The 71,195-nt window shown below is 45.7% G+C and overlaps 3 protein-coding genes across 5 annotated transcripts in view; 2 read left to right on the top strand and 1 right to left on the bottom strand.

The window, feature by feature from the left end:
- ZFP28 (ZFP28 zinc finger protein) overlaps nucleotides 1-7,596 on the top strand; it is a 27,849-nt gene extending 20,253 nt beyond the window's left edge. For all 3 annotated transcript variants that reach the window (XM_046681586.1, XM_046681588.1, XM_046681587.1), the window contains one exon: nucleotides 3,079-7,596. In XM_046681586.1, coding sequence (XP_046537542.1) covers nucleotides 3,079-4,784 — 1,706 coding nt within the window. In that variant the 3' untranslated portion in view covers nucleotides 4,785-7,596. The remainder of the gene's footprint in view (nucleotides 1-3,078) is intronic.
- Nucleotides 7,597-12,880: 5,284 nt separating this feature from the next.
- ZNF470 (zinc finger protein 470) lies at nucleotides 12,881-56,462 on the top strand. The gene is made up of 8 exons (XM_046681637.1): nucleotides 12,881-13,480; nucleotides 14,199-14,328; nucleotides 15,341-15,432; nucleotides 22,209-22,335; nucleotides 22,500-22,595; nucleotides 24,413-26,237; nucleotides 30,327-30,329; nucleotides 54,661-56,462. The coding sequence occupies exons 3-8, from the start codon at nucleotides 15,373-15,375 to the stop codon at nucleotides 55,745-55,747; spliced, it is 3,198 nt and encodes a 1,065-aa protein (XP_046537593.1). The 5' UTR covers nucleotides 12,881-13,480; nucleotides 14,199-14,328; nucleotides 15,341-15,372; the 3' UTR covers nucleotides 55,748-56,462.
- Nucleotides 56,463-63,852: 7,390 nt separating this feature from the next.
- On the bottom strand, nucleotides 63,853-70,539 carry LOC124250262 (zinc finger protein 883-like). The gene is made up of 4 exons (XM_046682087.1): nucleotides 70,493-70,539; nucleotides 67,220-67,298; nucleotides 66,690-66,816; nucleotides 63,853-66,302 (listed from the first exon to the last, which is right to left on the bottom strand). The coding sequence occupies exons 1-4, from the start codon at nucleotides 70,537-70,539 to the stop codon at nucleotides 64,669-64,671; spliced, it is 1,887 nt and encodes a 628-aa protein (XP_046538043.1). The 3' UTR covers nucleotides 63,853-64,668.
- Between the last annotated feature and the right edge of the window lie 656 nt (nucleotides 70,540-71,195).

Here is a 71,195-nt window from a genome sequence, read left to right as displayed (position 1 = left end):
TTCACAGAGTAGAAATTGCTGTGTGTCTTCAGTTGTGTGTGCAGATGTTTTTCACATGCGTTACATGTTGTATATGCCATTGCTCTATTAGATTATTTTACATTTCTTGATATTAGAAATATAGGGGCTGGCCCTGTGGCCGAGTGGTTAAGTTTGCACACTCAGCTGCGGTGGCCCAGGGTTTCACTGTTTTGGATCCTGGGTGCGGCCATGCACCACTCGTCAGGCCACGCTGAGGTGGTGTCCCACGTGCCACAGCTAGAAGGACCCACAACTAAAATATACAACTATGTACTGCGGGGATTTAGGGAGAAAAAGCAGAAAGAAAAAAGAAAAGATTGGCAACAGTTGTTAGCTCAGGTGCCAATCTTTAAAAAAAAAAAGAAACGTACTTATAATAGGTATCTTTACGTAAGTGAAAATGATACATTTTGGGGATTGCCATATCCCTGGATATGAACATCTGCTTGGCTTTGAAAGTTTTGTTTGCATTTAGTGACTCTAGCAATGACTGGCTGACCAGATGTCTGGGTTTAATTGCATCCTCATAGCACCAGGTATTTTTAATGAAAATGTGTTCATATTATTTGGTGAAAGATTATAGCCTGAAGTTATTTTTTTATTATGAAACAGGTTGAATACTTTCCCTAAATTTACTTATTCTCTTTATCCTTTTGTAAAATGTTCCTCATTTATACCCATTTCTCTGTTTGTATTATAAATGTTTTCTTAACATTCCCAGTGACTTTTTTATATAAAATACTAATTCTTTGATGTATTGTCTCAAACTATTTTTTTACATATGGTAATAAGAGTTTTTGTTTTAATTAGACCTTTTAAAATTGTGATATGTAAAATTTTTAAAATTTTCATATAGTCTAATAAATTATTTCTTTTATGATTTCTCCTTCTATTTGTGTCCTTAGAGACTTGATCTGTGTAGTTCTCCTTCATTTTTTTAGTGGGTGTCTAGTATTACAATATATGGAAATACCATAGTTTACTTAACTAATTTACTATTGAGGACATTTGAACATTTAGGTCATTTCAGTTATAATAAACAGGGTCTAGTTTGTATGTGTCTTTTTGCATGACCAAATTATACATATTTTTAAAGTTTCATGGATATAGTGCTATAACAATTGGTGAATAATTTATGAGAATACCTGTTTCTAGACATCTTCACCAATAATGACTATTTTGTATTTCTTTTTTTATTTTTGCCAAGCTGTTGGGTGAAAATTGAGTTTTGTTTAATTTTTATTTCCCAGACTACTTGTGATATTGAGAATAAATGCATTTAAATCCATTTAGAGTTCATATTCTGTTAATGGTGTGTTCGTACTCATCACCCACATTTCTACTGGGTCATATTGCTTTGCCTTTATATAGTATGAATATAAATCCTGTTTCATAAATGTGATAAATTTTTCCCCAGTTTCATGTGGCCTATAAGTTTGCATATGATGTTTCTGACTATACAGTAGTTTAAATTGGGTGGTATCTTCACTTATAGAAGCGTTTACTTTGTTGACCTTTTGTATCACTCGTAATTTTTTGTTAAAATTAATAGATGTGTGATTCCCATTTGTACCACGTAACAAATTTGTTGGGTCTTGTTTCTATTATGTATTTAATTCTTTCTTGCTGTCTTCCCATCCATGAACACAGGATGTCTTTCCATTTATTTAGGTCTTCTTAATTTCATTCAGCAATGTTCTGTAGTTTTCAGCATACAATCTTGCACCTCCTTGGGTAACTTTATTCCTAAACAATTTATTCATTTAGTGCTATTTTTCGTAATTTCCTTTTCGGATTGTTCATTCCTGGTGTATAGAAATACAACTGATTTTTGTGTGTTGATCTTGTATCCTGCAATTTTGATGAATTGATTTGTTAGCTCTAATAGTTTTCTTGTGGATTATTTAGAGTTTTCTATTTATGGGATCATGTCATCTGCAAATATAGTTTCACATCTTCCTTTCTAATTCCGATGCCTTTTATTTCTATTTCTAATTGCTCTGACTAGAACTTCCAGTACATTGTTGAATAGAAATAGTGAAAGCAGGCTTCCTTGTCTTGTTACTGATTTAAGAAGGAAAGGTTTCAGTGTTCAGATGTCATAAAAAAAGACTATTTTCCCTTTTTTAAGATCATCTTTTTCCAAACGTTTGACTCTGCATCATCTCCCCAATACCAGTTTCATCTGCTTACATTTATTGAGATATAGCTATACATGCACACGTTTTTGGTACATGCTAAGTAATTTAGCAAAGGAACTCAGGCATATTCACTCCTGCCTGTAAGCCTATAGTCTGAGATAAGACATATACTTGTTCAGTAGTGTATATGATATAATTAAATACGCTGTCAGCACTCACTATTTTTATAAAAACAGTCTCTTCAAAATGAGAAATTAAACCGCAAGGCCCTATCCATTAATAAATGGCCAAAGAAGTGAGGATTTTCTCAGGCTTGTGGAAGCAAGCAGGTAAACGTAAAAATGCTTTTATGTGACTACTGAGCTTCAGCCATCAATTGGCAATGTGGGTTTTGTTGAAAATAGTCAAATAAGATATGGTTAACAGAAACACTATTTTCTGGTTGTAGGGGAATGACCGGACTTTCAGATAATCCTAATGAATGTTATAGAATACATTGTCTTTTTTGTGCTTTGGCATGCTTCCTGGAACAACTTCTGTGATGTGCTGACTGCTCTGGCATTGACGCAGCATAGAGAGTGAGAGATGGTAAAGGCAATGAATGTCATAGCCTATACTTTTAGGTGGTGTGATTGCAGAACATTTTTCCAACTCCTTAGTCTTCTGATATGTAACTACGTTCACATATATATATTTTTTTCTACTCACCTTTCCTAGGTTCCTGTATAAATTCAGGCTGGGGTCTTCTTACATACATTATAGACTGCATGTTTACATGTTTAGAAGTACATAAGTTATGTGGTTTAATTCAACAATTAGTGAATTCATTAACAATTTTCCTTTTAGCAGATTCCTCTTTTTCTATCATGTAATAAGGGAAATGTTTGTTTCTTGTTATTTTCTTGATATCTTTCAGGTCAGCAATCTATACGGGAGATCCAGGAATTATTTCCAAAGCAGCATTCATTTTCTGAAGTGGAAACAGACAGAACTTTAAACACTAACCTGGAGTGTTCCACTTTCAAAGAAAATTGGGATTCTGGGGGTGTGTTTGAAAGGAAGCTGGTAGCTCAGGAGGCACAATTCAAGGGAGAGACACTCACTCATAACAAAACCCTCTCTTTGGAAAGAGAACGTACGTGTAACAAATCTGGAAGATGGTTCCATTTAGATGTTTCAGAAGAGAGAGGTCATAATCGTGATTCAGTTAAGAAAACTTTCCCCAAAAATTCAGTGGTAATAAAGCATACAGGAATCTATGCAGGAAAGAAACTTTTTAAATGTAGTGAATGTAAGAAAACTTTTACCCAGAGCTCATCCCTTACTGTTCACCAGAGAATTCATACTGGAGAAAAACCCTATAAATGTAATGAATGTGGAAAGGCCTTCAGTGATGGTTCATCCTTTGCTCGACATCAGAGATGTCACACTGGCAAGAAGCCCTATGAATGTATTGAATGTGGAAAAGCTTTCATACAGAACACATCCCTTATTCGTCACTGGAGATATTATCACACTGGGGAGAAACCCTTTGATTGCATTGACTGTGGGAAAGCCTTCAGTGATCACATAGGACTTAATCAACATAGGAGAATTCATACTGGAGAGAAACCCTACAAATGTGACGTGTGTGACAAATCCTTTCGGTATGGCTCATCCCTTACTGTCCATCAAAGGATTCATACTGGAGAAAAACCATATGAATGTGATGTTTGTAGAAAAGCCTTCAGCCATCATGCATCACTCACTCAACATCAAAGAGTGCATTCTGGAGAAAAGCCTTTTAAATGTAAAGAATGTGGGAAAGCTTTTAGGCAGAATATACACCTCGCTAGTCATTTGAGGATTCATACCGGAGAGAAACCCTTTGAATGTGGGGAATGTGGTAAATCCTTCAGCATCAGTTCACAGCTGGCCACCCACCAGAGAATTCATACTGGAGAGAAGCCCTATGAATGTAAGGTTTGTAGTAAAGCATTCACCCAGAAAGCTCACCTTGCACAGCATCAGAAAACTCATACAGGAGAGAAACCATATGAGTGTAAGGAATGTGGTAAAGCCTTCAGCCAGACCACACATCTTATTCAACATCAGAGAGTTCATACTGGAGAGAAACCCTATAAATGTATTGAATGTGGGAAGGCCTTTGGTGACAACTCATCCTGCACTCAACATCAGAGGCTTCACACTGGCCAAAGACCTTATGAATGTATTGAATGTGGGAAGGCCTTCAAGACAAAGTCATCCCTTATTTGTCATCGCAGAAGTCACACTGGGGAGAAACCTTATGAATGTAGTGCATGTGGCAAAGCCTTTAGCCATCGTCAGTCTCTTAGTGTACATCAGAGAATTCATTCTGGAAAGAAACCATATGAATGCAAGGAATGTAGGAAAACCTTCATCCAAATTGGACACCTTAATCAACATAAAAGAGTCCATACTGGAGAGAGATCCTACAACTATAAGAAAAGCAGGAAAGTCTTCAGGCAGAGTACACACTTTGCTCATCAGAGAATTCATACTGGAGAGTCATCAACACGCACCCCTTTACCTTCCACATCAAATCCTGTGGATCTGTTTCCCAAATTTCTCTGGAATCCGTCCTCACTCCCATCACCATAGTCTCAAAACATCATTATTTCAGTTAGACTATTCCAATATTTTAAAAACTTGTCTCTCTGCTCTTTTTGTTTCATGTTGTTTTTGTCCTTTACAAGTTTGTTGTTCACATTGCAGTCAGATTGATTTTTTTAAGTGTAAGTGTAATTCATTCACTCCTCATGTAAACATTTGTTGAGATCTTTTAAATTGGTTAATGCATAAGATGTTCTTAGCACAGTGCCTGATCCATACTAAGTGTTGAGTAATTTTATCTCTTTTAAAAATATTATTTGGAGACATTGAAGAGTTACTATAGTTAGCTCTGAATAAAAATGATGCATAGAATGAGGCTAGGAGAAACCAGAATTTAGATCAGAAACAGGAGTTTCAAGGTAGTCAATGAGGCTTTGCCAATGTTGGTGTAAAACTTCATTCCGTAAGGTTGAGTTAGTATTGTGCCTTCCCATCTTAATCTGCAAAACTGTAAGGTGATGTGACCCTGTTGGTGAGAAAATTCAACTTTACTATACATCCGCCAGCAGTCTTAGCAAGTGTGTGGAGAGCATGGATGACTGGGCCACTTGGAGCAAAAGAACTGGAACAATCAGAACAATGCAAGATTTACATGCATAAGTTAAAACTACTGATATGTTACTCAAGAACTAGAAAACTTAGCAAGATTTGACCTATTTAAAGTCACTTGGGCTTATGAATGAATTCTATTAAACTTTCAAGGAACGGTTAACCTTGAAGTAAACTGATCTAGAGTAGGTGTCAGCAAACTGTGACTCATGGCCAAAGTCTCACTGCCTGTTTTTGTGTGACCCATGATAAATTTTTAAAAAAAGTTTAATGGTTGAACAAGTGAAAATAGTATTTTATGACAATGTAAAAATTATATGAAGTTTAAATTTCAGTGTCTCTAAAGTTTTATTGGCTCACAGCCACACTCATTAGTTTACATATTGCCTGTGGCTGCCTTCACCCTACAATGGCAAAGTTGAGTAGCTCTAACAGACAGTATGACCTGCAAAACCTCACAGAGTTACTCTCTATCCTTTTACAGAAAAAGTTTGCCAACCCCTGCTCTAGTGCAGAGAAGAATATGCAAAAGGTTTTAATTATGTCTATGAGGGTAATACAACTCTCACATCAAAAACAAGAAATACTATGAAACAATTTATGAATAGAGGTGAAAAATTATTAAACTATATTGAACAATAGGAAAAATGTCAATAAAAGAAATATGGCATTTTTCTAGATGAAATAATACTATTAAAATGTTTGTAAATTGTCATTCACAACAGAGTCCCAGTAGGATATGTTTACTTTGACAGTTTTAGTTAAAATAACACGAGGAAGGATAATTTGGCAAGCATAGCAGGGAAATCTTTGAAGTAGATTTCTTCACATTTGAGATTTTGGCGTATCATAAAACTGGTTTTTCATTATTGGGGAGATGATGTTTTGACAGTTGGTTATCCAATCTCCAAAAAAAAGTTTGAAGCACACTTTCACCTTAGAGAGAAATATAACACAATTGTATTTGACATCTCTAATAAATAATGTGTTGGAGGCAAACATAGAGAAGAGGAAAGCTTCACTAAGGGACGTGGAGTTGTAGAAGACCTAAGGAGGAGAGTTAGCTGGGCTGTACAAGGATTTGAAACGTGGTCATGGTGAAAGGCGCCAAAAAGATGTAAAAGGCAATTGCCAGAAAATATGCACAACTTGTATGAAAGAATATATCATTTAGGAAGAGAGTGCCATTACACATACAAAGCAGTGGGAGGAAAACTGGTAGTGCTTACCAACAGGCATGTCACAGTTGAAGAACTCAAATGAATAAAGAAAATTTGTGAAGTTCTTACCCTCATTCATCAGAAAATTACAAATTAAAATTTCTTGGCTCTCAGATGGATTAAAATCTAAAACTTGGATAATATTCAACACTGCTGTCAGTGTTGGAAGATAGGTACTTGTTCATCAATAGTGTAAATTTGTCTCCTACCTTTTTGGATGGCAATATGGCATGACCTGTCAACGTCATAAATGTGCATTTCCTTTGAAACAGTAATTCTAGATCTAGGAATTTTATCCCATTGGAATAAATAGGTAGATGTAAATAATGTTTACTGCAGAATTGTTTTAATTATGACAAATAGGATTTCAGTGTCCTGCCAAGCAGATTGATTAAATTGTGATTCTTCAATACTGTATTGTCCAGCTAGTAGAAAAAGTTTAAGCTCTATGTATGCTTCTATGGAGAGTTGTCCGTGCACAATATATTAAATGAATTATGTGATTTGCAGAACCTTATGTATAAAATGATCTTGTAGTCTTAGAGTCAAAATTAATCTTGAATATACATATATGTGTGCGTATATATATGTGTGTGTGTGTGTACATATGTTTATATATATATTCAGTATATATGTTGAAATCTGTTTTTGTCTTTAACACGCATACTTTCCCTAGCTCTTTGTTGACACTTTTTGTTTCTTCATTTTATATTGTTCAGGTGAACTGCCAGTTACACATGCCTCCAATTAAGCCAATCAGATTTTTCCTTCTTTGTACTTTGATTGGATACACAGGGACAGTAGCAGGGCCAATATTCAGTTTTATGTATGGCCATAAAGGATATTTTCTTTCAGTCAGTATGCATTTTGATTGGTTGGGGCCCATACTGTACTAGCTGTTAAATATATGAAATGTCACTCGTGGACTGGAAGTCATTGGAATTCACTCATCCTTTTGGCAGCAACCTCAAGATTTCTGCATCTCTATACCTATCACTCTAGTCCATTAAAATGACTCCTGCTTTCTCACATCCTAGTTTTGTTCATTTCTTTAAATCTGTGAGGCACCTGGTATTCTTCCAATATTTAACTTCTCATTTTAAGTGAGAGTCCTCATCTTTCAACCAAAGAAAGCTAGCCCATATAGAAACTGATACTAGAGAATGATTATCAGGCTGTAGAGAAGCAGAGTATTAAAGATTGATTATTGAATTAGATCAAAAGACACAGAAACTTGTAACCCTGTTTTGCACCAGGAAAGGATATTCACGATACAGCGGGATCATAAGCTCACTGTGCCCAAGGGGCTGGACAGCTCTTGCCAAAAACTAAAGGTGATGAAGAAGGCTAGTTCCAAAAGTACATGTGATGCTTGTTTATAATGAAATCGGAAAAGTAAAAGGCCACTTGAAATTCTAACATTAAGCAAGAAATTGAAATGAGGGCCTTTTTATGATTGTGTTAGGAATCATCTTACTGCTTCTAACCATGGGGCTGCAATTGCTGAAGGTCAGATGTAACAGTAGATCCAGTTAGTTGCTGAACTATGGTGCTTACTGAATTCCAAACCTTGCCACTTCTCTTAAATGAAATTTAAGCCTTGGGAAAGATTTGAACCCATGTTATTGGAATGGGGCTATCATGAAGGATTCAGGGGTCTTAGAAAACTTCAGCTCTCGCTCACATCTTAAGAAACCTCCCTACTAATTCTTGCCACACCTGCCTCGGGACAGAAAACTCTCAGCTGAGTCTGCTCGTCTACTTCCACCATCGTTGCTTGGTCGGTAATTGAAATCTGAATTTAATACGACCTGTAGCTTGAAATACAAAAGATAGGGAGGAGATTAAACTCACCCAGAAATATTTAATGTCCTTCACTAATTATAATATCAAAAATCTAGGGAACATTTTTGGAAATGTATTTTGAGGGTTAAATTATTTTGCATAACATATAAGGACTTGAAAGGATTCAAGAGTTTGTAATGCTGGATTAGATCATTTATGTCCATGCTCCCCAACCATCTTTTGCAAAGTCCTCTGTCAGGACCCCGTAGCCTTTGTATGTTCTTTTGACATAAAAGAAGTGCCAGCATGTTAAATTTTTCCTTATGTCTCCTCTAAGTACTGAGACTTCTCGTAAGGGTGATTGCACTTGGAAAAAGTATCTTATTTCTGTGGTGAACTATGGCATGTGTAGTAGCTGAATTACAGGGCATGAGTTAACCATGTGAGGAAAGTGAAAAGGTCACAATAAGCCTCACACGCCAAGAAGGTTCTGATAGCTGATATTTCCACTGTATTTAATAATTGATAACCAGAATTGAAACTACACTAAGGTTTTTGTTTTAATTAAAAACACTCCATGGCATGGCATCCAAGTCCCATATTGACTTGAGCCAGTTGAAAAGGTACTGAGTACTCTTAAGAGATTGTAACTAAAATCACTATGAACATTTCCATTGGAATTTGTAAAAGACTTGCATTTATGTAGAGTAAGGGCTTTTGGGGAAATTCTCACCTAATGTAGCTTATAGCAGGTCCAGTGCCCACAAACCCATACTATGGTTATTTCCCCAGGTCCTGGGTATGTATGTGTTAATGATATCTGTGATATGACTACATGGCCACCAAAAGTTTGTGCTTCCTTTCCATTGTCTGGAATTGATTCTGGAATGTCACTGCCCAGGCACATCCTGCGTTACTCATCCACTATTGCTTCTAGTTGTGGCTATAAGATTAATTTTTTTCGATGTGGTTTGAATAGGAGTGATGTATGTCACTCAGGGCTTGATTATTAAGAAAAAGATGTCTAGCTGGAAGAAGACTCACAATATTTAGGATGCAATAAGAATTATTAGATATATGAATATTTATCTATGAAAAAAACAAGAAAACAAGCCACATTCAAGAGGAAAAAGCAACTGAGACCAGTCCTAAGATAATTCAGATATTGCTGTTAGTAAACAAGAATGTTAAAGCAGATATTATAATTTTACTGAAGGATATATAAAAGAATGTGTGGGATTAATGAATGAGCAGATGGGAATTTTAGCAAATGAACACAATTTGGAAATGGGATTTCTAAAACTGAGAAATACAGTATTTGAAAGTAAAAGTGGATAGGTTTAACAGCAAATTGGAGGTGGCAGAAGAGTCAATTAAGTTGAATATAGATACATTAATCTGAAAGAGGATTGAAAGAAAATGGATAATACTTCAGTGGCTTGTGTGATAATATCAAAAGATCTAACATAATTGGAGTTACAAAAGGAGAGGAAAAGGGAAGGAATAGAAAACCTGTTTAAATAATGTACAGAAATTTCCCAAATTTGGTGAAAGATACCTATTTCCACGTTCAAGAATGTCATAAAACCCCAAGCAGGATAAATACAAAGTAGACCACACCTGGGGGCATCATTATGAATTTGCTGAAATGCAAAGATAAAAAGAAAACCATAGGGGCCAGCCAGGTGGTGCAGAGGTTAAGTGCGCACATTCCCCTTTGGTGCCCCCAGGTTTGCTGGTTCGGATCCTGGGTGCAGATATGGCACTGCTTGGCAAGTCATGCTGTGGCAGGCGTCCCATGTATAAAGTAGAGGAGGATGGGCACAGGTGTTAGCTCAGGGCCAGTCTTCCTCAGCAAAAGAGGAGGATTGGCAGCAGATGTTAGCTCAGGGCTAATCTTCCTCGAAAAAAAACTTTAAAATGGCCAAACAAAAATGATACAAACAGGAACAATGATATGAACGATGGCTGACTTTTCATAATCAGGGCCAGAGGACAGTGGAATACTCTTTTAGGTGCTGGGGGAAAAGGAAAGAAAACCTTTCAAGCTAGAATTCTATATCCAGAGAAAATATCCTTCAAAAATGGAGGTAAAATAGACATTTTTAGAAAAACAAAAGCTATGAATTTGTTACTAGTAAATCTACATGACAAAAAATGCTAAAAGAAAGTTTCTCAGGCTTGAGGTAAATATTGGGTGATAACTTGGATTTTCAAGAAGGCATGAGGAGCACCAGAAGTGGTAAACATGTGGGTGAATTTTAAACACCTAATAATTATTCTCTCTGTTTTTACAAACTTCATTTAAAACATGATTTTTAAAGTCCAAATTATAACATTGTATCATGGAGTTTATAGTGCATATAGATGTAACATATATATCTTTCATAAGTGATGGAGACATAAGTAGAACTATATGTTGGCAAATTTCTTACATTTAATGTGAAGGGATGCAATATTCAAGTACACTGAAAAGTTAAGGATGTATATTATAATTCCTTGAGCATATATTTATTCTACAATATACTAAATGTACCATAAATGTAAAATACACTAAATGTAAAGAATTATAGCTAAAAAGTCAATAATTAAAATAGAGTTCTTAAAAATACTCAGTTAACTTAAAAGAAAAGGAAAGGAGGACAAAAGGACTAAAAACAAGTGGTTAAAAAAAGATAAAATAGCAAAATGATAAACCTAAATCCAACCATATCAATAATTACATTAAATGTAAATAGACTAAATACCCCAGTTAAAATTCAGAGATTGTTAGAATGGATAAAAAAGAAAAGGAGTTAAGAAATACTTAAAACTAGATGATAAAACACTCATGGCTCAAATGGTGGGAAAATTAAGTTTTAAATACATTTATCATGAAATTAGAAAGGTCAAGAACAAAGTATGTATTTAAGTAAAGAAGCATGTTAAAGAGCGATTGGACATAGGCAAAAACACAAAGGAGAAAATCAGTGAAACGCAGAAGATTAACAGAAGCAGAAGCACTATCTTTGAAAAGATTCAGAATATATCAAAGCCTCTGATGAGAGAGCAAAAGAGAGAGGAGTTTTTTTTTAACCAACTGAACAAAAAGAAGAACAATGCAGAATAGAAAAGAGCAATAACTTTAGACACAATAGAGAATTAACCAACTATGTAGTTATTAAATTTGAAATCCAAATAAAGGGGATAAATTCTTTAAAAAATTTAAAATTGCACGAGAAAATATAAAGAATATTAAATCGCAACGTTTCTCCCCAATCTTTGCTGTGAGAACTTGATGGAGTTCCTGGAGGTAAATCCATGAAAGTCTAGGGGCCCCTCTAAGACTAGGCCCCTCAGATTTTTTAATTCACAAGCTGGTCCACACTAAGTCTCCAACAATTCTTCAAGATTACCAATTAAGAGTTCCTACCATTTCATGGCTCCAGCAACTTTTGCTTCAGGTAAGCTGATACTGGCTGTGATTTTCTGTATTCTCTTGTCTCTCCAAATTTCAGGGTAGTGGTTTCCTTTGTGACCTCAATTCTCTGATGGATCTAAAAGAAGTTGATTTTCATTTTGTTGAATGTTTTTCTTATTGTGAGGATGGGAGTGAAGATTTCCAAGCTGTTAATACGTCAGTTCTAAAACAAAGTAGCAGTGTCATTTTTATCCAACTTGAATAACCAACCACAAAATGTTAGGAACACTAAGATTCCATTTGCAATTCCTTAGAGATGGCATCTTCACAGCTAGAATTAACTTCGTTATGGAGTCCATGAAGTCTGAGGGAAATTGGATCCCGGAAAACGTGGCTGTGTGGGTTTGAGTGATTGGGTGTGTCTGAGAGAGGAGCTTAATTTTGGGGTGATACGTGGTGGACCAGTCTCTGTACCTGTGTCACGATGACACTGCTCATGTTAAATTGTGATTTTTTTACTGAGCACTTACCATGTGCCAAACACACTTTTAGTCACTGGGAATACGACCCTAAACAGGACCAACAAGCTGTGTGTCTTCCTGGGACCCTCATTCTAGCAAGGAGGGACAAAATGGGCTGGGGGAGTAGAGTATATCAGAGACAGAGGACCGGGAGGCATGAAATAAGACAGGTTACACACACACACACTCAAAAATCACAAATCACAAGTGCACAAGACACCAGGCAAGATCCAAGCCTCCACTCCTCAGATCCCGAAGGCTCCGCCCCTACACCTGCCTCTCCTAAGCCCTGCCCACTTTCCTTGGCCTCCCCCGGTCCAATGCGCCTGCGCGCTCCCCGCCTCCTGCGACCCGAATCTGCGGAGCGCGGAGAGCTAGGTCTCGGCTGTCTGCACCTCCTCCGAGCCCGGCGAAGGCTCCCAGAAGCCCCCGGGGCTCGGCCCGCCTCTTGGGGGTGGCTTGTGCTTCTGGGAGCCAGAGTAGGAGCTGGGAGGCTTCTAGTCGGCTCTGTTCCGGACCAGGAGCCACTTGTATGGGACAGAGGGTTGTGATCACCAGGCCGGGAAAGGAACCGTGCTTGGCAGCCTCACCGCCCGATTTCAGAACGCGGCCGCTGCCCCTGTCAGGACTACATTTCCCAGGGGCCATTGCGCCGGGAGGACACGCCCACTTCCGGCGAGGGCTCAAACTCCGTGCGTGAGCGAGTGTGACCGGTTCTGAGGAGGAAGCCGGCTCGGGTGGCGGCAGTGGCTGGGCCCGGGCCCCCGGAGACCCCAAGGGGTTGGCGTTCCGGTCCGCGCATGCGGGGCGGGCGTGAACGTGTGCGCGCGACTTGGCAACTGACAAGCGTGGTGTGTGCATGCGTTTGAGAGGATGTGTGACTGACGGGGAGGAGGCGGGTACGCGTGTGAATGGGGCGGTGTGTGCAAGTGTGAGATGTGACTGGCGGGGCGCAGGAGGGATGTGTGTGACCGCGGCGTGTGTGTGTGCGCGTCCCGGCAGCGCGTGAGAGACGGCGTGCGCCGGAGTGAAGGAAGGATGTTACGCGGCTGAGAGTGGAAACCCTCCTGGCCGAGACCTTGCTCCCCTCCGACCCCGCCCCGGAGCGCCCCCGTGGGCCGAAGCCCCGGAGTCCGGGCGGGTGCCGCCTGTCCCACCTGAGGGGCGGGCCCCGGGACGCGTCCACATGTCCACGGACGGAGCACAGGGGTAAGAGTGACGGACGGCTCGCCTGCGGCCGCAAGGGTGGAAACTGAGGTTTGGGGGTGCTGTCTTCGGGGCCCGTCCTGGAGGAGGATGTCCCCGGCCTCAAAGGCTGATGGACCTGGGAGTCCAGAGGTTTGGAGGGTCCCCTTGGTCAGACTATGGAGCTGCATTTAGGGAGGGCCCTTGACTTGCCCAGAGTCGGCCAGCCAGCCTCTCCGCTTCCAGGTCTTTGTGGGATCTCCGGGGACGCGGGGGAGAGAGCCTTCCCGCCAGAGCGCGGCCCCTGGGCGCCCTGCTGCTCTCCGAGGAGGCCCTCAGTGTCTAACTTTTCCCTGTCCGAGCCCTGTCCGTAATTCAAGAGTGGGATGGGGCCTGGGAGGAAGGCGAGGTTCACAGCTTCACCCGAAGTGCCGAGCAACACCAGCCTTTCCATGGCTTGGTCGCCTTCTGGTAAATGAGCGAAAATACTCCCATTCCTCCCTCACACTTGTCTCTCCCCCTCCCAATCCCAACTCTGATAACAAAGGAGGGAGGGGGGAAGAAGCGCTGCTCGAAGCCGTATCGTTCTTTGCTTGTTCTGCTGCACGCAGTAATAGCAATAACAGCTAATGTCTACTGAGTGCTTACTGTGTGCCAGACACAGTTCCAGGACCTTTTGAGGATGTTAACACCAACCCTCACGACACCGTGAAGTGGGAACTAGCTTACCTTCTTTTTACAGATGAGGACACTGAAGCGTAGAGAGGACAAGTGTCGCAAGTAAGTGGAGGAGCCAGGATTCGGATCCAGGACAGCTGACTCCAGAGTCCTGCGTCCTGGCTCTCGTGTAATCCCCTCGACAACTGCTCGAGGTAGGTGTTCATACCCACTTGTGACTGTCGAAGAAACTGACTCGGACAGGGTTAAATAACTTCAAGAGTTCCGATCCTAAAGCCTCTACTGAACAGGTGTTTTTTCCTTAAACTTTCCGACCCTCGATTCCTCTTAAGTAAAATGGAGATGATAATATTAATACCTTATAGGACTGTTATAAGGATTGAACCAGCTCATATCTGTAAAGCACATGACATAGAAAGTGCTCAATAACTGTTCATTCTTGTCATCACTATAATAATGCTTTGAGAAAGCAGTGGAGTTTAGAGGAAAGAAGCCAGAATTATGTCTGATACTTTCATCCTCTTCCTGATTGAAGAAACTTGTCTCAGGGGGACCAAGGGAATTCTTCAAAACTATAGATTGTCACAAAGCAAAATGAGAACCTGGGTCTCCTGATGGTTTTTGGTCCAGTTATCTGCAAGCCATGTGAACTCTTGGTAGTAACAGAGGTAGTGCCTCTCTCTGGGAAAGATGGCTTTTTCCAGGTCTCATAGAACCTTTGCAAATCCTGAGTAGTTAGTCGCATGGGGTGCCCGTTTCCTGTTATATTCTGCTGTCCGCTTGGGCAGATAACTTGGGTGGTGCAGCAGGGCAGACCTAAGTTGGTGGCTGGTTTCCGTAACTGACAAGCTCTGTAACTCGTGCAGAAGCCTTCACTTCCCAGAGCTTGCACATCTGAAATGATGACAGTATTCCCCTGTTTTCACTGAAGATTGTGACACTTGTCAGTGTTCAGATGTGCAGCACCCGTAGTACATCTCTGTTGTTAATTACTGGGCGGCTTTGAGAGAGAGAGGTTGTGCTTAGCCTGAAAACCCAGAGCAGAGCGGAACCCCACTGTCAACTGTAGGTCTCCCAGGAATGCTGAGGGGAGGGTGTGGTGGGAATGTGGGAGTGAGAACAGAGGGAACTGAAGGGCAGAAAGAGTTTGTAGGTTGTGACTATTAGAGCTACTCAGCCTCTCACTACTCCTTTCTCCTCCCCCAGCTCTGCCCTCTCAGAGTAAAGCTCTTCTCCAAATGAGGAGCCAGGAAGAGGAGGAGGTGACAGGAATTGAACTTCTTAAAGCTATGTCCCTGGTGAGTTAGTATTCCCTCTGTCCTCCCTAAAATACAGTCTTGCTTTCCAGGGTTTGGTGATGTTTGTTTCCTTCTGAAAGCTGTCTGCCTTAGAGTTCCACCCTTGGGCCTGGTTCCCATTTTTTTCCTTTCTGATAAGTGATGGGGCCACAGGGATAGACTCAAACGGCCCAGTGCCCTCTCAGAACTTCCTCTTCTTCCTACTCAGTGTTTATTCTTCATTCAAGAATTGACCCAGTCTGAGCTCTTCCCTGTGCTCAATCTTTTCATAAGTATCTGAAAAAGCGTAAGTGAAGTCCTTAGAGGAAATTTTAGGGCCATGATCTGCCTAGTCCCTAAGTCCCCATCCTGGCTCTCAGCCTATCATCCATTGGAGAAATGAAAAGGCAGCGAACGTTTATTTATACAATGTGATAACTGCTGCAAGTGGAGAGTAGACTTCTGGTCTCTAGTAGAGGAAGGACCATTAATAGCTCAAATGGGGCCTTTGGCTGAATTAGAAAAAGGTGCCCCTCCCTGTGGACTGGTGAAGCTCTGTGACAGACCACACAATCTGGCAAGAGGAAGTCTACTTTATTTTAGCTCCTTCTTGCCTCCTTGGTGAGAGATCCTCATGCAGAATATAGCCTGCACAGTCATACTGTTGGAGGGAGGAAGGGCTGGAAGGACTTCACAGAGGAAGTAATTACTGAGTTGCAACTTGAAGGAGGAGATTGGCGGGCACAGGTGAGATGGGTGGCATTTTGGGCAGAGTACGCAAAGCTTTCCCCTCCCCAGTTGACTGTGGAGCCATGAGTGTCTTAAAATGCCAGGGAATATTCTACACTCTTTTTTCTTTCTAGAGTGAATACCAGAATCTATTTAATCAGCCCCTTGTTGTTCCATAGGTAAATTGTTGTCACTGTTTTGCTATTTAATAGAATTGCAGTGATCATCCTTGTAGTTGAATTTTTGCCCTCAATTGATTATTTTCTTTGACTAAATTCCTAATTTTTCATTCCTTGTGGATTAGTTTCTCAAACTTACTCTACTCGAGAATGTTTTTAATTCTAATACTTTTATGACCAACAATAGACGCTTAAGAGCCATAATTCATGTTCTGATTAAAGTGAATGCTAAACTAGTGTCACCAGCAAATTAATTATTGTAAGAAATGATCAAGTTTTATTTATAAACTTAAAAAACTAATCAAATAAAAAATAACTTGAGGGGCTGGCCCCGCGGCCGAGTGGTTAAGTTCATGCGCTCCGCTGCAGGAGGCCCAGTGTTTTGTTGGTTCGAATCCTGGGCGCGGACATGGCACTGCTCATCAAACCATGCTGAGGCAGCGTCCCACATGCCACAACTAGAAGGACCCACAACAAAGAATATACAGCTATGTACTGGGGGGCTTTGGGGAGAAAAAGGAAAAAACTAAAATCTTAAAAAAAAATAACTTGAATACTTAAATTGTTTTTATTTTGTGTCAAAGACAGTGAGCAACTTATGGCAAAGCAAAACACCTTTTTTATCAGCTATAATGTCACAAAACATGCACTACCAATGGAACTTGCTTCTAAGTACATTCAAACATTTTAAACAAGAGCACAATTATTATTTGTCAGAGGAAAATATTTTAAGAGTGGCAGAGTATAGCGGAAAGGTTAGCAATATGGACTCTGCAACCAGACTGCCTGGGTACTGCCGGGGTCCCGCCCCGGCGGAGTCCAGGTTCCTGAGGGATGGACGGCGTCGGCGCGATGAGGGGAAAATAAAGGGGACGTGAGACTTGGGTTGGTGTTAGCAAGTCCGACTTTACTGTGCTCAAGTGTCATTTATATATTTTTCAGGATTGGTACAGAAACAGTTCTACAAATATTCTCAGAGAGATAAGGAAGTAAAAAATGAGCACAAGAATATTTATTAGCATTCCATTCTGTATAGCATAAGGTTAATGGTAGTCTTCTCCGCAATTAACTAATGTTTGTTGTCTCTAAGCTAAAGGAGATAGGTACCTAGGCATCTGTTGTAATTCATGGTAAAGTTAAATCAAAGAGAGAAGGTCCAGGCCTCCGGACAGGACAGCAGTCCGTCTGGTTACATCCTGGTGGAGCCATCCCTGCCTCCCTCAATCATTTACGCCATTAGTGTAGATGGTTAATGGGAACAAAAGGCGACTCTAGGGTGTCTTATCCCCAGGGCTATCTGCATTCTCAGCGGGCAGTTAAACACCTTTACGTTTTCGCGCCCTTTAGGGGGTGAAAGCATTCCTTTGTCTTTTAGATTGTGGAGCTAACAGTCCCTTAAACACACTGCCGGAGAAAGTATCATTTTGTTAGTAAAGTAAAGGGCTGAAAAGCTAAGCTAAAGTATATATCTTCAAGAATGAAAAACAGAAACAAGTATAGACAACCTTGCTAGAAAGCATGCATATAATTCAGAAAATATCAGGGGTTTCGGCTGGCCATTCTTCACTGAGGGGCATTCTTGCACCCCTCGGCCCTTCTACTCATCAATTATTTATTATTTATTGCTTTTAGGAGAAAACCTCTATAACATTTTAACAGAAAGCAGAAGGTCAAGAATAATATATAGATACTTCTTGATCATCCAATTAACCAACAAACTTAGAAGGACGATGCATATATATTTAGACAAAGAACTGGATGGAGAAGGAAACATTAACCAGACAGAGGCCATAAACCTAATTCGACATCTTATCTGGGCAGGATTCCTTTCTGATTGTCTCAAATAGGACTGTGTGCTCCTCCAATAATTAACTGAAAAATATCTTGAAAGTTACCTGCAGGTGGTCACATTCTCTTACTGTATCTAATTTTCCCAGGAGGTAGTGCCTCCCAAGCAGCCACCCAAAGGAGTGAAAACTGGAGGTTAAGAAAGGAAAAGGAATGAAGGGCAATTAGAAGCAGCACAGGTTTCAGAACTATGTGAGGGGCTGGCCAGTTATTCTTCAGCAAGGGGCGACCCTGCACCCCTCGGCGTTAATCGGCTGGACCCTGTCAAACAGCCGATCAAATGATGTAGCCACGGCTCCCAGCAGGGTACAGATTCTAGCTCCACTATATACTAGATATATCACCTTACTTTCAGTTTCCTCAACAGTAAAATGGGAATAATAGTAGTACCAAATTCATAGGACTGTTGTGAGGATTAATGAGTTAATGTATTTTAGGTATTTAGAAAAGTACTTGACACATAGTGAGCACCATATAAGCATTAGCTGTATATGCTATTATTTGCCTATGTGTGTATGTGGTTCTTTGCGTGCACACACACACACACACACACACATATACACACACATACATATATAAATTAAAGAACTACAATATGATGTATGATGCACAAGAAGCACTGAACATCAGGAGGCTTTTTATTTCCAATGAAATAATAATTTACCCTGAATTTGAGAGGGTCCTGTTTCTGGGTAATATGGACTGAGGACAGTCCATCCTTTCCCACTGAAAGCTGCTGTAAAACCAGAACAGCATGTGCGGAGCAGCAATTTAAGGTCTCTAAACAGTAGCAGGCAGATTAGGGAAGAAGCTCAAAATTTCGAGTACCACTAAACCTGCGGTGTGTTTACCTTATTCCCTTTGCGCCCCCCACCCCAGTATCTCCTAGCATGGATTCAACAAGCCCAAAACCTAGAAGTAGGTATTGTTATGGACAGAAAAAGCTGCAAGAGAACCTTCTAGTTCAGGCTTAAGAAGTGGAAAAGGGATTTAATGCTCAGGGAGGGGGAATTCCCCTTTAAAAAAATGTTATTTGTTTTCTTGTGCCCTGATGATGGCAGTGGGGTTCTGCAGGAGTCTTAAAACTCTGAGGGAGGTGAAATTTTCTCTATGATTGGAGAGTCTGTGTTCCCCAGACCTGGAGTAAACCCTTATTGCTTTTTTTCTGCTTCTTTCCTCTCTGTGCGTCGTCCCAGGGTTGGGTACAGTTATGGAAAGTGCACAGTGGAATGTAATAAATAAGCCTAAATTATCTGGCCAGAGAACCAAAAAGAGGAGCCCCTGGGAAACAGAAAGTACTAGAGAGCTCACAGAGAGAGAGGAGCTTTGGAAATCAACCACATAAAGTTGTTTATGAACTTCTGGACTTACTCTGAGCTGCTTATGTATGTAGCTGACTCTAAAGAGCATATCATTCTCTTTGAGATGTGAACTAAGGGGTAGGCCACTATCCAGGTCTCAGGCTGGCCACTGGGTGGTGTACAAATAGAACAGTTTAACTGCAAAGGCTTTGAAAATGGAACTGACGTTGAAACACAACCCATAGAAGGCTGATTAGAACTTGCAGCCTGAACAAAATATCAACATTCTCCATAGGGTTTAGACAAGATAGAGAGTTTCATAACATAATATCCAAAATGTCCAGATGCAATCTAAAATTACTCAGCTAACAAAAAAATAGGAATATCTCAATTCACAAGGGAAAAGACAACAGATACTAACATTGGTGTGACACAGAGGTTGAAATTGTCTGATAAAGACTTTAAAGCAGCTATTATAAAAATGCTCCAACAAGTAAGTGACCACCCTTGAAACAAGTGGAAAGATAGAAAGTCTCAAGCAAAGAAATAGAAAATATAAACAAGAAGTGAAGAAAAATAAACTCACTAGATGGGCTTAACAGCAGAATGGAGGTGACAGAGGAAAGAGTGAACTTGAAGATAAACAGAAGTTATCTAATCTGAACCCGACAGAGAAAAAAGAGTGAACAGAGCCTCAAGGCCCTGTGGGGCAATACCAAAATATTTAACATTTGTATCATTGAACTCCCAAAAAAGAGAGGAGAAAGTAGAATATAGAAAACCATTTGAAGAAATAACGGCGGAAAAATTCCCAACGTTAGCGGAAGACAAACCTATGGATCCATGAAGCTGAGCAAACGCCAAGGTGATAAAGAAATCCCTGCCTGGAAACTTTATAATCAGACTGCTGAAAACTAAAGACAAGGAAAAAAGATCTCAAAAGAAGCCAGAGAAAAATGATGTATAACACATAGGGCAACAGTGGTTTGAATAACTGGATTTCTCATCAGAAACCATGTAAGCCAGTCTAGTAGAACTTTTTTAAAGTGCTCAAAGAAAAGAACTGTCAACCCAGAATTCTATGTCCAGTAAAAATAGCCTTCAAGGATGAAGGTGATCTCGTAACAAGAGACAAAAATTCTGTAACTATGTATGGTGATGGATGTTAACTAAAATTATTGTGGCAGTCATTTCACAATATATACAAATACTGAATCATTATGTTGTACACCTGAAACTAATATAATGTATGTCAATTTATACCTCAATTAAAAAAAATGTGGCTAAACCAATGTTAGACCAAAAAAAAAGAAAAAGAATGAAAGAGAAATACAGTTTGTCATATGAAGAAAAACTAAGAAAATTTATTGCCAAATCTCTAAAAGAATTACTACAGGAAGTTCTTCAGATAGAAATTATACCAGAAGAGAACTTGGAACATCAGGAATGAAGGAAGTGCAACAGAAATGGTAAATATATGTATGTAAATACAATCGACTGTTCTCTTGAGTTCTTTTAAATATCTTCAACAGGTGAAAATGACACTAATAGCTTAGGTTTACTAAACAGAACAGTTTGAACATAGGTGATCTGGCTTCAGAGACCCTGTTCTTAACTAGTAATAGATAAAATAAATTATAGGGAAAACTTTTATTGAAGTATTAAACCAAATGTTTCACTTGTTCTTGACCTTCTCTTCCTCCTTTCCCATCCCTCCTTCATCATTATCATGGGTAACAATTCTTGAGCAATTAACTTGTGCCAGGTACTGTATGCCTGTTACTTCATTTAATTCTCACAATTCTGCGATGAGGTAGGTACCAAAATTATTCCCAATTTTAAGATGGGGAAACTGAGGCATATGGGAGTTAATTAACTTGGCCATGATCACCCAGGTAGTCAGTGCAAGAGTCTGAATTCTTTGGACTAATCTGAGCTCTCTCTCTCTGGTTTGATTCAAGACTGGTATTTATTTAAAACTACTTAGATCTTGATATAAGTGAACTCACAAAATGAGAAATGGAAAATATGCCAGCAACCACAGAATGGATGACTGGCATCACCTTGCTGGTTGATTAGGAAATGCAGCTCATGTAATAAAACAGGTTGCTGACATGTGCTTACCTCACATGCTCCCTTGTGATACTTCTCCATAGATTTTTAAAAACCAACTTTCCACGTGTGTTCTCTCCTAATCCAAATATATTTTTATTTGAAAAGCATATCACTAGGCATTTCTTTTCTTTCATTTTTTTAGGCATACTTCTTAACATCTCAAGAACACTAAGATTTCTCAGAATACAATGTGGAAATTGAAATCATGTTCATCAGGTCAGCATCCTTCCTTGAAAGTTTCTCTTGCAGTCCTCGAGCTCCTTGATTTCTCTATGTAGAGTAGTGCTCCAGCTCCTAACCTAGATAACAGTTTGGTACTTGGAGATACCTTGCTTTGAATACAGTCAACATTTTTTCATATGAGAATGTCTTCTCACCACCATAAAGCTGGAAATGCTCCAAGAGCAGAGAGTATCTCTCATATCTTCTTTTTCTTAATATGTGCAATATAACTGGGCAGAAAAGTTGTCCAGTAACTACCTGACCTGGATCGTTTAGACTCCCAGTGCAATTACTTATACACAATATTTTTATCCAAAAGTGTGCAGCATAACCCTTTACCTTAGAGCCAGCTAAGTGGGGGCATGAATACTTACTGAGAAAGATTATATTTGTGTCATTTTAGGATTCAGTGACTTTCACAGATGTGGCCATAGACTTCTCCCAAGATGAGTGGGAATGGCTGAATCTTGCTCAAAGGACTTTGTACAAGAAGGTGATGTTGGAGAACTACAGGAACCTGGTTTCCTTGGGTAAGAGTATCTTCCCCCTTCCATCTCCCCATAACTCATTAGTGCTTCATGCCCTTATCAGCATTTTCCTGTAATGCCCCTCTTCTCTCAGTACCATTTGGACTGGGTCATAGCTCTGGAATATCCACAGATTAACCAACTTTATTATTTTTTCTTCTATGCAGGTCTTTGTATTTCTAAACCAGATGTGATCTCCTTATTGGAACAAGGTAAAGAGCCCTGGATGATGAAAGGAGAGATGACAAGAGGCCTATGCCCAGGTAAGTGAAGGATAAGTAGAGCTAGGAAACTATTCTCAAGATGTTTCTTCTCTTTGGTACTTGTTGGAAAACACCTCTCAAAACCCCTCCCAAATTAAAACTTTTTGTTCCTCGCACCATTTTTTTAATGGATCTTCTCTTCCCCACTGGTGTGACATACCACCTTTACCTTTATGAATTTCCTGCAAATACCACAGTCTGTTTCTGAACTCTGTCATGTTCCATTGGTGTTTACCTAGTTCTGCTCAGCTACCCATATTGTTATAATAATCCCTGACTTTCAACATTTCTGAATTCTTTAGGCAAATTTGTGTTTAGTTTTTTGAACTGGTTTAAATATTTTCCATTCTTTAAAAAGTGAGTTTATTGGGTTAACAAGTGTTATAGCTATATTCTTCTCTCTGCTTTTAATTATTTTTCTCTTTGGTTTTTTTTTTTGTTGTTATTTATTTTTGTTTTGTTGTTTATGTCTGTTTTTTCTTTATTTCCCCTTCACACCATCCTACCTCTTGAATTGGGAAGGTTTTTAGTCTGACAACTTGTTCCCTTATGTGTTTATAATAATTTTTAATCTGTATTTTAAAATTCATCCACTTGAAATTGAAGACATCATCTTTTGCTATCCATATGAAAGGTGAAGAAATGAGCTCATTAATGTTACCTCCTTCCTCTTTGTCCATAATCTCCCCACTTTTGTTGTACTCGTTGGGATTTTTGGCCCAGTGTACTTTCTTCAAGTTTATTTATTTGTTCCCTGCCTTACTTGAGAGCCATTTTTCTGGTTTAAAAAGCTAGATAAGAGATTATATATATATATTGCAGGGAAATGAGCCACAAGTGAGATGGTTGCAGTTTATTCTGTAGCCTATAGTGTGGCCTAATTTCTTGTTTTCACTTCTCATAGTTTCAAGAAGAGGATTATTGGTAGGTCACTTGTAGCCCTAATTATGTACATTAATAAATAAGAAATAGTGAAAAATAAATGAATTAAGCATTCAATTCAAGATACTAGAAAAAGAACAAAATGAATCTAAGGAAAGTTAAAGTAAGTTACGTTTAGTAATTTATACTTTTAGAGATAAAAGTAGGAATAAATAAATTAGAAAACAATAGATCTAATGAAAATAAATCAAATAGGTACTTCTTTAGAAAACCAATAAAATATTTAAACTGTCAGAACAGATGAGAGAAAACAAATTAGAAATAATGATAAATAACCATAAATCTATTTTTCTCAACTCTCTGTAAATAATTTGAAAGCATAGATGAAATGGATGATATTTTAGGACAATATAAATGACCACAAGTGACCCCAGAAGAGAGAGAAAATTTAAACAGACCAGTTAGCATAGAAGAAATATAGAATGTCTTAGAACTGCCTCCCCAAGAAAAGAAGCAACAACCCCAAATAGTTTCACAAATCAATTCTATAAAACCTTTAAGGAAAAGCATCACCAACATTGTTTAAAGTGTTTCATGACAGAGAATAAAAAGGAGAACTTTAAAAAAAAGTGTTTATGAAGACAGCATAACATTTGATACCAAAATAGCACAAAAAAAGAAATTAACAGACAAATCTGAATTATGAAGTGGTCCAAAGTCTTAAATAACAGGTCATATTGAAATAATATACCATAGCCAAGGAGAGTTTATTCCAGAAATGCAAGGATGGTTGCATTGCCTAGCTTTATCTAAGAGTTTTCAGAAACATGCCCTTCTTGTGAGCTTCAATAAGTTTTTGAGTCACATGGTTTTAGTTTGGAAGTTTCTATTCTTCTAGCATTAAAGGAGACATTTGCTCTCTTAATATCTTTCAGACTTGGAATATGTGTGGATGACCAGGGAATTATCTGCAAACCAGGACATTTTTAAAGAAAAATTATCCCAGGCAATGATAATGGAAAGGCTTACAAACTATGACCTTGAATCTTCCACATTAGAGGAAAACTGGGGAAACTGTGAAGACCTGTTTGAGAGGGAGCCCGTAAGTCAGAAGACACATTTTAGGCAAGAGAGAATCACCAATATAGATACCCTTACTGAGAAAAGAGACCATTCTAACAAATCTGGGAGAATTTTTCATCTGAATACATTATCTTATATAAAACAGGTATTTCCCATGGAAGAGAGAATATATAGTTTTGACACAGGTAAGAAAATCTTAAAAACACATTCATTTCTTAAGAAACACAAGCAAGTCTATGGAGAAAAGAAACTTTTGAAATGTAATGACTGTGAGAAAACTTTCAGCAAAATCTCAACCCTTACTCTTCATCAAAGAATTCATACAGGAGAGAAGCCCTATGAATGTATTGACTGTGGGAAAGCCTTTAGCCAGAGTGCCCACCTTGCCCAACATCAGAGAATACACACAGGAGAAAAACCCTTTGAATGTACTGAATGTGGGAAAGCCTTCAGCCAGAATGCTCATCTTATTCAACATCAGAGAGTTCATACTGGAGAAAAACCGTATCAATGTAAGCAGTGCAATAAAGCCTTCAGCCAGCTTGCACATCTTGCTCAACATCAGAGGGTTCACACTGGAGAGAAACCCTATGAATGTATTGAATGTGGAAAGGCTTTTAGTGATTGTTCATCCCTTGCTCATCATCGAAGGATTCACACTGGCAAAAGACCTTATGAATGTATTGACTGTGGGAAAGCTTTTAGGCAGAATGCATCTCTTATACGTCATCGGAGATATTACCACACTGGAGAGAAACCCTTTGATTGCATTGACTGTGGGAAGGCTTTCACTGATCACATAGGACTTATTCAGCATAAGAGAATTCATACTGGAGAGAGACCTTACAAATGTAATGTGTGTGGGAAGGCTTTTAGCCATGGGTCATCCCTGACTGTGCATCAGAGAATTCATACAGGAGAGAAACCTTATGAATGTACTGTCTGTGAGAAAGCCTTCAGCCATCGTGGCTCACTTACTCTTCATCAAAGAGTTCATACTGGAGAGAAACCCTACGAATGTAAGGAATGTGGAAAAGCTTTTCGGCAGAGCACACACCTTGCTCATCATCAGAGAGTTCATACTGGAGAGAAACCTTATGAATGTAAGGAATGTAGCAAAACCTTCAGCCAGAATGCACACCTTGCACAACATCAGAAAATACACACTGGAGAGAAACCTTATGAATGTAAGGACTGTGGTAAGGCCTTCAGTCAAATTGCACACCTTGTTCAACACCAGAGAGTTCATACTGGCGAGAAGCCTTATGAATGTATTGAATGTGGGAAGGCCTTTAGTGATGGCTCCTATCTTGTTCAACATCAGAGACTTCACACTGGCAAAAGGCCATATGAATGTCTTGAATGTGGAAGGGCATTCAGACAGAGGGCATCCCTGATTTGTCACCAAAGGTGTCATACAGGTGAGAAACCTTATGAATGTAACGTTTGTAGGAAAGCCTTTAGCCATCGTAAATCCCTCACGCTACATCAAAGAATTCATACAGGAGAGAAACCTTATGAGTGTAAGGAATGTAGCAAAGCCTTCAGCCAGATTGCCCATCTTACGCTACATAAGAGAATTCATACTGGAGAAAGGCCCTATGAATGTAAAGAATGTGGAAAAGCCTTCAGGCAGAGTGTACATCTTGCTCATCATCGGCGAATTCATATTGGAGAGTCATCCTCAATTATTCCTTCCTCCTCACCCCCATACCACCAAATCCTCTAAATTCATTATTTTAAATACTTCTAGATACACCTACTTTTTTTCCAGTCCGTATCCTGTCTTGATAGTCCAAGACACAACCATCTCATTTGGATTTCTGCAATAGCGTTGTAACCACTTTCCCTCTTGTTCCTCTCAAGCGCATTTTTAACACAGTAGCCAGCTTAATCTTTTAAAAATAAAAATATATATTCATGTTACTTTTCCATTTAAAATGCTTGTTTTGAAGAATATGTTAGGTAATCCATTTAAAGAATTTAGCACACAATCCTTTTCAGATAATTAGTGCCATTAAGGTAATGGTTTGCTTACAATCATATTCAGCTATGAGTAAAAAGAAGTAGTAGGTCTCGATTAACAAACCTGCAGATTTTAGAGCAGGCAGAGGACTCTTTATTCTCCCAGTAGGTAGGAAAGATGAACACATTCAGAACTGAAAGTTTCTATGATGTACAAGGTAATATGGTGGCTTACCACTGTCTGTATGAATAGGACACATAGCATTGTTGAGGACTTCTCACTCCACCTGGCACCTAAAAGTGAGAATAGGCCAATTAGAACAAAAGCATTTGATAGAATGTAGGACTAGCCCAGGGGATAGTATTAAAAATTAGAATAAACCAGCTAGAAAACTTTAATAGATTAATAGCCATGAACTAAACTGAAAAAGGTAGTTGAACACTTTCACCTGTAGAAAAGCCCCAGAGATAATTCCTGTGAGATTTAAATTGTTCTAGAGCATAAAATACTGTAAAGCTTCCTATCTTGTTCTGTGAGACTGATACCAAAACAAAAACATACACTGCAATTGGCTTATGAATGTAGATGTTAAAGCTTAAACTTACTTTTTAAATATTTAAAAATAGAGTAAATGGAAAGCTAGACATGTCTCTATATAGAAAGACTCAGTCTGACAAAGATATTTCTCCCCAAATTAAATATGTAAATTTATTGATATTACAGTAAAGATCTTGATGTATTTTTAAGTTGAAAAGCTGATTTCTGACCACCTGTAGAATTGTCATATAGCAAGGAATGTAGTACTGCATTGGGAATGTAGCACTCATTCAGTTAACATCAATTGAGCATTTACTAATGTGTCAGGCACTACTTTAGGTGCTGGGGAGACAGCAGGATGCAAAATGTACAAAAAATTTTGCCCTCAGCTCTGGTGGGAAAAGAAAAAAAATTGAAATGCATACTATGTAGTAAGAATGTGATGTGTATCATGACAGGAAATGGTCTAAAGAGGGAGCTAGGGAGTGCTGGTCGAGGGTGCCTTCCTACCCCCAGAACTTATGGGCATTAGAGGCAGAGGGTGAGGGAAGAGCGAGAGGTAATGTCAGACACAAAGAGCATAATGAGAATACAGTCATGCATTGCCTAACAATGGAGATATCTGACAAATGCATCGTTACACGATTTTGTGTGAACCTCAGAGTGTACTTACACAAACCTAGATAGTATAGCCTACTACACACCTCGGCTGGGTGGTACTAATCTTATGGGACCACCATCGCATATGCAGTCTGTTGTTGACTGAAACGTCACTATGCGAAGTGTGACTGTAGTCTTAATAGTTCCAAGGCAGATAATTAATCTGCTCTGAGTGTTGGAGGAAGAGAATTGATGGTTTAACAAGGATCATGAGAGCTCCATTCACTCTTTATCAATAGTGATTTAAGGCTGTTGTTTTGTTTTGTTTTTTTGGAACCTTATTGTGATATAATTCACATACCATACAAGTCACCTATTTAAAGTATACAATTCAATGACTTTTAGTATGTTCAAAGTTGTGAAACCATCACCACAGTTAATTTTACAAGCTTTTCATCATCCCAAAAGAAATCCCCTGCCCTTTAGTAGTTACCCCCACCTCTGCAAGAGGACTCCTACCTGGAGCGCCCAGAGCTCCTGGGTTCCCTCTTGACTGCTGCCTATGGCAGTATAGAAGGCCACATGAGGGCAGCTCTTACCAAGAGGACATGACTGCTAGAAAATGGAGCTTTGGGGTCCCTCTTTACTTTAGGATAGAGGCTAGGGGATGGGCGGGCTTATCCAGAGCACATGGAGCTTTTAGACTCTCCTTATATCTGATAAGAATTTTTCATTGCAGGGGGGAGATGATCAAATGCTGTTGGGACACTTAGCTCTCTGGACAGACATAGATATATACTTTACACACTAATGAAGCTCTGAAAGATTAAAGATCTAAATGTAAGATACTAAAGTACAAGAAAAACAGTATAACCTTGGTTTGAGGCAGACCTTCTTAAGCATTACACATAACCCAGGAGCTGACATTAAACTAAATAGCATGTTTGGAAAACATCAGAGTCAAAATTAATAGACAAATGAGAGACTGAAGGTAAATGTTTGCAACAAATATAACAAAGGATAATAACTCCTGACATTCAAAGCACTATTACAAATCAGTAACACCTGCAACTCTGCAGAAAAACGGACAAAGCTAACATCTGGTTAAAAGAAGATGAAATAAAAACAGCTAATGAAAATTACCCAATATCACTAGTAGTCAAGGAAATGAAAAATGAAATGATATATCTACTTTTTTTCCCCCCATAGATTGATTTTAAATCATAGAAGAGTGATAATATCCAATTTTGGTGACTGTATGAAAAACAAGACAGTTCCATTGTCAGTTATATAAATTGCTGTATGTATATATCATTTGAATCAATACTCTTCAGAAACCAAAGTGTACAAAGGTAGGTAAATGTATAATGGCAAAAAACTTTTTTCTCAAGCGTCAACTATTAGAAACTATTAGGGTAATGGGTAAATGGGTAAGTTAGTCATGCTTTATTCATTCAATAGAATTCTATGCAGCTGTTGAAAAAGGAAATATAAATGTGTATATAGTCATAGAAAGATAGCTGTGCTATACGATATGAAAAAAATTTTTCAGACCTGTTTTCTAGTATAAACTCATAATTGTAATATCAAAAATAAAACCGAAAATATATATTTTTCTGTTTTTCTCTGCCAAGTTTTCCTTGCCTCCTCCTTTTGACTGCACCACCTCTTCTTTTCCTTTGAGTAACTGGCCATCCTGCCATATGGTTCTGATGGACCTGGCCAATCCCGTTCCCTCTGGAGTTTCAAAGAAGCAGTTGGATCTGTGTCATCCAATGGCAGCTCCCTAAACTGATGATGCCAATGTTCCCGTGGCTGTGATCTTTGGAGCCACCCTAGTTTTTGTGCTTTCTAAGGCTGTAATTCCTCAGAATACCCGTTATCCTTCCAATATTTCATTTTTGGCTTACATTGCTCATTTGCTTACAATTAAAGAAACAACCAATTCAGAATTTGGAATGAAGACTCGATAATAAGCAGTAGAATCTTTGGAAATTTTGAGGTGTTAGGGGTTGGCTTTTGGGAGAGATGGGGCAGGTAAAACTCACGTTTCTTTTCTAGCCTAGGAAAGTAACAACTTGTGGTGTACACTGGGCAAAAAGCCAAGTGAATTATTATTAGTTGTAGCCACCTGAGATGAACAGCGGTGATTCTAGGGTCCTGGATAATGACAGTTTAAAGAGGAAGAGAGATGCTAAGCCCAAAGCCTGTATATGATGCTAGTAGATAACTGCTTTGTGTAATTTAAAACTCAGATATTGAATTTCCAAATTTCAACTAAGGGTGTTTGTATGACATTGTTGAAAGATGTCTTAGACTGTTTGAAGTCGTAGGGTTAAGGTTGCTCAAAACCAAATTGAGAGACTCCTTTTGTGGGTTGCTAAAGTGAGATGCTGGTTAAATTCCATATTTTATTGTGATTATCTCCCCCTCCCCCAAATTCATATGTTGAAGCCCTAAACCCCATGTGACTGTATTTGGAGGTAGGGCCTTTAAGGAGGAAATTAAGGTTAAATGGGGTGCTAAGGGTGGGGCCCTAATCTGATAGGACTGGTGTCCTTATAAGAAGAGGAAGAGACACCAGAGCTACTAGAGAGAAGTTGTGACAACTGAGAAACGTTTCTGGCAATTTACCTCAGAAGGACTGACCTTGACCTTTGCAGGAAGTTGGTCTAGAGGTGACACTGGAGCCATGTGATAAGTTGAGGCAATCAACATTTCTAGATCACAGCGGGAAAAACTCCCACCGCCTGCTCCAGATGTGGCCTTCACATGAAGTGTCTGTGCTCCTTAGATCCAAGGAGCCTGGAACTCAGATTGCATGTACCTCATAGAACGTTCTGGACATTCCTCATATGAGCAATAAATGGTCATCTGGAGGCTGCTGTTTCTTCAACTAAACATGAATACATTCCCAAAAGGAGACAGTCTGACTTACAAATGATTCAGAGTAACTCAAATTGGGACTAGCATCATTGAGGATTTCTTTCTACCCAATAGTCCGGAGATTTTAGTTAATATCATTATTGGCATTTTAAAATATAGTGTTTTCACAGGAAATAAGAGGCTTTAATAAAATTCTGAGTTATTTTAAAGGAAAGGTGAGAGAAAATGTGCCTCAACAGGTTAGATAGACATAAGTGGCTTAAAATGAATGTTAATGTTGAAAAATCAAAATTTAGAAAGCACACATTATTTTGAAAACACATAAAACAGGTGTAAGGTTTTCTTGGGGTCCATAAAATCAATCAATTACATAAACCTATCAGTTGAAACTTTTTAAAAAATGTGCTATCTGGGGCCAGCCTGGTGGCATACTGGTTAAGTTCACACACTCCACTTCGGCAGCCGAGGGTTCTCAGGTTTGGATCCTGGGTGCAGACCTACACACTGCTCATCAAGCCATGCCGTGGCAGCATCCCACATACAAAATAGATGAAGAATGGCATGGATGTTATCTCAGGGACAATCTTTCTCAAGTAAAAAGAAGAATATTGGTAACAGATGTTAGCTCAGGGCCAATCTTCTTAACCAAAAAAAAAAAAAAAAAGGTGCTGAGTATTTCCTTCTTTGGGGAAGAAAAATTTAGATAACCTGAAAATGTTGCTTTACTAAGTAGAACAAGAAGAACAAGAGTCTTTAGAACAAGACTCAAGATGAAGTGATGAAATAATCTTTTAAAATGCATGAATGTTTTGTAAATAGCTAAATGCACAAAAAGTTGCAAATCGTTCCAGACTTCCAGAAAGTGACAAAGGAGAAAAAAGTTATCAGAATCTAATTTTTTTAAAAAGAAGAAGAAAGAAAAAAAGAATTGCATGTAAAAATTGGGTACCAGCTGGACTCTCACCCTGGGCTCCTGAGGGTGGGAGGGGAGGCTCAGCCTGGCCACTCCACTATGCTCTTGCCAGGGCTGTGCCTCTGGAGAGGTCACAGTTCTTAAATCAGAGGAGACAGTTGGTTGCCGGATTCAAGAACACAGACCCCAGCTCTTGGATTTGGAAGGTTCTGGGAAGAGTCCTGGGAATGGGAAGGGTCTGCTCAGCTGGTGTAGAAGATCCAAGTGGGGCCATAGGTGATGAGGAAGCCAGCTTTGTGAGCAGTGAGGCCCAGGGCCAGAGCTCCCCTTGTTCCACAGGGACGGTGCTATAGACTAAATATGTCTTCCTTCCCCTACCCCAGTTCATGTGTTGAAACCTAATTCCCAAGGTTATGGTATTAGGAGGTGGGGTCTTTGGGAGGGGATTAGGTCATCAGATCATTAGGTCATGGTATCCTCGTGAATGGGATACTAGCCTGGCTCACAGAGGGGGAGCCCACACTCCATCCCTTGTGTCCTCCCAGAAACCAAGTCCATACCTGGCACAGGCACTAAGAGCCCGTCATATTGGTAATGCTCTGACAGTAGGTCCCCTCTCTCTCCCTAGAAGTAGTATGTCCCTGTATTCCTCATCTGGGCATCTCTGATGCTCAGGGGGTCCCTGAGCAGACGCATTGGCTCTGGGTCTCCTCTGGCACTTTTTGGGCTGAGTCATTTGTGGCCACTGGATCAGAAAAATGAGTCTCATCACAGAACCAGTGCCTGTGAGCTGGGAACACATCAGACAAGACATGCTGGGGGATGGAGGGAGGTGCAGGACACCTGGACACACAGGCCCGCCTCAGCATCACCCAACTCCCACACTGCTGGCTGGAATCTTGGGTCCTGATCCAGATGTTCTAGAAGAGACAGAGGCTCAGGCTGCAGCCCTTCCCTGTCCGCCTCCCCTTGGGCCCACTCACTCTTTACACACACACTGCCTTGGTACCCTGTGGTTCCCAGAGCTCCTCTTTCTGGGAAGGAAGAGCAAAGGCAGAGAATGGAAGCCCCAGCTGGAAGTGGCTGGGTGAGGCTGGGATGGTGAGTGTGCCCAGAAGAGGAACTTCAGACCCACAGGGCCCCAGGGCTCTGGCAGCTCTGGAAGAGCCTCTGGCTGCCCCTCCCCCAGTGCATCAGTTTGGTAGGGCTGCCATAATAAGATACTACAGACTGGGCAGCTTGAACACAGAAATTTGTTTTCTCACAGTTCTAGAGGCAAGATCAACATGTTGGGGCGTTGGTTTCTCCTGAGGCCTCTCTCCTTGGCGTGTAGATGGCTGCCTTCTCTCTGTGAATTCACTTGGTCATCCCTCTCCATGTCTGTGGGTCCTAATCTCCTCTTCCTATAAAGACATCAGTCAGATTGGATTAGAACCTAGTCTAGTGGCCAAGTCTTAACTCGGTCACCTCTTTAAGGACTTTATCTCCAAACATGATTACATTCTGAGGTACTGCGTGTCGAGGCTTCAACATATGAATTTGGGGGGGATACAAGTCAGGTTATAACACCAGATTTCAAGGTCTCTAATGCAAATTAAGAAGAAAGTGCAGTCTCGTATCCCAGTAAAAGTTTATCACAGGTGATAAGGGCTGGAGGCTCTGCTCCATTCAGTGTCTCAGGGACCCAGGCCCATCCATCTTATGCCTCCTCCATCCCCCAGGGACTTTGAGTTCTCATACAAATGTAGAATTGTCTACATTTTGTAGACAGGTGAAGGACATAATACATGTCTGATAAAGGACTTTTGTCCAAAATATACAATGAACTCTTAAAACTCAACAATAAGAAAACAACCTAATTGAAAAATGGGCAAAGGATCTGAACAAACACCTCACCAAAGACACACAGATGAGAAATAAACATAGGAGGAGATGCTCACCATCATATGTTGTTAGAGAACCACAAATTTAAACAACAAGGAGATACCACTACACACCTATTAAAATGATAAAAATCCAAAAGGCACTCGCAATATCAAATGCTGGTGAGGATGTGGAGCAAGGATGTGGGGTGATGGGAGCTCTCATTCATTGCTGGTGGGAATGCACTTTAGAAGACAGTTTGGCAGTTTCTTACAAGGCTAAGCAGAGTCTTACCATACCATCCAGCAATCACATTCCTGAGTATTTACTCAAACGAGCTGAAAACATTTCCACACAGAAAGCTGCACACGGATCTTTATAGAAGTTTGATGGAAGAATTGGAGAAGAGAATTCCTCTACCCTCTCTAGGTCCTTCTGGCTGGGCTACAAATTAAATTCACATGGGACGGAATAACAGGAGAAAACCAAACAAAGCTTTATAACATGTATACGTGGGAGAAATCCAGGAAATTGGGTAACTCGCTAAAATGGCTGAGCTGTCAGCTTAAATGTCATCTTCAGCTAAAGACAAAGGAGGACGTTGGGGGCAGTGGTTTGGGACTTCAAGGGGGTAGAAGGCAACTTCCATGGAGATGGAAGTGAAAATGGGCCAACTACAGACAATGTGACCTGAGAGACATGTTTTACATTACAGTTATCTTATGGTATTAGCTCCTTCCTGGAACAGGCCATTCTATTTTAAATTCTTTAGGCAGTTGGGGGTAGGTCAAAGTTTCTTTCAGAGTCTTGTTCTCAAAAATAAGCAAGCCAAAAAGACATATGTTGAGGTGGCCAATCCCGATCCCCCACAGAAGCAACCAAGATGTCCCTTAATAGGTGGATGGATAAACAGACTGTGGTACCTATAGTCGATTATTATTCAGTGATAAAAAGAAATGAGCTATCAAGCTGGGAAAAAAAAAAACATGGAGAAATCTTAAATGCATATTAAATGCTAAGTGTAAGAATCCAGTCCGGAAACGCTATGTATTGTTTGATTCCAACTATATGACGTTCTGGAAAAGACAAAACTATGGAGACAGGAAAAATATCAGCGGTTGCCAGGGGCTCATGAAGATGGAGGAGCATGAATAGATGGAGTACAGGGCATTTTTAGGGCAGTGAAACTATTCTGTATGCTGCTGTAATGGTGGATACATGTTATTATGAATTTTCCAAAACCCACAGAAGAATACAACACAAAGAGTAACCTTAATGTAAACTATGGAGTTTAGTTAGTAATAATGTGTTAATATCAGTTCATTAATTGTAACAAATGTGGCACACTAATGCCAGTGTTTAATAATAGAGGAAATTGTGTGCAGGAAGCTGGGTATATGAGAACTCTTTGTACTATCTGCTCAATTTTTCTGTAAACCTAAAACTGTTCTGAAAAATAAAGTCTGTTAATAGAAACAAAAACCCCACAATGAGATGTCAGTACACATTTACTAAAATTGCTAAAATAAAAAAATGTATAATGGCAACATCAAATATTGGCAAGAATTTGGAGAAACTGTATATTTCATAAATTGCTGGTAGGAATGTAAAATGGTACAGTCACTCTGGAAAACAGTTTGGCAGTTTGTTTTTAAAAAATACTAAAAATGCAAATACCATACAATCTAGAAATTGCACTCCTGGGCATTTATTCCTCAGAAATGAAGATTTATGTTCACACAATAACCCATAATAAGGAAACAACAGTGAAAGGGCAACCTATAGAGTGGGAGGAAATATTTGCAAACCAAATATCTGATGAGGGGTTAATATCCAAAATATGTAAGGAACTCCTTCAACTCATTAGCTAAAAAAAGCCTGACTAAAAAGTGGGCAAAGGACTTGAATAGAATAGACATTTCTCTAAAGACATACAGATGGCCAACTAGTATATGAAAAGGTGTACAACATCACTAACCATCACAGAGATGCAAGTCAAAACCACAAAAGAGACATCACCCTTCACCTGTTAGAATGGCTATCATCAAAAAAACAAAAGTGTTGGTGAGGGTGTGGAGAGACTGGAACCCTTGGACACTGCTGTGGGAATGTAAAATGATGCAGCCGTTATGGAAAACAGTATCGAGTTTCCTACAGAAAATCAAATAGAAATACCATATGATCCAGCAATCTCACTTCTGGGTATTTATCCAAAAGAATTGAAATCAGGATCTCGAATAGATATTTGCACTCCTTGGTTCACTGCAGCATTATTCACAATAGCCAACATGTGGAAGCAACCTAAATGTCCATTGACAGATGGATGGATAAAGAAAATATGGTATAATATACAATGGAATATGATTCAGCCTTAAAAAAGAAAGAAATCCTGCCATACGCAACAATATGGGTGAACCTTGAGGACACTGTGCTAAGTCAAATAAGGCAGACACAGAAAGACAAACACTGCGTTTATACGAGGTATCTAAAATAGTCAACAACATAGAAGCAGAGTAGAATGGATTGTCAGGGGGTGGTAGGGAGAGGGAAAGGGAGTTATTGTTCAACGGGTATGAAGTTTCAGCTATGCAAAATGATTAAGTTCTAGAGATTTGCTGTACAAGATCGTGCCTGTAGTTAACAATACTGTATTATGAACTTAAAAATTTGAGGGTAGGTGTCATGTTAAGTGTTCTTACCACAATGGAAAGAAAAGAAAAGGAAAAAAACCCGGAATAGCCTCAGATTGGAAGCATCCCAGATGTGGTACCCAAATTGTGGCACATCCATACCATGGAATAACACCAGGCAATGACGTGACAAACTATTGATACGTATAACAGCTTGGATGAATCTCTAGAGAATTATGCTGAACGAAAAAGATGCCTACTGTATAACATTTTTTTCTTCTTTTTAAATGAGATTATGATAGTTTACAACATTGTGAAATTTCAGTTGCACATTTATTATTTGTCGTGTGTCCCTACACTGTTTGTGCCCACCCCCAACCCTTCTCCCTCTCCCCTTACCCCCTTGCCCGCCCTCCCTGTCAATCCCCCCACAAGCCCCGCCCCTTGGCTGCGGTGCCGCGGGGACCTCTGGGAGATAGATGGGCGCGGTCGGGTCTCGGGATCGGCTCCACTCGGCTCTGCTCGGTCTGTTGGGTTTCGCTCGGAGGCGGCCCGAGCCGAGGCGGCGGCGCGCGGGCTTCTGGGAAGTGTAGTCCGGCGCCTTCCGCGCAGGCGCAGTGTGGGCGGGCGGGCCTCGCGGGCGCCGGTCATTGTCCTGGCGGAGCGGCGCGGTGAGTCCGCGGCGGGGGAGGGGCGGGGCGGGAGGAGAGGGGAGGGGCGGGCTGGCCCAGGTGAGGGGCGTGTGGGCGCGGGGAGGGCGCGCAGGCCCGAGGAGTGGGGTGCGGGCCGGAGAGCTGGGGTGCGGGCCCGGGGGAGCGGGTGCCAGCTGGAGGGAGGGCGTGCGGGCCCGGGCTCAGAGAGGGTGTGCGGGCCGGGAGAGGAAGAGAGAGAGCTGTCGCCGACCTGGTCCGATGTGTCGGGGAGAAGGCGGGTCTGTGCGTGCCTGTGACTGCTGGGCCGAGATCCGGCTTTGGCCGTCTCTGCGTGTGTGTGTCTGGGTGGCCCCTGTGTCCTTGCCTTTTCGTGTGAGTGTGTGTGCCTCTCTGTCTTGTTCTCTGTGGTGTCTCTGTGGCAGGTGTCTCTCTGGGTGTCCACCTGTGTCTGGTCTTTGCCTGTCTCTTGCGGGTATCTCTGGGTGACTGACTGTGTCTGTGTCTCTGGTTGTGTGTGTGTGTGTGTCTGCCTTTATTTCCATCCTTGGTGTCAGGGTGAGGGTGCCTTCCGGGTGTCCACCTGTGTCTAGTCTTTCCTCTGTGTGTCTCTGTCTCTGGGTGTGAGTGTGTTTGTGAGCGTGGGGGTGTATCTCTCCCAGGGTCTACCCCAGTCCGTGTCTTTACCTGTCTCTGTGTGTCCACCTGTGTCTCTCTCTTCGCGTGTTGTTGGGTGTTTGTGTGACTGTGTGTGGGTGCGTCTGGGTGTGCCCCTCCCAAACATGTGTGAAAGACTGTGTACACCTGGACAGATGGGCCCAGCAGAGCTGCCTGCCATCCTGCCCGCGTGGGTCCTAGTGTGGGACCCCCAGCCCCCAGCCCCTTCCTCCCCTCACAGCTTTCCCTGGCCCATAGAAGCCTCTGGAGGGGCTGGGGGCCTGGAAGGGCAGGAAGTGTGTGGTGACAGGATGTGGGGCTGGGGGTTGTTTCTTCTCTCGCCTCCCACAGAGCCTTCTTAAAGTGGGGGTGAGCGTCCCCTGAAGGGTCACTGTCCCCTACCCTTCCTGACCAGGGCTTGGTTTGTTTAGACAGTGTGTATCGGGTGCCCGAAGCACTATTCGGTGCACTTTGCTGGGACAGCCTCATTTATAGGCCTCCATTTATGGTAACTCCAAGGTAAGCCCGCCTCGTCCTCATTTTATAGATGGGGAAACTGAGGCTCAGAGTCCTTAAGTGAATCATCCAACTCCACACCCAGGCATCCCGGTTCCAGAACCCTCACCCTTGACCACCAGACAAACGGGAAATCTTTTTTCCTTTCCGCTCTCTGAGGTAAAGCTGCAGGATTGTTTCCCCGTGGCAATCTCAAGTTAGAAACAATGGAAGGAAGGAAATGCCAGGAAGCTCAGGGGAGGAAGAGAAATGAGGAAGCCACTGGCTTTGCAGCCACACAGATCGCAGGCCACACCGGGTTCAGCTGTCACATGTGCACATGTCCAGCCCCATGCACATGTCACTCTCCGGACTGTGGTGACTTCGTTGCCTTCGTGGGCTCCTTTTTCCATTAAAAAAAAAATAGTTTGCAATTGTATTGCTGTAAAGACAAATGTAACCCAAGGTGGTTTAGGGTCACCTTTTTTTCTTATGATTTTAGAAGAAATTAAGACATTCTCGTGGGCTGCTAAGGTACCAGGGGCCGTGGGCTCCCTCTGCCTCCTGAGTTAGTCGGCTCTGGTGGCATCCACGTCTGGCCAGAGGAGCCAGTGTCGCTGGCCTCCCAGTGCAGGGAGAAGAGTCAGAGACGGTTAGTCCAGAAAGAATACACTTTTTTAGATTAAATTCTGTTTAAAAAAAGTGTGACAGTAATCTGAAGTCACTGCACCCAGGGAAACAAAAGAATACAAAGGGAAAACATTAATAAGTCCCCCTTCGCATTCCCACTGCGTGCCCTCCAGGCACCAGCTGGTGTCCCTCATTCCACCATTCCACGGCCTTCCCCAGGCCTGGACACACGCACAGAGCACCCCACCCCCCCCCACGTGTGTTGGGTTGTTTTCCCACAGAGGGTGAAAGGTATGTGTGAAGCTGGGCAACTTGCTTTTCTTACTTACCTACGTGATGTATCTGTGACGTCAGACTAACTCCAGCTTTCTAGAGGCGGCCTGAAATTTCCTAGAACGGGTGCCTGCCATTTATGTGACTGTGCCTTTGCTGTTGGGTACTTACTTTGTTTCCAGGTTTTTTATGATTGTTGGTTGGTTCATTTTTGCCTCTTGGAACAGTGTTACAATAAGCATCTTTTTTCCATGTATAACGTTTTACGTGGAGCTTTGGTTGCTCCGGGCAGAGTTCTGGGAACAGGGTGGCTGGGTTATGGGCTTTGCATATTGTCAGCCCACTTTCTAGAAAGGTTGAGGGACGCTTGTCCCTTCAGCTGTGTGTGGAGCCCCTGTCCTTGTGTCCTGGCCAGTGCTAGAAGCTGGCTTGTTTGTTCATTCATCTCGCTGTTTGGGCGCCTCCCGTGTGCCAGACATTGTCCCAGATGCCAGAGACACAATCCAAAAACATTGTCTCTGCTCCTCCGAGGCTTCCATTCTGGTGGAGGGAAGACAGATGACAAACTTGAAAACATCTTTGTAAAAAGGGAGTTGTCGATAATGAGGTGTGCTGCAGGAAGATAGGGGGTGGGGGTGGGGGCGAGGTGCTGCCCTTACTCAGGAGCCTGGAGGTGGGAGATTTCTCCAAGGAGGTGACATCTGAGCTGACGTGTGAAGGAGCCAGCCATGGGAAGAGCATTCCTGGCAGGGGGAACAGCAGGTGCGAAGGCCAGTGTGCCTGGGGCCCAGCGTTCCAGGGGGAGCAGAGCGGGAGTGGGGAAGTCCAGTGGTGAGGATGGGGTGATTTGTCATGCTTCTCATGGGAAGCCACTGGGGTGTTTGAAGCTGGAGGACATGTTCACTGAGGGCTGACTGCAGGCCGGGCATGGTGCTAGGGAGTGTGCAGACGTGAAGTGGGGAGGGACACGAGCCCCCGGCTCTAAGAGCCATCTCATCTACAAGGGGACTTCTTAACCTCCACGCTGTTGACCCTCTGTTGTGGGGACTGTCCTGTGCATTGTAGGTTGTTTAACAGCATCCCTGGTCTCCACCCACTAAATGCCCACAGCTGCACCTCTCCTCCAGGCTGTGGCAACCACAGATGTCTCCAGACATTGCCAGATGTCTCCTGCGGGCCGATCGCCCCCTGGGGGAGAACCCTGGCTCTAGCGGCTTCTGCCAGCCTGTCCTTGTGGATGCCCCCGAGCAGTGAAAATCACTTAGCATTTTGCTTATGAAAGTTGGGGCTATTTGGCTTCAAAAAGACTCTTCTTTGACTTTAAGAAGATCAGAATCATCATAGTTGTTTGGAAATTCTGATTCCGGGGCCTCATCCCAGATGGTTTGATTCAGAGGGACTGGGCAGGGGCCTAGGAATGTATATTCTGAATAATATTTTAATAAGCATCCCTAGGGATTCTGGCACTTTGAGAAATGGCGCAGTAGCTAAAGGACTTTTGTGTAGGTGAGATCTGGGGTTTTTCCAGCTGATCCTGAGGGGTTGGAGATTTAGGGAGGCATATTTTGGCTTACAGCAAAAGGAAAACTTGTCTCCAGTCAGAGGTGTTGGTGACACAGGTAGTGAGCTTCCTGTCGTGGGAGGCATGCAAGTCCTGGCAGGTCACTGTGGAGCCAGATCTGAACCATGTCTTAAACTCTAAGAATTTGCCCTAACCTGTGCCACTTGTCCTATGTTTTACTTTGTCTTTTATTTAAATTGGCTCACTGGTTTATTTATTTTTTAATTAAATCAGCTTGGTTTAGAAGAGCACTCTGTGTGACTGCTGTAAATGGAAGCTGGGCATCGCTGTAAAAAAGGAGACAAGCAGTAAAACAAATGGAAATAAAGCCAGGTAATTCTCACTAGATCGCATGGTCTGCCTATGTCGGGGGCCTGAGCTCTGCTTTTGCTCAAAGGGGAGAGTAGGGAGGGGTGGGGGGGAGTGTGAGGACCTGCTGGCTGCCGTGGAGCCTTTTTCTCCTGAGCGTGTCAGAGGACTGGGAGGGAATCGGGCTGGGGTGCATCTCCCTGGAGAGTCCGTGTCACTTTGCGGCGCCCCGCCCTGCTGCTGGGAGCCCTGGGCGACTGCGTCCTGCTCTTCGCAACGTGCTCAGCTTACAGGAGCCGTGATCCAGAGCAGCAGGGGTGTGCTGAGCTCTGACCGTGTGCAGGGTTGAGCCTCACAGGAACCCTGTGAGGAGTGGGCAGGTGCCCGCGGGGGTGGGGACAGTCTTGGGGCATCTGGTGGGGCCTGGGGCTGGTACTCACAGCCAGGGGCAGGCAGCGGGTCCTGTCGCTCCTACAGTCTGTGGGATTGGCAGTATGTGTGTGTGCGCGCTTGCGTGTGTGTTGGGCGTATACGTGTGTGGTGTCTGGACGTGCATTTGAGAGACAGTGCAGCCTAGTGGTTAAGCACGTGGGCCCAGATGCACTCAGCCCAGCTCCAATCCCCGCTGTCTAATCCTGGGCGAGTGGCTCATCTCTTTGGGCCTCAGTTTCCTCATCCGTGAAATGGGGTGGGTGGAACTCATACGCACCATGTAGGGGCGTTAGGAGGGTTAAATGAGAGATGTTTGTCAAGTGCCTTGTGTGTGATAAGCACCCTAAGCGTCTGCTATTAATGTGTGTGCATATCCTGCTCTGTCCTGTCCGCATTTTGAGGCGGGCCGAGGCCTGGTCTCACCGTGCCTCCCTCTTTCTGCCCCTCACAGCCCGCCCGTCCCCTGGTCACCATGGGCAGTGGAGGGATGGCCGCCCAGCTGCTGACTGACGAGGCCCTGGTGAGTCATGTCGCCCTCTCACAGTCCTTTCCAGCCCAGGATGACCCTCTGACTCCCTGACCCCTCCAGGGCCCACGGCCCTGGCCCGCTCTCCCAGGGCTGTGTCTGCCCTGATGCGGGAGGACAGTGCCCTGATATTGGTTTCAGTCAGCTGCGGGGGAAAGGACAGCTCGGGAGTGACCAGTCCTGCCCTGGTGGGCACCTGGGAGGTGGTGGCTTAGACACTGTACATCAAGTGTGCAAAAGGCCCCTGCTGGACGCGTGACAGCGGGCAGACAGCACTGAATGTCCCTTCTGCACACCCACATGTGTGACAAAGTTACCAGCGCTGGGACAGGCTGCACACAAGGCAGCGGCCGCCTCCGGGCAGAGGGAGGAGCGGCCTGGGGTGGGCACGCGCGCCCTCGGCTCTCCCAAGATGTTTTATGACATTTTAGTGGGTGGTTCGTGTATGGCTGTGGTTGCATTTTTCTTTAACTTCTTTAAACTTTCTTTTATGCAAGAAATATTTCATAATAAAAAATAGGTATAAATGCTTCTTATAAAATATGGGGAAAATCCAGTGAAGTGTAGGTGAGACAATATAATTCACCCCTAGTCCCTCTACCCAGAGATAACCATGTGGGTGTTTCTGTCTTCATTTATTGTCTCCCTTCTCTGCTTGTTATTTTTAAAAATTGGCCAAGTTTTGGCTCTGCCATTTTGATCTCGTGGGTTTTTTTCATCGAGCTGTATGCAGTAGGTGTTTCCCCTGCGTTAGTTTTGGCTGCGTAGTCAGTGTGCCCAAACGTTCGTCCAGTATTGGTGGGTTTGACTTTGTTTTAAATCATCTTTTTAAATTTTTACATTTTATTTTTGTGTGTGTGAGGAAGATTCGCGCTGAGCTAACATGTGTTGCCAGTCCTCCTCTTTTTTGTACATGATGAAGATTAGCCCTGGGCTCACATCTGTGCCAGCCTTTCTCTACTTTGTACGTGCGATGCCTCCACAGCATGGCTGATGAGTGGAGATCCAAACCCTCAAACCCTGGGCCGCCAAAGGGGAGCGCGTGGAACTTTAACCACTCGGCCACAAGGCTGGCCCCCTAAAATCATTTTTTGATACTGTAAATCATAAAAGAAAATTCCTGGTAGGTGTGGAAATGCATAATCGTTGTCAAAAGCTCAGAAAACCCAGAAGAACCAGCTAAGAGATTCAGAGTCACTGTGGTCTTACCCCAGAAAACAGCCATGCTCGAAGGTTTGTCTTTTTCCCTGGATGTGTGTTGTTTTGCAAAAATAAGAATTGCTCTGGCTAAGCAATTTCATATCCTGCTTTTTCATCGAAGATTTCGTCCTGAGCATTTCTTGAGATGGTTAAAAACTCCTCGGTAACGTCCGTTTTAAAGGCTACATAAAGATTTCATCTAGTGGCCATCCCTGCTTCACCTACTGGTTCCCTTATTGTTGGACATTTGTTTCCAGTTATTTGTGGTTTTAAATAATGTCACGAGGGACACGGGTGGGCATAAGTCTTTCCGTGAATTTTGTATGATTTCTTCTGGAGTGATTCCTTGAAGAGGAACCCTGGGCTGGATATTTTGGGGGCCTTTCATAAGTCTCCATAGTACTTGCCCAGTTGGTTGGGGCAGTCTGTCTTCCCACCAGCCTCACGGTTTATGCTGCCATTGTCGGGTGTTTATGCTGCACGTTGGATATAAATGATAAATGGATATAAATGACAAATGGTATAAACCCTGAGTGTGGTAGGTGACAAAGGGTGTCACATGATCTCTTTCTCAGTAGCACTGTTTGTGTTATTAGTGAGGTTTGATTTTTAGAAAATGGTTATTAGCCATTTCTGTGGGTAAGTTATCTGTCTTGTGCTTTGCCAATGCACAGAAATCTCAGCATTCTTAAAGACTCTAAAGTGTGTGTGTGTGTGTAAATACTTGTGGCAAATATTCTTCCCAGGTTTCCTGTTTGTTTATTTCTTTCATACTTTTAAGTACAGAAGCATTCCATATTTTTAAAATCGAACCTGTTGATTCTGTGGTGTCCTCCTTTGTCTTTAAGCTCTAAAGGGTTTCTCCGTCCACAGGCCACGCAGCGCCTCTGTTTGCTTCCTTCTCTCCATTTATCGCTTGGATGTTAACAGCGAACTTTTGAATCTTTTGTATCCACCTGGAATTTATTTTAGTGTCTAAATGTGTCACTTCACTTAGCTGTGAGTTTTGGTTTGTTCTGTCCTTGTTAACACCTTTATTGAGATACACCCCATGTGCCCCAAAGTGTACCATTCGTGGGTTTATGCTATACTTGCAGAGTTGCACAACCATCACCACAATTTTAAAGCATTTTTAAATGCTTTAAACCCCAAAAGGAAATGTGTACCCATTAGCACTCACTGCCATTTTCCCCTGTCGACCCCCAGCCTCTGGCAACCACTGATTTATTTCTTGTCTCTAGATTTGCCTATTCTGGACATTTCATACAAATGAAATCATACGCTATGTCATCTTTGGCATCTGGCTTCTTTGACTGATCATCTTGTTTTCGAGATTCACCCATGTTGTAGCCTATGTCAGAGCTTCATTCCATTTCATGGCTGAATAACATTCCACTGTATTGACAGATCACGTGTTATTTATCCAGTCACCAGGTGATGGACATTTGGGTTGCTTCCACTTTTTGGTTATTTTTAGCAGTGCAATGGTGAACACTAGTGTGGGAGTTTTTTGTTTGGGTGGGTGTTCTCAGTTCTCTTGGTGTAGACCTAGGGGTGGCATTGCTGGGCCATGTGATAACTCTCTTTAACCGTTTAAGAAACTCTTGAACTATTTTCCAAAGGGGCTGCACCATGTTGTCCTCCTTTTTAACTTGCTGTGATTGTTGTCTTGATTTCTTCTTTTACCTACATTGTTTAGAAGGACTTGTAATTGTTTTTATTTCAATATGGTTGGAATTTTTGGTTTAAGTTTTTTTTTCTTAATCAGTTGTACAGTAATTACTTTCTGATAGGTAAAAAAAAATACAGCCTATCTGATTTCAGCTCTTTGGAATTTGGTGAGGTTTCCCTTGTGGTTTATTGGTTTGTGCCGTTAGATAGGAAGCTGAAATAGATGAGGCGCTAGAATGAGTGGCCTCGGACATGTGCATGCAAAGAACTCAGAGGGGTTCGGCACATTAGGGGTTAAACCCACATCTAGGGGAATCTCCCCCACGCGGCAGAGGAGGGGTGCCCCTGCCACCTGGCCTCCCAGCCTCCCCCTGCCACCTGTGCTCCCAGCATCCCCCTGCCCTCCCAGCCTCCCCTGCCCTCCCAGCCTCCCCCTGCCGCCTGCCCTCCCAGCGTCCTTGCTGTAAGGTGTGGGCCCCAGGACTGTTTTGTTTTCAGCGCATCCCTGGTGCCAGCCCTGGCTTGGTGCATGGAACCTGCTCAGTCAATATTCTATTGAGAGTTAATTGAAGTGGGGCCTACTTAGGGAAGACTTTCAGAAGGAATTATTACACTTTAAAAATTAAAATAAAATAAGAAATGAAGGGGGCGGGAGGAAACTTTGGGAGGTGATGGATAAGTTTATGGCCTTGATTGTGGCGATGGTTTCACAGGTGTACACTTATGTCAAACTTACCAAGTTGTATGCGTGAAGTGTGTTCCACTTATTGTATGTTGATCCTTCCTCCAGTCAGTGGTTTAAAAAAGTAATAGCTGGGCTGGCCAAAGGATATATGGGCCAAAGAATCAAATAATAATAATATAATAAAAATAAATATATATATATAAGATATATGTGAAATGTCAAAATTAATCAAATGATAATAGCAGTAGTTGATGTTCAAGGGGATCTTACTCCACACAGCGCTGGAACCATATATGCATTACCTCATCTCACCCGCATGACAGCTACTGAGGGGGACATTGTCATTATGAAGCCCATTGAGGAAACGAGGCTCAGAAAGGTTAAGACAGTTGCCTAAGGAAACACAGCCGTGGAGGGGCAGAGCCAGGATTTCATTGCAGGCTGCCAGGCTCCCAAGCCCGGACTCTTCACCACTGGCCTGACTGCTCCCTCATCAAGTGGTGGCCCACGAGGCAGACAAGGCCAGCAGGGGTGCACTATCGCTGGGCACCCCTTGGAAGGACCGGCCAGCAGGCGAGGCCTCTGCTCAGGGACAGTGAGCCATGCTTCAGGGTCCCTGGGTGGGAGCTCTAGTGAGAGCCAAGGACCTGTGAGTGTCAGTAACAGAAGCTGACGCTTATTGAGCACCTCCTGTATGCTGTGCGTTGTTCTGAGTGTCAAACATGGACTAACTCATTTAATCTTCAAGCCATCCTTACTCATGGATCCATTTATTCATTCCAGAGCTGTTTATTGAGTGCCTGCTGTATGCCAGGCATCCTTCTGCACACTGGAGATGTAATAGTAAGCAGACAGATTTATTAGTCTGCTCAGGCTGCCGTAACAAAGTGCCACAGACTGGGTGGCTTAAAGAATAGAAACTTGTTCTCTCTCAGTTCTGGAGGCCCGAATCTGAGCGCAAGGTGGCGGCGGGCCTGCTCCCTCTGCAGACACTAGGGAAGGCTCAGTTCCAGGCCTCTCTCCTCGCTGCAGGCAGTTCCTTGGTTTGTGGCCACAGAACTCCTGTCTTCACACCGTGTCCTCCCTCTCTGCGTGTCTCTGTGGCCCAGTTTTTTTTGTTTGTTTTACAAGAACACCAGTCATGTTGGATTAGGGGCCCACCCTTCTCCAGTATGACCTCATTGTTTTGTTCTTGTTTTTTTTTAAAGATTGGCATCTGAGCTAACAACTGTTGCCAATCTTCCTTTTTTTTTTTCTGCTTTTTCTCCCCAAATTTCCCCAATACATAGTTGTATATTTCAGTTGTGGGTCCTTCTAGTTGTGGCATGTGGGACCCCTCCTCAGCATGCTTGATGAGCGGCGCCATGTCTGCACCCAGGACCCGAATCAGCGAAACCCTGGCCGCTGAAGCAGAGCGCGCAAACTAAACCACTTGGCCAATGGCCGGCCCCCCGACCTCGTCTTAACTAGTTATTTCTGCAGTGGCCCTGTTTCCAAATAAGCTCCCATTCTGGGGAGCTGGGGATTAGGACTTCAACATGGGAATTTGGGGGAGGACATAATTCAACCCACAGCAAGCACTTAGAATAGGACCTGGCACATAGCACCTGCATAACAAGTGATAGCTCTTGTCACCGTTCTGGTCGACATCCTCACCGTCGTCGTCGTCATCCACCTCCTGGGCCATGTCCATCTCACCTGCAGGGTTTGTGGCATCAGCCAGGCGGCGCCTCCGCTTCCACCACGTGAGCTGCTTACCATCCCTGTGGGCTGATCTGCCGTGTAAGCCTCAGGTCTTGATCCAAGCTTCCCCCACCCGCCACCCCAGCCCCCGCTGAATCTCTCCCCAAGGATGCACCCACTAATTCTCTCTCCCCAGACTACACTTGGTGTCACCTTTCCCAACTCTTCCTGGGTGCCCCCTAAAGCTGCCGTTGCGCCGGCGCCTGGAGGATTTTGTTCAGACCTTCACGATGGTATTGACCAGATTGTGGGTCAGTTGCATGTGTTTTCGTCTGCCTCTCCCACGAGGAACTACTTCTTGAACCTTCCGTGACTGGATCCCAACACCCAGCTCAGCGCCTGCAGCTTAGCTGGGGCTCAGGAAAGTGTGTTGAACCACTGGATTCTATCTAGGATTCTGCTGCGGCTGGGCTCTGGATGCGTGTGTCCATTCACTGGGTTGTGAGCATTTTGCCTTTGATTCCTTCTCTCTGTTTCTCAAATCTGTGACTTTCTTCCCTCAACGGTCTCCTATCTGTTTTGTTTCTGTCTGAGGACCATCCCAATATAATCAGGCACTGAGAAAACTGTGAGTGGTCGGTCCCTGCAGAGCTCTGCACCTTGTTGAAATCACTTCAGATACGTCCTGTCTGCCCTCCCTAAATCCTCGTAGCTTTTCTGGCCATTTCTCCAGACCTCTGTAAGGAGGGCCCTGCGGTGAGTGGTTGTGGGTTTCCTCTTACAGGAATCAGTGACGTTGAGGGATGTGACTGTGGACTTCACCCAGGAGGAGTGGCAGCAGCTGGAGCCTGCCCAGAAGGACCTGTACAGAGATGTGATGCTGGAGAACTACAGGAACCTAGTCTCACTGGGTAAGGGGGCAGCTTCACTGAGTTACTTGCCATCAGCCTGTCACTTGAGGACTACAAAGAAATAAGAAAAAAGAGTGACAGATTTGGCTATGTAAAAAGTTTAAATTACTCTACTTGAATCTAAAAATAAAGTTATAGGTGATGAAATGGGGAATAATATTTACCGCATATATAATGGTCAAAGGATTATAATTATATAAAGAGCTCCTAGGAATAAATAAGAGGAAGATTAAGTGATAGAAAGATGGAAAAAAACTTATGAGCTGGTGATTCCTAGATGTAGAAATTCACAGGGTTACCCTTTATAAAATATTTTTAAACCTTACTAAGAGTTAAAGAAATACAAATTGAGTCAAAGAAATAAAGTTTTTGCCCATGAGGTACACGGAAATGAAAAAGCAGTATGATAGCCTGTATTATCAGGGTGTAGGGAAAGGGACTCTCTCATTTTAGGAACATAAAATTGGGACAACTCTTTTGGAAGACAGGCATTATCAGCCAATTATCAGCCAAAATTTTGAACAATTCTATTTTTAGGGATCTGTCCTTTAGAAATCTTCCTATAAGTGTGCAAAGTTTTACATGGGAAGAAAAATAGAGAAACGACTTAAATGCCCACCTCTGCAAGACTGACTGAACATATCAAGGTGTGTCAGGATGATGGAAACCATGCAGCTCTTCAAAGATGAGCACTCTTTGTAGGCATTGACATGGAAAGATGTCCCTTGATATATTTTTGGGTAAAAACACTAACTTTCAGAACGAGGGTATGGTCCTATTTCTTTAACAGCTTTTCTGGAAGTATAATTGACCTACAATTAACTGCACATTTTTAAGGCGAACAACTTGACGCATTTTGACGTCTGTATATACCTGGGAAACCATTGCCATGATCCAGATAATGAGCAGACCCATTACCCCGGAAAGTTTCTTGTGCCCCTTCATAATGTCTGTCTCCCCTCCTGATGCCCACCCTTCATGCCAGACAGCCACTGGTCTGCTTTATGTCCCTGTAGTTTAATTTACATATTCTAGAGTTGTATATCCTTGGAATCATAGAGTACATACTCTTTTTTGGTCTAACTTCTTCCACTTGGCGTCATTATTTTGAGGTTCACTCATGTCTGTATCAGTAGTTGGCTTTTTTGATGAGTAGTATTCTGCTTTATGGATAGGACACAATTTGTGTATCCTTCCCTTGCTGATGAACATCTGGGTTGTTTCCAGTTCTGGACTATCACAAATAAAGCTACTAGGAACGTGTGTGTTCACGTTTTTCCATAGGCACGTGCTTTCTTTTCTCTTGAGTAAACACCAGGGAGTAGAATGGTTAGATGCTTTTTAAGAAACTGCCAAGCTTGTTTCCAAAGTGGTCGTCCCGTTTTACATTTCCTCCTTCCGTGTGTGGGGCTGGAGCCGCTCCGTGTGCTCGCTAAGCTTAGTACGTCAGCTTGTTCATTTTAGCCGTTGTCCGGGGTGCGCAGTCTGCCCGCACTGTAGTTTTCACTTGATATTGAGAATCTTTTCATGTGCTTATTTGCCATCTGTGTATTCTCTTCAGTGAAATATCTATTCAAGTCTTTTGCCTGTTTTCTTAGTTGGGTTGTTTGTTCCTTATTATTGAGTTTTGAATGTTCTTTATATATTTATTATCATTAGTGACATAAGTCCTTTAGCAGATACGCTTTGCAAATATTTTCTCCCATTCTGTGGATAGTCTTTTCTCTTTCTCGATGGCGTCGTTTGAAACATGAGGTTTTAAATTTTGATGTAGTCCAGTGTGTTTATTTTGTTGTTGTTGTTGCTTGTGCTTTTGGTGTCATATCTGAGAATCTATTGCCCAACTCAAGGCCACAAAGATTTACTCCTATGTTTTCTTCTAAGAGTTTTATAGTTTTAGCTCTTCATTTATGTCTTTGGTCCGTTTTGGGTTAATTTTTGTGTGAATGATGTAAAAAGATCACTTTTGAATGTGGATATGCAGGTGCCCAGCACATTTGTTGAAGAGCAGAAGGTTTTGATTTGATGAAGTCCAATTTATCAGTTATTGTCATTAAGGATTGTGCTTTTGGTGTCAGATCTAAGAAATCTTTGCCCATCTCAGGGCCACAAAGGTTTTCTTCTATAAGTTCTATAGTTTTAGGGTTCACATTTTATTCTATGATCCCTTTAGACTTATTTTTTGTAATATGCAAAGTATTAATTCAAGTTCTTCTTCTTTGTCAAGTGGATGTCCATTTGTTCCGCCACCATTTGTTGAAAAGACTGAAGTTTTCCATTGAAGAATTTCCACTGAATTTTCTCCACTGAATTGCCTTTGTGCTTTTGTCAGAATCAGTTGTCCATGTATGTGTGGCTCTAATTCTGGACTCTCTTGTGTCTCATCCATCGATTTGTCTGTCTTGACACCAATTCCATGTCATTTGCTCTGCTCTCAGTTTTTCCCTTTATGAGTGGAGCTCTGTCTCAGATGACATATCCTCCTGAGACCCTCTCAGTGTCCTGCCCAATGCCCCTGAATTACCTGTGTAAGGAATGTGGCCGCTGGTGTGAGAAGGCACTAACCCAGCCCTGTGTCGGCTCCGGGGACTGTTTTCAGATCCTCTTAGATGGTTTTCCCCATCCTTGGGTAGTTTCTGTACTTGCGTGTTCTGATCGGTAATCTGAGGGCTGGAGGGGCCTCATGATCTCCGCAGCTCTGTCTGCCCGGCTTTCCTCTCCTGGACTCTGTCCTGTGAGCTCTACCTGCCTGCGTTGCTCAGTTCCATCTTCTCAACTCGAGGAGTCTGCTGGGCTTTGCCTCAGTTTGCCCTCCTATGCCACGGCCTGCAGACTCACCAGTGCGTAAGCGGGTGGGCGTGGGGCCTGCCTCTTTTGACTCCCATCTCTCAGGAATTACTGCCCTTCCTTGCCTGATCTCCAGTGTCTTGAAAACCTTAGTTTTATATATTTTGCCCTTTTTTTCCCTGTTGTAGGCTGGAGGGAAATCTTGTCCCTGACACTCTTATCTTGGCTGGAAGCCTTGTTTTAGAAAAAAGGTGTGCATTCATATGTGTGTGTGTGTACAGGTGTGTTGTGTGTATTTGTTCAAAAGGTATGCACTGGGGAAAAAAATTCTAAAACTATACACCAAACTGCTAACTCAGATGGGTGAGATTACAGAGACTTCCCTTTCAGAAGTTATTTTTTGATGTTTGATGCTTTAATAACAAGTGTGAATTACTTTGTGATCAGAAACAATTGTAGAAATACAGAATATGGAAAAACAAACTATGAAGAACAAGAAACCTAGCACCGTGAAAAAAGATAGACCCACATTTAGACCAAAAGGAATGAATAGCATTTCACACGTTTGCAGCTTTTTGCCAAACAGGCTTCTGCAGAAATTGTGAACATTTCCCTTGACTGTGGGCAGGAAGGCCCGCGTCCATGCACCATCGCCCGCCACAGAGGGCATTGAACACTTTGCTTTTTGCCAGTCTGCTTGGTGAAAAGCCGCGTGGTGGGGTGGTTCTCATCTGGCTGATGTCGAGCTCTGTGTTCACAGCTTTTCACCGGTGAGAGCTGGGTGTTGGCTTTTTTGCTGATAGTCTCTCTAGAAGGGTTTCAGTCCGTGAAAAGGAGGCTGCTGCCTTTCCCCTGCCCCTTAATCTCCAGTTTTGCTGGCTTTCTGCCTCCAGCTGTCCTGACGTCTCCAGTTAGGATTTACTTCAAAGACTTCCACCTGTGTGCACAACCAGGACTCCCCGCGCACTCTGATCTCTGAGCCACTGGCTGGTTTATTTCCCCGGTGCGTCTCAGACCCCATTGGCCCCAAACCCAACCCACTGTCACCTTTCCTTTCTTCCCACTGAGAAGTAACCCTGTCCCACCCACAGCCTTCATGCCCCAAGCCCCTCTCTGCCCTGACATCACTGAACCGGGGTCATTCTCCAACTGTGTCTCCCAAACCCTTTCCTCCTGGATGGGAAAACGACGCATGGCGAAACAGTGACTCCTCGGGCCTGTAGCTCTGGACTGCATGATTCCCACCTCTGCTTCCCATGTGCTGTGTCACCTGAAGTGTGTGACTTCGTTCTCAGAGCCTCACTTTCCTCATCTGTAAAATGGGTCTGATCCCCAACAGGACCCAACTCACGGAGGGTCGTCAGGATCATGAAGAGATCGTGCAGGCTGCTTAGCGCCATGCCAGGCACAGTACAGATGCTCTGTAACTGTCTACCTGGCACCTTCTGTGTGCCAGGCACTCTTGCAGGAACTGGCCTGGGCAAGCTCCTTGCCCTCCTGGGGCTCACTTCCCACAGGGGAGCCGGTAATAAACAGATCAAGGGATGAATGAAAGTTGCCACGGGCCATAATGAGCACTCACGATGAAGCAGGCAAGAGACTAGCAGGAGGGCCCTTCTTTCCACCACAGGATGGACTGAGGTGGCCTCCCTGTGGAGGATGAATGCCACCCGAGGCCTGAAAGATGAGCACCCATGGGAATGCCGGGGGGACACCAGGGGCAAAGGCCCTGAGGCAGGAAGAACTTGGTGTGGACACGGGAGCAAAAAGGAACTACAGGGTGTGTGTGGCTGACGGAAACTGAGTGGGAGAGGGTGGCGGGAGGGAGGTGCGTCCCACGGGCCGTGGGAAAGCATCGGCTTTGATCTCGGTGCATTGGGAAGACGCTGGAGGGTTTGGTCTGACTCTAAGAGGATCCTCATACCGCTGAGTGGAGGCTGCGTTGGAGAGGCCGAGGGTGCGGGCGCGGGCGGGAAATCTGTGGTGGCCGACTAGGTCGTTGGCAGTGGTGACGGAGAGATTTGGTCCAGTTCAGGCTGTTTTGTGTGTCCAGTGGCATTTGTTAACTGTCTGGATGGTGGAGGAAAGGGGTGAATCAAGATGACCACTAAGTCTTTTTTTAAAAAAATTTTTGGTAAAATATACGTAACATAAAATTTACCATTTTAACCATTTTGGGTGTACAGTTCAGTGGCACCGAGTACATTCATATTGTGCAGCCCACCACCATCCATCTCCAGAACTCTTACCTTCCCAAACTGAAACTCCATCCATTGAACACTGACCCCCACCCCTGCAGCGCCTGGGAACGGCCTTCTGCTTCCGGCTCTGGGAATTGACTGCTGGGTGCCTCGTGGGAGAGGAATTGGACAGCGTTGGGCCTCCTCTGTCTGACTTATTTTGCTAAGTCTCTTTGACGATCCTTTCTTTCTTTTTAATTGCTTTTTGTGGGACAGGAGTTCTGAAATCACAAGTTTCATATCAAATATGTTAGGTTTGCAATATCCAAGAGGGACGCCAAGTCGGCCTTTGAATATTTGTCAGCAGAGCTCAGAAAGGAGGTCTGGGCTGGGCGCATAAATTCGGGAGGTGTCAGCATGTAGAGGATAATGCAGTCGGACCCCCTTGGCAAGACCTAGGGGAGGGAGGTCTCGCACTCAAGTGATCGTGAGGCCAGCTGGGGGTTTAAATGTGGCAGCAGGAACTGTGGCCTCCACTCCAGCTTATGGTTGTCTCATAGGAATGGGGACTCCCTGGCCGTCTCGTCCCGTTTTTTATGAGATTTTGTTGAAGATCTTACAGTTTGTTTGTTTGTTTGTTTATTGATTGATTGATTGATTGATTGGAAGGTTAGCCCTGAGCTAACTGCTGTCAATCCTCCTCTTTTTGCTGAGGAAGACTGGCCCTGAGCTAACATCTGTGCCCATCTTCCTCTACTTTATATGTGGGACTCCTGCCACACAGCATGGCTTGACAAGCAGTGTGTAAGTCCCACCCAGGATCCAAACGGGGAACCCTGGGCCGCTGAAGGGGAACATTCAAACTTAACTGCTGCGCCTCTGGGCCGGCCCAGATCTTACAATTTTTAAATGTTGGGAGCGGAGCTGTTGGGTCGATGATACAGAGTCGGGACCTCAGGAGAGCCCCCAGACTGGAAGCGGAGATTTAACAGGATGCACGCAGGAGGGGAAGGAAGCTGCGGCCTGGCTGTGATCACCCGGGAAGGAGGGATATGCAAAGAGAAGCGGGCCTGGCACCAGCTCCGAGGGACACCTGCTGCTCCAGGACCGGGCAGCGGAAGCGGGAGTGAGGGGGCAGCAGCGGGAGTGAGGGGGCAGCGGGCAGGACAGGGAGGGAGGGAGCTTAGCTGGTGGTGGGGGCGGGGACACGGACGGGGTCGGAGGGTAACCAGCGTGTGCCCCGGAAACGTCAGCTGTTAGTTTATCATTTCTAATAAAAATCGATACTCGATGCTTCAAGAGGCGTACCTGGTCGGGGGTTTTCAGGATGAACCCTGGAAGTGAGGAGCCCGTTGCAGTAACTCCTCACTCGGGTTTGGGGAGCCTCTGACCCGCCCCCTCCAAGCCTGGCGGGCGTCCCTCCTGTGGTTTCCCTTCAGGTCTCTCTCCTCCAGCCCGGCTGCTGGCCGCCGCTTCACCCCCCTCCCGAGGGATATTTCTCGTTCCCTTTTGCTCGCTGGGCTTCGCAGGTTGATTCTGCCGCCTCAGCTCCTTGCTTCCCCGCTGATCCGCAGGCTGTGGTCTGCTCCTCACTCTGTGCCTGTCTGTCCCCCCCACCCCTCCGTGTCGGACTTCCTGACTCCCAGCATTGTTAACTACATGTATTTCGTCTTCTCTTTCCCCTGCCCCAGACTTGGAGACTAGACCTGAAATGAAAGAATCGGATCCGAGGGAGGACGTTCTGGAAGACAGACCGGCCGTCGGGGTGGTCGCGGAAGGACCTCCGAGGAATGGTGGCTGGGGTTCCGCCTGTGAAGGAGCGTGGACGCTGGGTGACCGGGCGGAGGGGCAGCAGAGACACGCAGGGGACTGTCTGGGGCACTTGGGATCTTCCTGGGAGTCAGCCCCCCAATGCCGTGAGTTCAAGGCCCTCATCAGCCAAAGCTCCACCCTGATCCCCCCGGGACCCGGCGATCCAGGAGAAGCGGGGGTCGGTGCGTTTGCCATGCGTGGAAAGGACTTCTCGGGCGACGCGGCCCTCAGCCCTCCCCCCAGGACCTATGACTGCGGGGAGTGCGGCAAGGCCTTCCGCCGCAGCTCGTCGCTCGTGAAGCACCAGAGGATCCACAGCGGGGAGAAGCCCTTCGAGTGCCCCGTGTGCGGGAAGCACTTCGTCGAGCGCTCGTCCCTCACCATCCACCAGCGGGTGCACACCGGCGAGAAGCCGTACGGCTGCGGGGACTGCGGCAAGGCCTTCAGCCAGCGCATGAACCTCGTGGTGCACCAGCGCACGCACACGGGCGAGAAGCCGTACGCCTGCGCCGTGTGCGGGAAGGCCTTCCGCAAGACCTCCTCCCTCGCGCAGCACGAGCGGGTGCACACCGGGGAGAAGCCGTACGCGTGCGGGGACTGCGGCAAGGCCTTCAGCCAGAACATGCACCTCGTCGTGCACCAGCGCACACACACCGGCGAGAAGCCGTACGTGTGCGGGGACTGCGGGCGCGCCTTCAGCCAGAACATGCACCTGACGGAGCACCAGAGGACGCACACCGGCGAGAAGCCGTACGCGTGCAAGGAGTGCGGCAAGGCCTTCAACAAGAGCTCCTCGCTCACGCTGCACCAGCGGAACCACACCGGGGAGAAGCCGTACGTGTGCAACGAGTGCGGTAAGGCCTTCAGCCAGAGCTCCTACCTCATCCAGCACCAGCGCTTCCACATCGGCGTGAAGCCCTTCGAGTGCAACGAGTGCGGCAAGGCCTTCAGCAAGAACTCGTCGCTCACGCAGCACCAGCGCATCCACACGGGCGAGAAGCCCTACGAGTGCTACATCTGCAAGAAGCACTTCACGGGGCGCTCGTCCCTCGTCGTGCACCAGACCGGCCACACGGGCGAGCGGCCGTACCGCTGCGGCGAGTGCGGCAAGGCCTTCGGCCAGAGCGCGTACCTCATCGAGCACCAGCGCATCCACACCGGCGAGAAGCCCTACAGGTGCGGCCAGTGCGGCAAGGCCTTCATCAAGAACTCGTCGCTCACCGTCCACCGCAGGATCCACACCGGCGAGAAGCCCTACCGCTGCGGCGAGTGCGGCAAGACCTTCAGCCGCAACACCAACCTCACGCGGCACCTGAGGATCCACACCTAGGGGCGCGGGCCTCGCGGTCTGCCTCCGGGGGGCCCTTAGTCCGGGCGGGCAGAGCGAGCTTCTCGTGCTGGAGCCCACGGGCAGCACAGTCGGAGGAGTCCCGCCCCAGCCGCGCTTTGCGGACGTGGGGGCCGTGGACAGGCGCTGCTCACACCGCCCCCTCCTCACGCGGCGTCCGCACGTCCCCAGTGGGAAGCGAGTCCCGACAGGTCTAATGTATTTGGGGACACGGTGGGGTTCATGGTGGCTGGTAACTCACGGGAGCTCCAGGGACGCAGGGCGTCAGGGCTCTGGACCCAGCTCGGAGAACGTGGTGGTAAGAGCTTGGAGAAAGCGCTTAGTGGCTCTGGGTCTCCCTTCCCTCCATGTGAAGTGGGGGTGGGGAGAGGCGGAGGGGGACTTGATAACTGACCATGGGGACGTTTCTCCCTTTGTCACACACACCCTCCATCTGGTCCAGATGGCAGGTTGTCACCTTCTGTGAGTTTCCTTGAGGAGATAAGAGCTAGGGGGCCCCTCTGCCCTTCCCGCGTCCCAGCCCCGGGCAGTCTCCCCACAGTACCTGCCAGAAGCCTCCAAGCTGATAAGCCGTGGAAGTCGGCACATGATTATGAGGAGAAGAAACTTTTTTTCAGAGTTAGCAAATAACAGTAACTGCTTCAGATGCCAAAGTTTCTCATTGTGGTCTGTTAAATTTTTTAAAAATAAAACTTTTAATTAAGGGAGGCCAATGTCATTTTAAACAGTCGTTGGTGCGAAAGATACAGGTAAGGGTTGTCCTGTCAAAGTCAGTTTAAATGATCATGGGGAGGGTGGAGGGCAAGTAAATACCAACGGGCTTGATGTTCGGATTTAAATACTGGATTTAATCAGTGTCCACATGTGAGCACAGACCATGTGTTTTTGTAGTTATTTCCGCACTTAACGGTAACTCCGAGTGAGTTGCCTGCAGCCGCCCTGAAGCTTCGTTTGCATGTAGAGTTCCCCCAGAGTCTCCTTTCTCTGGGGCCTTTTACACCACCCTTTTTATTTTAACATTTGATGCCACTTGTCACGAATGTCCTGGCGTTTCCAAATGCCCCACACTTCCTAACACTGGTGGTAATTCATTTTAAGAAATCCTTTATATCTGTAAGCACACTTTTGCATTGCTAGTAGAAAAAGCAACCACTCAGGCATGCATAAACAAGGCGGGCAGTTCTTCTTATGTCTGGCAAACGTGTGGGCATCAGGGTGGCTTTGATCCAGACATGCGGCATCAGTGTCATAGCTGTGGTTCTCTGATTCTCTTGCTCCCCTTTTGCGTGTTGGCCTCATCCTCAGGCTGGCTTCCCGCGTGGTTTCATGGTGCTTTCCAGCAGCTCCTCTTGATTGTGCATATTCTCAGTCACATCCACATAGAGATGGACCTCCTCCAGTCATTGACAAAGGAACCTAAGCTTCCTTCTGTTGGACTCACCCACGAACTAATCACTGTGACCAGAGAAGTGCCGTGTGTCCAGGTCTGGGCTCCTCCTCCTCTCTGAGACAGGAGCGTGGAGAGGGGATGGGAATGATTGCCCCAATGGGCCTGGAGCACCGTCCACCCTTGACGTGGGCTTGGGGTCAGTTCCACCCAGCTCACAATCTGGGAGAAGTGGGCTGATGCGGAGAAGGCAGCCCCAGTGTCGTTGTGCTATGGGGTTTAAAATCTGACACCTGTTCTGGCTGTTGTCATGAAGTGAGGTCTGCCACTTGTGACCTCTTTTTTGGGAAGTCTGTCATTGTCCTGGTCACCAGAAGGACCCCCAGCCCTGTCTGTCCTCTGTACCCCCTTAACCCAGCCACAGGGTGGGGGCAGGGCAGTGCAGGCCAGTCCCTGGGGCCAGGTAGAGGGGGCCCAGAGTGACTGCGAGGTCCCCCCTCACGTCTGCTTGTACTGATGTGGCTCATAGGCCTCCCTCCCCACTTCCATTCCTGTCCTCAAACTAGATGTCACGCAGGCCACTTGCTGCGGGGTGGCTGGGAGAGAGGGGATATACAGACTTGTAGTGACTAAATCCACAGGGGCACGTGTGGCCGACCTTGTGAGAGTGATGACAAGTGTGACACGCATTTGGACGGAAGGCAAGTGAAGAGGAAGAGGATGGTGAGCCCCCAGCTGTGTGGCTCTGTGCAAGTTTCATCTGAGCCCTTGGTGCTGCGGGCTCCCCGTCATCCCAATGAGGGTAATGAGATCTCCAGAGTCCATTGATTGGCCAGGCGGGGATGGCAGAGCTGCTGTCACAAGTGGCCCCACAGGCACAGAGCCTTAGAGAACAAAGCCCCCACTCTTCCCTCTCCCTCCATCCAGGTCTCTGGCTGTCTCTCTGTCTCTCTCCCCTCCCTCTCCTCCTCCCTCTCTCGTTCTTAAACAAAAAGATCCCAAACCCACTCCTGCCCAATCCACGCTCCATGGGGTCGTTTAGGACACAGGCTCCTTCCATGCCACTGCTATGCCGTCCCCAGAGACACTTGCCACCACGTGTTTGTTCCAACTGCAGCCCAGAGGGAGACGGCCTGGAGGCGGTAAGTCCACTCTCTTAGCACCTGCACACCAGTGGCCCACATCACTCCTGCCTCATTCCGTTGGCAGCTGGCTGCACCCACACTTTTGGGGGCTGGGAAGTGTCACCTAGGTGACGTCCTGTCATCTGGGATGACGTGGAGATGACATTGGGCTCCACTCTGACAGACCTGTTAAGTCAGATCGTGCAGTCAAGAAGGGGCATGAAAGACGGTCTTCCAATAAAATGGGCACATGGAAGCTTGTAACCTTCTAGGCCCTTCCGAGAGCTGAGAGGCGGGTCTTGTGCCAGCAGCGTCTGTCTCCACCTTCTCCTCTGCTTCCTCATCTCATCATCTGCGTCACCGCATGTCCACTCTCTGCTGCATCTTCACCCCGACTCATGAGCCAAGACCCTGGGTCTCTCCCCACTGGACCTTTCCATGCCCTGTCCAGTTCCCATAAGGCAGGAGAGGATGTGGGGGAGAGAGGAAGGAACCACAGCTCCTGATTCCCTCACCACCACCTGGTCCCTGGGAGGTGGGAAGGGATGGGGTCACTGAGCCCTCGGACAGAGAAGCCCCAGGGGAGTTAGCAGAGGCCACTCGTTCAACAGCATCTGCTGAGCACCAGGCGCAGTTCCAGAAGCAGGCAGTGGAGGTCCAGTACCGAGCAAGTGAGTTCCACCCGTGATGGAGCTTCTGTTCTACTGCAGGAGACAGACGCTAAATGAGGTAAATTAGGGTAAAATACGGTGTTGGGCCGCGGAGGAGAATAGAGCAGCGGAAGGCGATAGAGCTGGGTGAGGCCTGAGGTGGCTTTAGGTGGGTGGTTAGGAAGGCCTGGCTGTGGAGCGGACGCTGGACAGAGACTGAGTGAGGAGGAGAGTTCATCCCCAAGGGTCCCGGGGAAGTGATCGCAAATTCAACACCACCTTCATCAGGGGGTGGAGGGAGCACTTTATCCTGAATGTTAATGTGTATTGGATGCCAAGGACTTGACACAAACGATGGTGTTTCCTTCACACCATCCAAATTGACAGATGGAAACTGAGGCCTAGAGAGCCTCAGAGACCTGAGCAAGGTCACGGCCGGGAAGTGAGGGTGCTGGGATTGGAGAGTGGGGCCACGTGGAGGCAGAGCCGGTGATGGCCAGCCCACGAATGCAGACTTCAGGAGACCCCCAGGAGGAAGGTAGATCATATTTTTATCATGTTAAATAATTTACTTGAGCCATCAAAATGAGTTAATACTTGTAAAAAATTTGGAATGGAAGCTGGCACAGAGTAAGTGGTCAATAATCTTACTGAGTGTGTGCTGTTACTATTACTACAACGAGAAAAGATGCCCTCATTTGATAGATGAAGAAAAAGGGGCAGGATAAGGGAGCCAATAAGAACAGAGGCTCTGAAGCCAGACTGCCTGGGTTCAAATCCAGACTCTGACTTCACTTGCTCTGTGCCTTTGGGCAGGTTCTTAACCTCTCTGAAGCTCTGTTTCCTCATTTGTGAAATAGAGGTAATACTAGTCCTCACCTCATGCATTGGTTGTGGGGAATAAATGAGTCTTTATTCCATAAAGACTACAGAACACAGGTTTGCCACAGACTGAATGTGTCCCCCTAGGAAACAATTTGGTCTCTGCCGCCGATTCCTGGCACAGGGCTCCTAAATCCCTTGGAATTTCCTCAGTGATAGGAGTGTCTTTTGTTCTAATGAGGTGACTCTGAGTGGGCTCCTGGATCAGGGCTGGTCACCAGAAAGACCAAGCTGTGATTAGAAGCGTGGGATTTTCAGCAACACAGCGCTGCCCCTCCCCCCACCCTATTCTCTAGAGAGGGGAGAGGGGCTGGAAATGGAGTTAACAATTCATCATGCTTACGTGAGGAAGCCTCCATAAAATCCCGATAGTACGGGGTTGGTGAACACATCCACATTCTGAGAGGGTGGCACACCCCACCTCCACGGGGACAGAAGCTCCTGCGCTCGGGACCCTCCCAGACCTCACCCTATGTACCTCTTCATCCAGCTGTTCATCTGAATCCTTTATCGTAGTATCCTTTTATAATAAACCGGTGATCTGGTAAGTAGAATGTTCCCCTGAGTTCTATGAGCCACTCTAGCAAATTAGTCGAACGCGAGGAGGGGGTTGTGGGAACCTCTGATTTATAGCCAGTTGGTCAGAAGCACAAGTGGCAACCTGGACTTGCAATTGGTGTCTGAAATGGTGGGGACAGTCTCGTGGGACTGAGCCCTTAACCTGTGTGCTCTGATGCTATTTCCAGGTAGATAGTTGAGTTGAATTGTAGCACCCCCAGCTGGTGTCATAGAATTGCTTGGTGTGGGGGACCCCAACACATCTGGTGACCAGGAGAAGTGGGTGTTTTTCCTACTCATGCTAAACATACATACTTATGTATGTGATATACAGGCACACCTCGTTTTGTTGCACTTTGCTTTATTGCACTTTTTATGAGACCCTCCAGCAGCAAAAAGATCACGAATCGCTGAAGGCTCAGATGATGGTTAGCATGTTTTAGCAATAAAGTATTTTTAAATTAAAGTATGTACTTTTTTAAAACAAAATGCCATTGCACACTTAATAGGCTACAGTATAGTGTAAACATAACTTTTATATGCACTGGGAAACTGACAAATTTGTGTGACTCACTTTATTGTGGCATTCACTTTATTGTGGTCTGGAACCGAACCTGTAATATCTCTGAGGAATGTCTGTACATATAATATATATGCTATAATATAATTATATATTATAATTGTAATATATCATGTTATTATATATTAATATAACATACATTATATATTATATATAAGATGTATATAATAAGCTATATACACAATGAGATATATAATAGGATATATATAATAGATCTATATGAGACATATAAGAAGATACAGCTTCTGTTTCTCAGGGACACCCTGAATGCACGAGGTCCTGGCTTAAACATCACCCTCCCTGGTCTCCCTCTTTGAAACCGGAGCTCCCTCCCCTGCTCTGTTCCTCCCCCTAGTTGGTCTGGGTACCCACCTTCCCTCTCTCTCATCTGCCTCCCTGCCTGGAATGGGGGCCCAGCTTTGGGTTTACCCGTTTTGCTCACTGTTGTTTCGCAGGACTTAGAACGGAGCCTGGTGCATAGCAGGTGCCCAGTAAATGTTCGTTGAATGACGGAGTCAGCGGCAGGCACTCAATAAATGCTAGCTGACTGGATCATGAATAAGCAAGTGAGTTTCTAAGGTCCACCCCTTCCATTCTGACCTAACATATTCCCCAGAGACTGGATCCGACCTGTGTCCCTCAGTCCCACATCCACAGCCCCCACAGGAAGGGACGGGTGAGCAGGCTTAGGATGAGCTGGTTTGAGTCATTTCAGCAGCTCTGGGACACAGGGGCTGCCCCGAATGGTCTGGCACCTGCCCTGGGCACTGAGGGCAGGGGTAGTGGCTGGAGTGTGAGAGCCCCAAGGAGGAGGGAGGTGGCTGTGGCCTCTGGGTTGGTTTGCATTTGAAAAGTCCGTTTACAGTGAATACTTTCCCATCTCCAGGAATTAGCTAACCCTGGGAGAGGCGGTCCCTCCAGGGTCAACAAGGACCTGAGATGTCAAAACCTCAGAAAATAAAAGATACGGTTAATACACTGTCACCCCAGCCCCACCAATCTCCCCAATCCGGCCTCAGCTTGGGTGGCTGGACAAGGTTCCATGCCCGCTTTTGGCCAAGCGGCAGCCCCAGGACACTCAGGCTGGAGGGAAGTAGCCCTTCCACTCTTACCTGCCTGGACATTCCCCACTGTTGGAGACCCCACCAGACCCCCAGGAACCCAGCATCTGCCCCTCGCAGCCCAAGATTCCTGCCCTGGGAATGGTGGGAGCAGGAGGTTGGGCCCCGAGCCACAGCCGCAGATATGGAGACAGGAGGCTCTTCCCGCTGAAACCCGGGGAGGCAGCAAGCAGCCCTCGGGTGGGGGGTGGGGTGAGGCAGGAATCTCTGGGACGTTCTGGAATTACAGGAGGACAATCCTCTCTCAAATCCCAGGCTAATGCCGACGGAGTTCTTGTGACAATAACATGCTTCGAGTCAGGAAGGTGCCTTATCCAGCACAGGCCTCATCTACAGCCTGAAGATTTTATTTATTTTTTATTATTGATAATAGAGCTGTATTGTCAATAATAAATAGTAAATAATAAATATAATAATGGTGCTCTATTATTATCTATAATAAAATAAGATATTAACAAATAAGTAATTGCTATCTAGAGTACTATTATCATCCCAGTTTTTCAGCTGAGGAAACTGAGGCTCAGAGCACTAATGCTTTGCTCGAGATCATGGAGCCGAAAAACCAGACTTTTTATGTGCTGTGTCTCCGTTTTCTAAATGGCACGGAATTCGAGATTTATTTACGAAATGCTGTTTGGGCCAGAACTGGACAGGCCACACAGACTACAGCGGGAGAAGCAGCAGGTTCGACCCCTGGTCTGCAGCCTGTGCAGGGTCGAGGAGTGATCAAGCGGGCTGTGGGGTCAGGGGATCTTGGGTTCAGTCGCTGGTTCCACCACTTACCAGGTGAGGGTGGCTGAACTCCCTCCGCGACTCCTCCTTTGTAAAGTGGGGGTGACGCCCGACCTCGTGCAAAAGGTGGAGGTGATAGGCGAGGTCACAGACGTCCCGCTGGTCAGGATGGACTAAATGCAGCAACAAACTCCTAAGACCTGGGGCGTTAGTTATTCCAAGCTCGCTCCACCATCTTCAATCCACCGCTTCTGGACTTGCCCTGGGGTCAGCATCCAGGCGGTGGGTGGAGGAAGGGCAAGCGGCAAAGTCCCAACTTCTTGTGGATGCCTCCCTCCCCTCACCCTCCCCAGGGGAGGAGCGGCCCACGCCCCCTCCTGGATGCAGGCGGGAAGTGCGTTCTCTGGCCGGCTGGCTGCGTCCCAGGACCAAGGCTGCGCCATGGAGGCGGGAAGGAAAGTGAGGAGCTTCGGGGGCGCTGGCTCTCCCTGACACTCAATCAAAGCACGAGGTGAGTGCTCAGTTCATGCTTGCCAAACCATGTAGACGTAAGCTACAGTTATAAAAGGTTACGTTTCTAGCCATTTGGGGATATTATAGATTGAATGTGTTCCCGCAAAGGCATATGTTGAAGTCCGAACGCCCAGTAACTTCCCAATGTGACTGTATTTGAAGCTAGGACCTTTAAAGGGGTAATTGGGTTATATGAGGTTAAATGAGGTCATATGGGTGGGCCCTAATCCAATGGCTGGTGTCGTTATAAGAGAGACGCCAGGGTGTACGCGGGCACAGGGGGACAACCACGTGAAGAGGGAGCAGGAGGACAGCCGTCTGCAAGGCAAGGAGAGGCGCCTCAGGGGAAACCAGCCCGGCTGACACCCTGACCTCAGAATTTTAGCCTCCAGAAACGTGAGAAAATAGATCTCTGTTGTTTAAGCCCTTCAGTCTGTGGTATCTTGCCATGGCAGCCCTAGAAAATGAATGCAGTGAGTGTGTAGACTGAGCTACGAAGAGGTCCCACCGGGCAAACCTTCCTGGCGTGAGACACCCAGATCGGGCGGTGAACAAGCAGCCACTAAACAGAGAATCGCGTTTATTCCATTCTCGATGAAGTGCCAGACACACCGATCACTCGTGGCTCCCAGAAGATGGGGTTCAGGACCAAGGACAGCGGCTGGTCTGAGCCACAGCGAGGGCTGGAAATCAACAAAAGGATGGCGGGCAGGAGGGACCAAGGAGGAGCTGCCCCATCCCGGCATCCCTCCACCTGCATTGGAGAAGCCCACCCCAAGGGAACCACAGAAAGAAGCAAGAGACCAAACAGTGACTCTGCCAGAGTATGTTGAAGAAGAGTGTGGAATTCCCACCAATAACTGTTCGTTGATGGCTGAGGTTGGCAAACTTTCTGTGAAGGGCCAGATGGTAAATATTTTACGCTTTGTGGGCCACAGAAGCTCTGTCTCATATTCTTTTCATTTTATTTTACAACTCTTTCAAAATGTAAAAACCATTCTTACCTTTTGGGCCATGCAAAAGCAGGTCTGGCCGCTGGTCTAACCTTGGGCTGCTCTCTCCTGGGACCAGTGAAATTTGGGGGTCCTGGTGCAAAATGAAAATTGGTGCCCTTTCTTCTGAGATTATAAGGATTTTGAGATGGTGATGGCAGAGCGTGAAACCGAGTGTGGGCTCTGTGTGGTTGCACAGGTTGCACACCCACGAAGCAGGCCCTGCTGTGGCTTGTCCTCACTGAATTCTCGGGAATGTGACACAAGCCTTTTGGGCATCTCTTGATGTCCCTAAGTTAACTCTAAAGACAGAGCAGGCTGAAACTTGGCCTCAGTTGGTGGTTATCTGGGAGGAAGGCCTTCTCTACGTGCTGGGCCCGCCCGGAGGCACTTCCCCGAGCGTGTGGGTCTTCTGGTGGCAGGTGAGGTTCCCGATGCGCCTGAAGGCCTTGCCGCACGCCTTGCACTCGTAGGGCTTCTCCCCGGTGTGGATCCTCCGGTGTGCCGTGAGTGTGGGCTGGTGCCGGAAGGCCTTCCCACACTGCCCGCACTGATAGGGCTTCTCTCCCGTGTGGATCCGGCCGTGCTGGACCAGGGTGGACTTGCGCACGAAGGCCTTGCCGCACACGCCGCACTGGAAGGGCCTCTCGTCGCTGTGGACGGCCTGATGCTGGAACAGGAACGACACCTTCCGGAAGCTTCTCCCGCACTCGCTGCACCGGTAGGGCTTCTCGCCCGTGTGGATCCTCAGGTGGATGGAGAGGTGCGCCTTCTGGCTGAAGGTCTTGCCGCACTCCTTGCACGCGAAGGGCCGCTCCCCGGTGTGGGTCCGCCGGTGGACCGTGAGGTAGCCCTTCTGGCTGTAGGACTTCCCGCAGGCGCCGCACTGGAAAGGCTTCTCGCCCGTGTGGCTGCGCCGGTGCACCACGAGCTGCACGTTCTGGTTGAAGGCCTTGCCGCACTCGGCGCAGCGGAAGGGCCTCTCGCCCGTGTGGATCCGCTCGTGCAGGATGAGGGCGGAGGACTTGGTGAAGCGCTTGCCGCACTGCCGGCACTGGTACGCCTTCTCGCCGGTGTGCGTCTTCTGGTGCTCCACCAGGGTCATGCTCTGCGCGAAGGCCTTGCCGCACTCGTAGCACTTGAAGGGCCGCTCGCCCGTGTGCGTGCGGTGATGGTTGACCAGGTCGGATTTCTTGCGGAAGGCCTTCCCGCACACCCTGCACGGGTGGGGCCTGTCGCCTGTGGGGGCCCGCTGGTGCCCGAGCAGGGACGAGCGCTTGGTGAAGCGCTTGCCGCACACGTCGCAGGCGAAGGGCTTCTCCCCGGTGTGCAGGCGCTGGTGGTCCACCAGGTTGGTGATGAGGGTGAAGGCCTTGCCGCAGTCGCCGCACTTGTAGGGCCGCTCGCCGGTGTGCGTGCGCCGGTGCCCGACCAGCTGCATGTTCTGCACGAAGGCGCGGCCGCACTCGGCGCACCGGTACGGCCGCTCGCCCGTGTGGATGCGCTGGTGCACCGTGAGGTTGGCGCGCTGGCTGAAGGCCTTGCCGCACTCAGGGCACGTGAACGGCTTCTCGCCGGTGTGGACGCGCTGGTGCACGGCGAGGGTGGCATTCCTGCGGAAGCGGCGCCCGCACTCGCCGCACGCGAACGGCTTGTCCCGGGCGTGTGCACGCTGGTGCTGTGCCAGCTCAGTGCGCTGCGCAAAAGCCTCGCCGCACTCCCGGCACACGCAGGACTTCCCGCCGCTGGGGGCTTGCCGGGGTCTCTCCAAGCCGGGACACCGCGGGTCACACTGGTGGGGCCCCCTCTCTTCTGGAATTCCTGGCTGGGGGTCTCGGGGCCCGCACTCTGCAGGGGCGCTTCCTGAAGGTGTCCCGGCCTCTCCTGACGCAGAGCGCCAGGGGCAGCCCCCTCCCAGCCCTCCCAGGGCCAGCCTGGGGGGCGCTCCAGCAGGGACAGCCTCCTCTGGGCCGTCTGTCTCAGGCCTGCACTCCAAATCTGAAAGAGACCGAAAACACGAATGTGACTCACGCCACCTGCTCCTGGAGCTGGGAGAGGTGAGGGCTGGGGGTTGGGAAAGCAAAGAGAAGCCCCCTTAGGCACCTCCCAAGGGCTCTAGGCAAGGCCTGCGGCTATGACCTGAATGTGCCCCCGCCCTCCACCTCCAAATTCCTATGTTGAAATCCTAACCCCTTAGTGATGGTATTAGGAGGTGAGGCCTTTGGGAGGTGATTAGGTCATAGGGGCAGAGCCCTCAACAATGGGATTGGTGCCCTTATAAAAGGGACCCCGCGGAGAACCCCCTCATCGCTTCCTTCATGTGAGGACACCAAGAAAACGGCTATGAACCAGGAGGAAGGTCCTCCACCGAACCCTCCACCTCACCCAGTGAGCTCAGGTTCCGGAAGTTCTCCAGCATCACATCCTTGTACAAGTCCCTCTGAGCTGGCTCCAGCTGCTGCCACTCCTCCTGGGTGAAGTCCACAGCCACGTCTTTGAATGTCACCAACTCCTGCAATCACAAAGATGTCTGGTTCACCCAGGCCACCAGGCTGGGGGGAGCGTGGGAGGCGGGCACGGTGCTGGCTTCAGTGGGTCATCCCTGGAGGACCTTCCCAGCACCATCTGGGCACGTGGTAAGTGCTGTGACTGTGGTGACCATTATCATTACAGGGCTGGGGCTGATTTGGTTTGGGGTTTGAGGGCTGCGTTGGGGTCCCCAAGGCCATCCCCTGGTTTGATGATTCTCTACGAGGACTTGCAGGACTCGGCATAAAGTCATACTCACAGCCACCCCGCCCCAGGTGACAGAGACACAGGCCATGGAGGGGACTAGGGTGGACAGGGGCTCATGGGACTCTCTGGCCACCCAGGCTGAGCCACCCATGAGAGGATGACGGGACAACACTACTCACCAGGGCCTCGTCAGCCAGCAGCTGGGTGGCCATCCCTCCACTGCCTATGGTGACTGGGGGACAAGGGGCTGCTGGGGCTCTAGCAGAGGGAGAGAGAGAGGGGACAGTAAGAGACCAGGCCTAGTTCTGCCTCCTAGATGCACATGTGCGCGCACACACACACACACACAGCAAACACAACTCCCCCCACCACCCTGCCCTTCTCATCCACAGAAACACACAGAGATGCAGCAGACACACCACCTGGGCTCACAACCCAGACACTAACCCCATTGTGTGGCTGGGCAGGTGGGGAGTGGGGCACTTCTCCAGGCAGGATCAGCCCCAGGCCCACTCTACCTAGACACCCCCGCCAGGCTGTGGACCTAGGAGCCATTCAGGCCCAACTGATCGGGCCCCCGCCACTGCCCCAGGCCCCGCTTACACTTGGGGTCCAGCTCAACTACCAGAGGAAGAGGCCCCCGAGGACAAAGGTCCCGGGACAGGGAAATCAGTCCCAGCTACAAAACGTCCACCACACCCTCAACTGTCCCTTGCTGTGTCAGCTTCCTTGTCTAAGATGTAGGGTGGCCGCCATCCCTGACCCAGCTCATGGGGCTCTAGAGAGAACCAAGGCCTCTCTCCTCTGTGCTGACCCAGGCCTTGCCTGCAACTGTCCTTTGACACTTGTCACCCTGGGCTGGTGAACTGTGAGGCTGCAGGGGCCAGATACCTGGGTTTAAATCCCAGTTCTGCTGCTTACCCACTCTGTGACTTTGGACAAGTGACTCCACCTCTCTGTGCCTCAGTTTCCTCATCTGGAAAATGGGGATAAGGCATCCACCTCACAGGGTCATTATGAGGTTTCAACAAGATAGTGTAAGTAAATCCCTTTACAACACCTGCCGTGTGGTAAGGGATACAGAAATGCTTTATTATTATTGTTACTATTTTTTATTATCACCCTCTGTATATGTGACATTTTCCCCCACTAAACTGGGGTTCCCTTTAGTAGCCTTCATCCCAGCAACTTGCATAGGATTTGGCTCACAATAAACCCCCCTCCTTTTTTTATTGTGGTCAAATACATGTAACATGAAATTTACCATTTTAAAGTGCACAGTTCAGCAGCATTTAGCACATGCACAATATTGTGCAACCATCACCACTGTCTAGTTCCAGAACATTTCCATCACCCCAATGCAGCCCCTCCCCATGTACCCCTCCCCCCAGCCCTTGGCAACTACAAATCTGCTTTCGGTCTCCATGGATTTTTCTATTCCAGACGTTCCATACAAATGGAATCATACACTATGTGGCCCTCTGTGTCTGGCTTGTTACACTGAGCATGACGTTTTTGAGATTCATCCATGTGGTGGTGCGTATCAGTGCTCTGTTCCTTTCCATGGCTGCATAATACTCCATTGTATGACCATACCACCTTCACTTATCGATTCATCTGCTGATGGATATGTGGGTTGTTCCCACCTTTTGGCTATTGTGAATACGTGTGGTCCAGTATTTATCTAAGTCCCTGTCTTCAGTTCTTGGGGTATACACCTATGAGTAGAGTTGCTGGGTCATGTGGTAATTCTGTGTTCAACTTACTGAGGAATCGCCAAACTGATTTTCCACAGCAACGACAGGCCACTTTACATTACAAAAAGAAATTCTGGAAATACAAAGGTGGAGGGGAACAGGGCCTTTTAGGTCATCTGGGGCCTAGGGTCTGGCCCCACCTCGCTCAGATTCAGGGTCTGGGAACCTGCATTTCTAACTAGTCTCGCTTCCCACTAGTGACCCTGACATGGCTCCAGCTCCCCCTCAAACTCTTGTGATCACAAACCCCAGTTGGTACAAAAAGAAAACTGAGCCCAGCAGCAACCCGTGGGTGTTTATTTCTAAATGATATACAAGCACATGATACAAAATGCCATATGTTCATGATACATAACAGAGAACATCCTGTGTGTAAAATATGTGTACCCTGTATGCATGGGCTACAGCACTAAATACCAAGCACACAGGAATATAAGGTACACACACACACACACACAATATACCATAAGTATATAGGTGCGCACACTCTAAAGACCACACATATGTGTATATGAGCTGTAATCACACACTAAATAGCATAGATACATGCATGTGAGGTGGATATGAACTGAAAGACAACATGTATGTAAGATGTATACACACTAAATGTCATATCCACATGTCGATGAGGTCCAATCACACACAAAATACCACATCAATGTGTATATAAGATATATGTGACCTTATATCTGTGTGCTCTGGTACTAAATACCACGTATACCTGTATGTGACGTGTAATCATGCACACTAGATGCCATAGATACATGTGTGTAAGATATGTGTAAACTGATTACACACATATCACTGTTCTGAATACCACATGCGTGGGCATAGACACTGCACACAACAAATACCGTATATGCATGTCTATGAGGTGGATGAACACTAAATACCAGATACCCTTGTAAATAAGGTGTGTATATAGACATAGTAGGTACCATATATACATGTACATAAGGTGTATATATAGATACTCACATTAAATACCGTAATTACACCTATACACTGTACTACACCAAATACCCTATATATGTACATATGCATACTCTACTATATACCATATTTCATTAACTGTAAGAGCCAATCGATGGAAAGAAACCATGATTTTATCTAAGGAAAAAAAAATCTGCCGATTAAACCACAATATACTATCAGTGGTAAGACGTATCCTAATTTCAGAGATGTTAAACTGAAAAAACTCGCATCCTAGAATTAAAGACTAAAGCTGAATTACTCTGCTCAGACTGGGCCGACCTACGAACTCCAGCTCTAACATTCTCTGGCTGTGCCCCACTGGGTGGCCTGGCACATGCCCCACCCCGGAGGCCACTGTCTGGATCCACTCCCCAGTTGTATGACCCTGGGCAGGTCACTCAAGCTCTCAGTTTCCTCCTCTGTAAGGTTAGGGACATAGTACTGCTGCCTTACAGGGCTGTTGTGAGGATTAAGTGAATCCATGTAGCTAAAGACCTAGAATGGTGCCCAGCACAGGGCTTCCTAAGGGGTTATTAAGTCGCACTGTGGGGGCCTTTTCTTTTTTGTGCCTCAGTTTCCTCACCTGCAAAATGGGGAGAATCATAGTGGGTACCAGGTCGAGCGACTGTGAGGGTTTACTGAGCTAAGAGGGTGTCTCTCCAACGTCAGTATGCACAGCATCACCCACGGAGCTGGAGGAGCCACGGCCCCGGGGCCCACCCCTGCGAGTCTGCGTCGCCTTTCCGGGGCGGCCCGCGAATCTGCATCTCTGATAGCCCGGGGGACGGGGCCACCGCAGGGGTATACGTGACCGAAGCACCAGCTCAGCGCCCCGCCACTGCCAGGGCGGCGCCGCCGTTACTATTACCAAACAACAGCGAGAACAGGAGCAGCTCCAACGGTGGAGCCCCGCGGGCCACCTTGCATATGTGCTGTCCCCGGACCGACTGTCTAGGCGGGGAAACTGAGGCACGGAGGGGAGGGGATTCAGAGCGCCCTCCGGGGTGCCCCCCGTGATGCGGGGCGCGAGGTCCTCCCCCAGGACGGAAACGCGACCGACCAGAGAACCCGGCGGGCGGCGCGGACTCACCGGTGGCCACCGGTCGGCTGTGGGGCTCTGGCGGCGGTTGGGCTGGGGGAGCGCGGTCTGCGCCTGCGCGGTCCCGCTGCTCCCGCCCCGCCCCCGCGCAGCGCGAAACCACGCCCACCCCTCGCTCCTGGATGTCTCCGCGCGACTTCAGAGCGAGAGAGGAAGGAGGTGGGAGAAGGAGGTGGGAGGAGGAGGAGGAGGGAGGAGGAGGGAAGAGGAGAGAGGGAGGAAAGAGAGAGGGGAGAGGAAAGGAAGGAGAGAGGAGAAGGAGGGGAGGCGGGAGAAGAAGAGAGGGAGGGGGAGGCAGGAAGCAGGGAAGAGAGGAAGGAGATG

This window comes from Equus quagga, chromosome 13, assembly GCF_021613505.1.
Source record: "Equus quagga isolate Etosha38 chromosome 13, UCLA_HA_Equagga_1.0, whole genome shotgun sequence".
In the NCBI taxonomy this organism is placed as follows: Eukaryota; Metazoa; Chordata; class Mammalia; order Perissodactyla; family Equidae; genus Equus; species Equus quagga.
Note: the sequence above shows the minus strand (reverse complement) of the source record. Positions and strands in the feature narration are given on the sequence as shown.

Coding starts and splice junctions, on each gene's coding strand:
- ZNF470 (XM_046681637.1), top strand. CDS start 15,373: ATGAGGAGCCAGGAAGAGGAGGAGGTGACAGGAATTGAACTTCTTAAA. Junction 22,336..22,499: donor CAGGAACCTGGTTTCCTTGG/GTAAGAGTATCT, acceptor TCTTCTATGCAG/GTCTTTGTATTTCTAAACCA. Junction 22,596..24,412: donor GACAAGAGGCCTATGCCCAG/GTAAGTGAAGGA, acceptor AATATCTTTCAG/ACTTGGAATATGTGTGGATG.
- LOC124250262 (XM_046682087.1), bottom strand. CDS start 70,539: ATGCAGATTCGCGGGCCGCCCCGGAAAGGCGACGCAGACTCGCAGGG. Junction 67,299..70,492: donor GGCGACGCAGACTCGCAGGG/GTGGGCCCCGGG, acceptor TCCCTCTGCTAG/AGCCCCAGCAGCCCCTTGTC. Junction 66,303..66,689: donor CCGGAACCTGAGCTCACTGG/GTGAGGTGGAGG, acceptor GGTCTCTTTCAG/ATTTGGAGTGCAGGCCTGAG.